Source organism: Lytechinus pictus, chromosome 11 (assembly GCF_037042905.1).
Source record: "Lytechinus pictus isolate F3 Inbred chromosome 11, Lp3.0, whole genome shotgun sequence".
NCBI lineage: Eukaryota > Metazoa > Echinodermata > Echinoidea > Temnopleuroida > Toxopneustidae > Lytechinus > Lytechinus pictus.
Window position 1 is genome coordinate 21,141,479 of NC_087255.1, and position 65,275 is coordinate 21,206,753.

A 65,275-nucleotide genomic window follows, 5' to 3' on the forward strand; every position below is an offset into this window, starting at 1 on the left:
TAGGGAAATGGGATATCTTCATTCAAGTCATTATTCTCCTTGTGAAACTACTTTCAGGGGTATCTATGAGGCCGTTCTCATTACGCTTTCTAAAACTAGTTTACTGGAAACCGATTCAGGAAACCACTTTGGAAGATTGCTTTGCTAGCGTTCCCACTTGATCACACGAAAGTGGTTTTCAAAATCACTTCACGTAAAGCGCTCTTGTTGCTATGGAAACGCTCTCAGTGGGGTGACACGTTTCGCGCGAAATTCGAAACCGCAGCATAGGCAATCTACACCTGTCGTGTGGAGTAGCGCGCTCAAAATGTGCGAAGATCGCTTCCCGAAGAACGGTTGTGTCCTCACTTACGCTAAAACCAGTTTAACGAGGCATAGCGATCTTGAAAACTACATCGCGAGGTGGTTTTCCAAACTGGTTTGGAAGATCGCTTCCAAGACCGCTTTGACCGTCCTCACTACTCGTTAAACTAGTTTCCACTAAACTAGTTTCCAGTAAACTAGTTTTAGGAACGTAGTGAGAACAGCCTCTATAACACTAATCAGACAGAGTTTGAGGAGTAATTGAGTCTTTATTATGACGTAGACCAGTCATGCATCAAAACTAAGTTGTCATTGTAAACTTCCAATCTGTCCCCCTCGACTGTTTGAAATGGTGTGACGTAGATTGTTGACACTGCGCAAATACCATTGATGATACAGGAATATGATTAATTAAATAATGTAGGTTGTATAACAAACACCTACATTCTTTTATAGATGTTAATTCATTGAGCCTTGAAGAATACAACGGTAAAGTCACAATGGTGTTACACTGACTTGATATTTACCAAAATATTGAGTGATTTTTATTGTTCAACAAGTTTTTTCATAATTCTGTTTGGTAACCATGCTGATAAAGATTTAATCAAACACGCATTGTTCTTCCAATCATTAATTTGTACCCTGTAGGATGTGAAAGCCAATGTAGTATGCCGAGCAAATGATTCTTAGAACGCGTGTTGGAATGCTCCCCAGGGAGTGGAGAAAGTGCATACATTGTGCGCAGGCAAACCAGGATCTGATGACTGGGGTAATGATATAATTATCTGTAAAGTGCTTAGAGATTTTGTTCACATTTATTTGGCATTTGTGGATTATTGTCATTATTATTGTATCTGCATGTACATATATTAAATCCTTAGTGGGCATAATATTAGTACTAGTAAAGTGAAATATAAAAATGCTTGAAGTTATATGATCTAGTGAATATTGCTTGATAATCTGGGGTAAAAGCAAAATAAAATGAATTCAATAATACTTTATTACCATCATGAAATTAAACACAGAACTACCACATCATTGATGTCTTCATGAATATCTGTACCATGTCAATAAGGAGAACAGTAATCTAGCAGACTAGCAATAGCTGGTATTTGATAAAATAGCCGTTCCTCATCCCCACTCCCTGTATCTAAAAGGAAACTGCAGGGCATTGCATTTCTTTATGTCATTATACCTTTTTTTCTAGTAAAACTGATTAACTTTAATAAAAAAGATTAGGGAGGTTTGGAATGATTATACTGATGTTCCTTAGATACTCTTTGGATTTCAAATTGCTTCTTGCTGAGCAAACATTCTTTCCATCGGCCAGTTTATTAACTATTTTACAAGTAGGAAGAAAGTGAGATTCTTGAGGAGATTCTATGGTGTTATTTCATTGCAATAAATTATCATGTATGCCCATTACACTTGTTGATATTATTTTGATTTCTAAGAGTTTGTTGCTGAGTGATCATGTTTATTTACCCATATTTAGCCTCCATATATATCTCCCAGGTCAGTATGTGATACTAATGACCATGACAGAATCGACTTTAATCAGCGTAATAGCTCTAATATGTTTATCAAGGGAAGGAAACGGCTTGTCAAAAAGTTGAGATTACACTGTTCTCTTGGTGACCGATAGAGGGAGCCATTCATGAATATGTAGTGGACCAGAGGCAACACAACACTAAATATTTCTCCATGTGTTAAAAATGAGAATTGATAAAATCACTTCAAAATAAGTCATGATAATGACACAATTCATATCTTTATCTTTAAGAGATCATCAAATATCCTTCACTTTCTGAGAATATGCTGATATTTTTTTTTCAGCTTTCTTCCCGGTATGGGGTGTGAAACACAGAATAGTCTGAAACTTAGCTGCAGCAGCAGTGATGATAGGTATTTTGGGGCAACTAATAAAGTTCCCATAAAATACTAAAAGGATCAAACGATTCTACTTAACTGGACTTGTCTGAAGCAGTAATAGTCCCAATTCATGTTCATGTGATAAAAAGTTCTCAGATGTGCATCATTGATTTTATATGAATTTATTTCTATGAATAACGTCATTTTAGGTATGGGTCAGGGGGAACTCCCCGATATGACCGAACCTATCAGTGGTGTGCAGCCCAGAGTCTCAGGGCCTTTTTGCATAACAGCTACCTTGATGTTATAACCTTGCTATTGATTGTAATTACCATGGAAACCTTGATCCACATTTGTTTTACATAGCCTATATTTATATGTTGATGGCAAAGTTATCATTAATAATAAAAAAATCATTTTCTTGGTTGAGGCCATGCTAGTTCCTGTGATTTACTTGGTTGAAAAATGAGAGAGAGCTAGGGGGAGGGAGAGGGGTAAGGGTTGTTGGAGTAAAATTGCAGATGTAATGAAATTATTTGTTTTATTGCATTTAACTCTTGTTTGTCTTAAGATTTATTTTTGGCAAATATTAGTGCACTCTCCTTGTCATGTAAGCAGTGGTGGTATATATGTGAAGAATAACAATCATTTCGACTAAATTGTTCTACGATTAGATTAGATGAAATCTCAGTCTTCACAAACTGACACCAAATATCTCTGAATAGTTAACTTCAATGAGGTGGAACTTATATTTCCTGCTGCTCTGTCAAAAGAATGGTACTTTTATTAAAATTCCCTTGTTGAGATTCCATTTTATCTGATTAAATTAATATCTTCTTTCCAGATCCGTAACACCGTATGGATGTCATAATGACCTGTTACATAAAAGACATGAGATCAGCTACTCAGATAAACTTATGTTTTGAAGCTGGTGCACTATCACTTTTCCATGGGAGTTTTGAATGAAATTAATCCTTCTATGAATAGCTTTTGAAATAAAGATTAAAACCAAACAAGACATTGCCTTTTGCAATGTTTTGCCTATCATATATCTCAAATTTGGTGGAGGCATGGTGTTATTATTGTTTTCAAAAGTTAGGAGAGATAGTGCACATTTTTAATTTCGTTCTTAATCACTACTGAGTGTATTTCAAAATTACACAACAATGCTCTGTTTTAGGATGATTGATTGTGCACATATGTATTTGTGCATCTTTATATCTGTTGATATTTACTTCATTTTAAGATAAGCATTGTATGAGTCAAGTGCATCCCAAGACATAAGACAAGTGTTATGCAATAAAGGCATCAACTACAAATAATGGAATTAAAGATTTAATTTCAAAATGAATTTGAATATCAATACTACCTTAGGTATCATCTTAGGCTATCAGTTTGAACAAGAATCTTTGTCCAAATAGACCATCAATTTCATCTGACTTATTTTGTATTAGTTACAAATATATGAATTTTAATGTTCCAAAGAATTCATTGAAAATCTTTTCATACTCTCCTTTACCTGCAATGTTACTTTTGGACACTTTCTTCAAGGTCAAGTAATCAGTACTTTATAAACAAAACAACTGTCATTCCATAAAAGTATGGTCAAAATTAACAAAGAGTTAATATAGCCATTGCTATATAAAGGCTACCAACATATCTGAATATATTCCTGTTATTACATGATTATTAGTTACATAAATTATATAAATTTTTTTTTCAATTAAATTGACATTTATTTTATTCTGATTGACATTTGATTTTGTTACATTGATCACTGTGTTTGTCTACTGACATTTATTTCTGTTTTCATCTCATTAAAACTTGGTTATACTTAGCTGTGGTTCTTTTAAACTTGATTTACTGTATTTCCAAATCATTAATGCACTGTCCTTGAATTTGCTTGTTATTTCATCTGAGGAGCGTGTTTATTCCGAGTGTTTTCGTTGTGGTATTATGTTTCTGTAGAGGCTCCTCTTTTTTCTCATCTTTTGAATAATAACAAAGAAAATCTGACATGGATTTAAGACAGGAAGAAGCATATTATATCGAAGAGAATACCGTCCAATGGGGGACACTAAAAGATAGTCTTGTGCCGGAAACTCTTTCCAGTTGGACCATCATGCCATCCCTTGCTTGAAATTGATAAAATTTAGAAAATTTGAATATTTTTAAAATTTGTATTCTACCTACAACGGTTAATGAATTAAAAGGATGAAGAAGCAGAAATATATATTTCATAAAGGATATTTTCTGGGAGGATATTTTCTCTAAAACTTGTCAGTCTTAATTGGAAGTCGATCTCTGCTGATGGGTGCTTGTGTTTTGAATCAAGTGGAATCACCTACAACGATTGAAGTTTGAATTGAAAGACTAATGGTATAGTGGATTAAATGAACCCCTTCCTTCCTGTGAGGTTCAAATTGGATATATGCCATGGGTTAACAAGAATTAGAGAGGGGTAGTGTAATAAAATTAAAAGAAATGAAGAAAATATGGATGTAGAATAGAAGAGAATAGATATGAATGATGGGAAGGCAAAAAGGGAAATTGATGAAGGGATTTCTGAGTAAGGAAGGATAGAAAGGTGGAAAAGAATCACATATTACAGAGGTGAAAAAATAATTGAATAGAAAAAGGCAGATATATCTTCAAAGAACAGTGAGATCAAGTCGATTGTGAGATGAAACACTAAGCTAACTTCTTCGTTCAAAAAAAAGTTTTATGGAAAGTGTAAAATGCTTACTGAAACTTTTTAAATACATCAAAGTGATTATAAAATTATCCAACCCCACTTTTCCTCCCCATCTTCTTGCTTTTTCCTATTCTTGTGGATATTCTTATTGTTCCCATACTCACTGTCTTCATCTTCCTTTCCTCCTTTCTCTTCTTCAATACTTCCCTTATTGTGCTCATTTTGCTTTTATTTTATTTCCTTCCCATTTTCCATTTCCTCATCTTCCTTTATGTTGTTCCCTTCCTCCTTCATTTTATTGATATTTTTTTACTTTATAAATGACAGCAGATTTGATCATATAGACTATCCAGTAGTTGAATGCTTAATACATTATAATTTCAGCAATTTCTGCATCAAATAGCAATAGCAATGAATCATAATTTTGTTTCTCCACTTTGAATTTTCCTGTGTCAAATAGCACTAGTCCCTGATTGAAACATTTATTTCTCTATCTTTAAAATTTCCACAGCTCTGGAAGTATGTAAAAGAAGGGTCCTATCCATCAGTCTGCCATCCATACCAGAGCATTTCTCAGAGTCAGACCGGACCATCTACATGTCTTCACTTCTATCATTTGATGCAGCATGTATGGTGAGTATGAATAAACCAAACAAAAATAATAAAAAAAGAGAAAAAAGTAAAGGTAAGATTGAATATTATATACCCTGGCGTGGTGGTCCATACTTGGTTCATGTACATTCCATAAAAATTGAAATACAAAATAGGATTGTTCAAGTTGTATTGTGGTGTGATATCTTGATTAGGACTCAGCAATAAAAAAAATAACAGCGAAACTCTCGGACATTGCTTTAAAAAAATGATACCATTAGTTTTATGAAAGCATGAAACCTTGTACCTTAGTTTGGGGAAAGAAGTATTTATAGTTATAAGCCAACATTAAAAAGCCTACCCTGGTATTACTGTTCATGCCTGAAAAAAGAACCAAATAGGCACATGATGTTCTTTTAAAACCTATTATCTGGTACTGATATATATTATCTTTTAACTTGTTAAAAATCAAGAATTTAATAAAGACAAACAAATACTTTCAGCAAGCAAGCATTTTAGTCAACAAAGTATTTCCACTTAAGTTTAGCTTTTTATGATTTTCATCTATAATCATGCAGTATGCACGGTGGTTTGCTGCAATAAAATATTACTTGTAAATTGATTACGGACATCGAACAAGGAGACACACTTTTTATCTCTATATTCACAGCTGTTAATCATTTGATCAAATACATTGCTTGACCATAAGCAATTCATCATGGTCTGCCCCAAAGGAACATAAAAAGGCATTTTCGAAAAATACAAACATTCTTAATTCAACACAGACAGATGTTAATCAGTCCTGCAAATGTTATTTTCATTTGTGAAATGTCTGGCAAGAACTTGACCGGAAATAAGGATTGGAATCATATTACAAGCAAGGTTATCGTGCATTGGGTAGAATATTCATATTGCCCTAGAATGAATCCCTTGACTTTCATGGCCATCTTTGCTCACGAGGAAAAGCTCTTAAAGAGATCTAGAGTTGTCTCTAGTTTTACTAACACTTCTTTCATTTTTGGCAAGCTGCATCTTATCGTAGCTTCATGTTTTCTAAATCATTCAGTCAATATTGGCTTGTCTGGATATTCAGAGTGTGCTTCAAGGTTATTGGGTCACATGACTTGGAAAAAATAACTTAGAAATTAATTTGTAGAAATAACTACACGTTCAGTAACATGAAATTATTGGTGTAGACCCATTAAAAATTATGCAATTTGCCCTTCTTATAAACTTATATAATTTTTATATATATATGATATTTACACTGTTATGAATATAATCCATTTGTTTATACCAGATTAATGAAATAATTTTTGCAGTATATACATTCAGTTTCATTATTTTTCTGCAATTATCAATTTTCTCTATCACTCTTTTAATTCTCTCACTTTTTTCGATCTATCTCTCTTTAAAGCTACTTAAGTATTTTTCATATATATATATTATTATCCTTATTATCATTATCTCTCTCTGGTGTTCCAAGTGACTCGATGATATTTCTGTTGTACAATATAATTCACTCATTGCCTGTCTTCCATACCATTGTCTCCATTTGGGGAAGGGTACTAGAACCCTTATGTATGGCAATCATATGTTCATTTGATACTGGTCTTCATTCACTTTATATATTGATTAGCTATCTTTCTTCCATACTGGAGTCTCCATGTGGGGGAGGGTAATAGAACACTGTGGTATGGCAGTCATATGTTGATTTGCTACTGGTCCAATTGCACTTTATAAATCTGTTTGGTCTAATCGTACACATTCAAAGTTTCCTTTGTCTATAGGCAGCTTCTCTGAATGTCATCTGGTCTAACTGCAACTTAACCTATAAATTATTTAGTGTAATTTCTAATTGGCAAGGCCATTTTTGTGTCCTACAACTTGGTCTAATGCCTGAAAGTTGTGATTAGAAAAAAAGTTATATTAAACCATCTGATCATTTGGACAAAATTACTACTTATACTATTTGTATCATACTTTGCTATTAGACCAAATTACAATTGGGCCCAATTTGATTAGCCTTTGTATTGGATGGTCTTTCAATCAGACAAAATTGGTTCTAAAACAAATGTCTACACTCTAGTCTTTACCTTAGGATTTTAATCGTCGTGAAAACCAAGAGGTAATATCACCCAATTAAATTCCATGCATTTTCACTATATGAGGAATCTTGCTTCAGCTCATATAAATACCAAAGCAGCAGAGTGGCATATTTAAAGAATGAATTAATATCTAAACATCCATCCATTCAGTTGCCATGGTAATCATGATCAGTTCAACTTATTTCAAGGTATTCACTTCTCCCTCACGGTCTCTACATAGTTACAAATTCCTCCACACACCATCCGTAAATCCCCGCCTAGTATGTTCGCTCATATTCTCTTGTCCGGGATTATTCTATCACATGAACTATCTAAAGTCCCACACCATGGCCATATGTAATCTCTCCTTATCACATGTCATACCCATTAGGAGTAGTTTTAAAACAAAATAATTTTTTTTCCTTTGCGAAGCTAAAATGGAAATGGATATTGCACCTGCATTGCTCCAATCATATTTTTTTTTGCAATTTGACTACTGACAGACACCCGGTGTAGAATAAAATTTTGAAATGTTATATATGTGTTTGACAATTGGCATTTTCTTAAGTATGAACACGCAATGATATGAATACGAAACAGTCTTACTTATAAATCTTCATATATCTTTATTCTTTTGTTTATTTTGAAAATTATATTGTCATTATACAGTGCGTCCCAGAAAAAACAAAACCGAGATTTAGCGATGATTTATCATAACTTAATCACAAATAAAATAGACAAATGACCTACCAATGTAAAGCTTAGAATCTCCTCTTTCATCTGATATTAATTAGATTATTTCTCCTTCGCGCATGAGTGAGCAAAAACAATTTGAAGAGGGGGTACCAAAAAGTCATTTGGCGGGTTGTATCTAGCTTTCAAAAGGAAAACCACATTTTTAAAAAGTTCAATATCTGCTCTTTAATTTGATACCTCAATTACAGAAAATGGTCAAGAAATAACAAAGTTCTGGTTATTTGAAATAAGGCTTGAATTTCAATAATTTCATTAAATGAAGAGGTTTTACAGGCTAGCGTTCAAACTCACTCGACACTCCGTTTTGTTTACGATCAGCCATGCATTAAGTCTTTTGTTAACCATGTGATAGCTTCTGTGGGAAACCGGTGAAAACAGTTTATTTAATGAAATTATGGAAATTCAAGCCTTATTTCAAATAACCAGAACTTTGTCATTTCTTGACCATTTTCTGTAATTGAGGTATCAAATTAAAGAGCAGATATTGAACTTTTAAGACGTGTGATTTTCCTTTTGAAATTCATATACCCCCCGCCAAATGAGTTTTTGGTATCCTTCCTTCAAATTGTTTTAGCTCACTCATGAGTGAATGAGGAATAATCTAAGTAATATCAGAGGAAAGAGGAGATTCTAAGCTTTACATTGATAGGTCATTTGTCTATTGTATTTGTGATTAAGTTATGATAAATCATCGCTAAATCTCGGTTTCGTTTTTTCTGGGACGCACTGTATAATGATTTAGCATAATTATTTGATTTATAAAACTTTCTGCTCAAGTATGATTTATTAAGTAGATTTTATTTTCAAGTTGTGATATACTTAATAATCAAATGAAAAAAATTCAGATGCTGGATGAAAATTAAATGCATCATTTTTTTAAAATTGATTTTTTTCCAATGGCTCCTGCAATAAACCAAAAAAGGGTACTACATTGGAACATACTATGTGGTCTGTACTCGTTAATTTTTGCTCTGATGCAGATATCTAACTGACTTATGATCTAAGAAAGTTTTAAGTGAGCTAATGACTAAAACCAGTCATCAGAAAATATGAAGCTAGTTTTATTTTAGTTGCACTACTGATGGACGAGACTTGAGGGTGAATAACACCCTTAATCCAAGGGATATTGATCGCATCCACGATATCAAACCGAGCACCGTCTTATTCACTTCAAGATTGCTACAGTATTAATCATCAAGAAGGGGAGCTATGAAGGAAAGTATGAAAGAGAGTAAGTCAGAAGGGGGAAAAAAATGGAGTCCCTGATTGGCGATAACATAAAAGTCAACGTTTGCTTGGGGCTGAGAATGTGATAAACGCTTGGATCAGTTAACGGGACGATTAAAAAGTCAAAAGTGGTGCGATTAGGGAGCTTGGGTTTGGAGCTGAATCATCTTTGCTAGGTTTGAGGGAGTCATGGAGTAAAAAGGGGATGTCCCAGTAAAGTGAGGTATGAATGGAGCAGGGGAGGTGTTTCATGAAAATTTCCGTCGGTGATTTTAACTGACTTATTAGCTCTCAGCCAATCAGCTACAAGGATTTACAGTAGCTTGTAATAATAGTCAGTTAAGGATGAAGTGAGGTATGAATTGAGCAGTGGAGGTGTTTTATGAGAAGTTCCGTCGGTGATTTTCACTGACCTATTTGCTCTCAGCCAATCAGCTGCAAGGATTTACAGTAGCTTGTAACAATAGTTAGTGAATATCACTGTTTGTGTGTTTCATGGAATGCTCCCCGGATGTCTTAGATCGTGTGTTAAATTCTATTAAAGTAAATGTATACCGTCTTGTAACATAGAAGTTGAAAGGGATGCGGGGGGGGGGGGTCGTTTCTACAATTAGCTTTTTTTTAATCAAGTGTAAATGTGTATCTGACATACAGTTTCTGATTATTTGTAGTTACATTACAATTTTATTGGTGATAAGGGTAAAGTGGAAGTCTGAGCTGATTTCTAAAGTGGGGCGTACTCAGTTTGAGTGAATGATTACTTTAAGAATAGATGGTCTATGAAGGGAATGAGGCGAGGGGCGGGGGTTCATTTCTACAAATAACTGAAAAATTAAGTTTATCTAACATGCATTTACAGATTATTTGTAGTTGTACTATCATTTTTGTGACTGATTACTTACTAAATTTAAAGGAAGCATGTGAATGCCTGTATATAAGCAACCAGAGGACTTACAATTTTATATGATTACATTATTCCTGGTGGACATGGTAAGGATGATTGATGCCTATTCAAAAGGATGTAGCTCATTGATATAAATTTGAACTGAGCTTACTTAAACCTGAGACCACTTTGCTAACCACTGAACCATCAAGCAGAGTACAGTGATCAATGTAAAACAGAAATCAATTCTTTGAAATTAAAAATGATAATATTGCTCTATAGTATTGACTCATTGTAAAAGAATAGAGGGAATACTCATGCCCCATTAAAGTAACTAAATTTACAAACCGCCCCTCATTCACAACCATCCCTTCATCACGGAGACTTCACAGGCAGAGGAATAGTTTTTGGAACGTTGCCATCCCAGAATGCGGTCGAGTATTGCGTGAGTAGGCTTGCCCGCCAGGCCAGTTGCTGCAAACTGAGACTTCCTGCGAAGGTCCTGACGACTGCCCGGCGCTCGCAAACACTTGTGGCACGCTGACGCATGTCCTTCGACAACTGATGCACTATGAGTCACCATGCGTGGGACTAAGGTACCATAAACTGAGGAGAAGTAATGACATAACACTTTTTAGAACCATACTTCACCTGAGAAGTACATCAAAGTTTGAAAGTTCAATTTATGGAAGTGGTTTGAGGATTTCAAAGTCAGATTTTATGTGATTTGCCATTCTTTGTCGCTTTTCCAATTCTGAAAAAAAATCAAGTAGGCCTTACACCTAGAAGTTATTGCTTCATTATAGAAATCAGATTTTTGTTTCATTTTGTTATTGTTATATTGTGTTCAAACCCGTGGGCAGGTGAATCAATCGAATGAATGTGGAAGCATCATGGTGTAGCGGTTCTGACTGTCGCCTTGTAATCAGAGGGTCATGTGGTTAAATTCCAATGTGGCCTAGCATCCTCTGGCAAGGCATCAATCAACTGTTTGCTCCATCCACCCAGGTGGTAGGATGCGAAAGCCTATATGCCTAGCAGTTGAGCCTTGAACTGTTTGTTGGAATGCTCCCCAGGTATGCTGACATGCCAGGATCCGATGACCAGGGTAGTAATAATTGTATGAAAATGCAAAGTATTAAGCGCTATAAATGCTTCTACTACAGTAACTACTACTACTACTACTACTACTACTACAACAACTACTACTACTAATAATAATAATAACAATAACAATAATAATGATAATAATAATAACAATAATAATAATGATGATAATGATAATGATAATACTAATACTACTAATAATAATAACAACAATGATAATAATAATAACAATTGGCTTTTTTATAGCGTGATACCAATTGATGACTGTTCAAAGTGCTTCACAATTACTATCACCGGGTGACTGGATTCATAACTTTTTTCACAGCCTGTTAGGCGCAGGCTTGCTAAACTAACCACAATGATGGTTGTTTCTATCTGGTACCCAAGTAGCACCTGGGTGAGAGTGGCAAAGTGTGGCTTGACGCCTTGAAAAAAAGACGCTAGGCTATGGTGGGATTTGCCCACACGACCCTTTGATTACACGGCAAGAGTCAGAAACGCTACACCACAATGCTTCCAACTATTATTATTATTATTATTAATGAATGAAAATTGAAGGGATATATTACCTCACATGATACAGACAGAAAATGCAATTGTTGTGTATAACAAAGAATGCATCACCTTCAAAGAAATATATACATGACTTATACTATATATATCATATAGACTTATACCTGGTGGGTGTTTAATGAAGTTGTTTGTTTTTCTTTACAAACAACTGTTTTAGGAGCTACATCCACACCAAAGAATATTTTGTGCACATAACTTATCTCAAGAAAGGATCACCAGTCGTCCGTAAAGTCACTGGTAAATTACGAACAGCTTTATGAAACACCCACCAGGTATGAAATTTACATCTAGAGTAGATATGAACTTTGAACTCTGACCTGCATTTGACCTTTTATGTAAGAAGCTTTTCAAGGTTAGCATGGAGCACTAGCATCAAGATACAGGAAGTTGATAATACTGATAGAAATAACTGTTTTTCATTATTTTCTATCACGTGCTTTATATTTGCCTGAATGTAGATTTGTGTTAAGTACCAATTACTAGTAAGGTAAAAATGATAACACCTATGGCTACCTTTAACCTTTTTACATTGGCCTTTGATTGGATTACTCTGATGATAGCAATGATTTTTGATTGATTTTATTATAATTTTTAAGTAAACTTAGAAAATTATTTAACTGATGAAAAGAAGTAACCATAATTCCCCTCCCCAGTATGAAATTAGATTGAAAAACAATTGTATTGTTTTATTGAACTTGATTAAAAAAATTAGATAGATGGGTATGCTAAAAATTAAAGTTGCAAAAATACAAATAAATACGTTTTAAGAAATGATATAACAGAATGATAAAACATTATAGAGCAGAAATAACCCATTTACAATATAATTTAATTGGATTAAGGGAAAGATGGAGAAAGCGAGTAAGGGAATAAGGTACTCTCACTAGTTTACTTAAATGCCATCTTAACAATAGGGTGATTCTTTCAGATAATATGATGAGCAAATTTATGAATTCATGAAAAAGTGAAAATTGAATAAATCAAACATTCACTGATAAAGTTGAAAGAATGATTTAAAGTTTACCCATACATTAAGCTCTATCTTTTTTTAAAAATCTCATTAGATTTAGAACTACATTTGACTCTTTTAAGAGTAGCGAGGCAGACGAGGTTTAGTCTGTTGACCAACCCTTATTTTGAGTTAAGGAGTCTGAATGCGCAGCCTATAATGACTTATGTACCTGAAGGCCCTCTCACTGAAATTGAAACAGCTAATTGTAATTGTGCTCGTCTTGTTTAAAAAAAAAACATTTGTTGATAAAAATTTCAATCAGGGTCTGTGCTTGCAGACTAGGTGAGGTGCAGCATCCAATGCACCTTGGCTAAGACAAGGTCTGGTTAAAATTATGGATGAAAAGATTTTACATTGAGAAATATTTCGGAAAGTGAAGGGAAAAGCAAACAAGGACTCATATTTGTGTTTGAGGATAATTTAAGCACCCACAACCAGCATTTTTATAACTTTTTGATTGATTTACACGCCAACCTCAACCCTCTTTTCCTTCCTCCGTTACCTTCAAAATTATGCCCAATTATTTCTCACTTTCATATTCTTTGAACGCTTTCTACCCCATTTGATTTCTCATGTGATTTCATAAAGTACCCATCCCCTGGGTCTGGTGGTCAGTTAGAATAATCAGCTCCAATTATGTTTGATGTCTTCATCCTCATAAGTGTCGACATCTCGTTACCGATATGGTAACGCCACCAACCCCCTCTCACGGCTTGCTTACAAAGGCATCCTCCATATAAGTACTGGCCCGTGACCATTGTTTGTGTGGATCTGCCACTCTTTAGAAATATGGTTTATGTATAATTAAGAATTTTTTAAATGGGGGATACTTGTTATTAAGAATAAATCACCCCTCAAAGTTAATTTGTTTTGAAAGTAAGGTGGCTTATAATAGAAAATGGCAATCATTGTTTTCTTATAAGTGCAGATCAGTCAGAAATGCATCCTGTGTACATGTATATGTTCTGGCCCGTGATCATGGTGTGTGGTTCTGCGATTTTTAAAATATGGTATATATATGATTAAGAATAAATCAGACTTACTCAAAATTCATTTTCTTTGAAAGCAATGTGGCTCTTAATAGATGATGGTAATAATTGTCTGAAGTGCTGGTCAGTAAGAAATGCATAGGCCTACTCTGTATAAGTACTGGCCCGTGACCATTGTTTGTGTTGGTATGCCATATTCAAAATGTAGTCGGTGGATTTACAATTAAGTATGCAGCACCTCTCACTCAACATTTATTACAGTGAAAGCAAGGTGGCTCTTAATAAGTGATAGCAATTACTTTTTTTCTTGTCAAAAATGTATCATCTGACTGACCAGAAGTGTAGTCAGTCATCTTCTTGCATCCTCTGTAAATAGTTACCCAAGACCATATTTGAGTGGTGTTGATCTTTTGGAAATATGGTGTTTTGATGAGCTAGAATTTATTACCTCTCGCTAGAAGTTAACTTTCAAATCAAGATTGTTCTTAATAGATCTTAATATTTACTTGTCAATGGAAGACTGATAACTGTATAATTCCTTTATTCAATAAATGTCACATTAATAAAAAAAATTGCTTTGCGACCTAAGTTGTTGAGAGGTGATATATTGCATCTTGTTTTATAAATCTGCCCATTAAAATATATAAAACTTTGTTTACATGCTTACCAGTCTCTATAAGTACATTAATGAAATGTCTTCATTAATCCCTGTACTATGAAAACATGATTAAGCACTTTATTCAAGATCATCTCCTTTTCAGCTTTTGATCGAACAATACTGCCGAAAGTCAGGTAACTTATCCTTCGTCTATTCCTCTGACTCTAAACTTTGGTCACCTGAAAACCACAACCCTTCCTAGTATGACTCACCTGGGGGCGCCCTTTCGTTATGTGGTCCATTGTCTGAAGTATGCATCGTTTGCCTCATGAGGGTGATTAAGACATTACGCTGCTTCTGCTTTTTAAACCATATACCTCTGACCTCATTTGTTCCTGAACACGCCTCTCTGGTGTATAGTGGTTAATAACGACCTGTCCAAGTGTATTTGGCCTGATGTCTCAATTTTTAGAGAGGGCGATAGCTTTAATATTTTATGTTTCAGTTGACCGTTGTCGAACTATAAGGTAGTGAGTGTGCGTGCAGGGAAGGGTCAATACACGAGGAGACATTCAATTGATCCCAAGGTCTAAATGGATTAATATAGAAATCACCTTCGCCGATCTGGTTAGAATGCAAAAATAACTTTAAAAACAAAATAAAAGGAATGGTAACTGATATAAATTGAATCCATCTTTGAACTTATGGGATGATCATAACTGCCATTGATTAGTTGGTTGAGAGCCAGAAAGTCTTTGACCATTAAAGAAAGAAATTGATCCTGTGCTAGAAGGGCCTTAAGGCCATCAACTTTGTAAAATAAACCAAACTTTCAACTTCATTTGTTCCAAAGTGATTTTGGTTTCCAATTTAAAAAGTTTACTTTTTAGCTTGAAAAGGTCAGGAAGGAGGTTTTGATCCTTGCTAGTAGGAAAAAAATTACAATAAAGTCCATCTTATTTTTTAAGTTCCTGTGATTTCCATGTAGAATCACTATTTTGTTTAATGGCTTTTTCAGTATGATTCTTGGCTGATCACAAATTAGTGAAATATCTACAAAATAGAGTTTAACAACGGTTGAACAATTGATTCAATAATACCATGCCCTTGTGGTCAGTTTGTGGCACCTTCTCCATGGCTGTATTCTTTGAATTTTGGGCAGAATTTGGAGAAAAAAAACTACAAAAAGCAACAGGTGGGAGGATGTAACTAATTCACAGATTAGGGGATGAAAATATTGGGTGATAGGATGGGAGAGAAAGAGAAACAGAAACAAAATTAGAAAGGGGGAATGGGCATTACAGGGGAAAGGCTGATAAAGATTTTGTTTGATAATATGAAACGAAAAGAATGTACGTGGTGCAATAAGAAGTGAATAGAAACTGAAAAGATTTTTTTAAGTGATTGAAATGTAGACAAGACACTAGAGGGAGGGAATTAAGTGGAAAGCGTTGATAATTGTTATAAAAAGTGAGATAAAAAGAATGTACATGGAACAGAGTGAGGAAAAAAAGAAAGTAAAAAGAAAGAAAGTGAGTGGAAGGTAGACAAGAGAAAGGGGGGAGAGAACAGGGAGGGGAGTTAGCAAGGTAGCAAGAGGGGCCATTATTAATCCTTTGAACCCTTAATTTTTGGGGACGGTCGCGACCTTCATCCTGAATTATTTGCAGATATCAAGCTCATCGGCAAAGTGAAAATATACATGACATTTGAAATAAATGATCTCCTGTTCTCATGATTCAAGCCCCAGCCGTGCCAGCGGCACCCTACTTCGGTGGAACCCGGCACAACCCCACTGATGTAGTGTAGCTTCCTGTACTAACAAAAAACTCAAATGCTAAAACTTTACAAATGAAAGCCACTTATCAATGAAAATGTAAACTGAAGTTATCGACTGAATATCTCCAAGATTAAATGGTCACCTAACATCTAACACCCTTGCTTTTCAAGTCAAGTGACTTGAACCCGGGAATCCGGCTTTAAGGGTATATGCACGTTAATGGCGAAGCTGGTTTTACAGGTTCAAAGGGTTAAATAAAGCGGTGATAAGTTCTGAAAACCCAATGACTGACCATGTATCCCACACCCTTGGTATAAGTCATTAACCTGTATCTCTTGGGCGTGCTTTGAAGTGATTAAAATCACTAACTTAATTGAACTAAAACAAGTGGTCAATTAACAGCTCAGCATTGACGCCGGCGAGTGGTACAGCTAATGTGGGGGAGGTAACCATATAACCGATTAGGTCACCTATCCCCAAGTGATCTGTTTTCCAAATAAAAAATATTTCTTTTTACTTGTTTTATAATGAGTAAACTCTCATATCACTTTTTTTACTTGCGCGAGTTGACATCCAAGATATGGAAAAGTTTCAATAAGGTACTGATAAAATTCATTGTCAGTCTTCAGAGGACAAAGTCTTGGAATTAAGGAATCAGGAGAAACTTGACAGGTGAAAATAGCATTTCAATGATGCAAATTTGTAGGAAAGTAAAAAAAAAAAGTTTCTTTAGAGAAAGTTACATTTTACAATCACAGTTTGCTGAATGCAACTGCAATTTCAAATATAATTCCCTCAAAACACCTAAATTAAGTTGTCAACTCAGTGAAAATGGCATTGCATGTCAGTGAAAGCTATGTTACTATTTTACTGTTTCATTCTAGATGTTTTGTCTGAAATGTGGGAGTTTTATATATCTCCTACCTTCTTGCAAATATGTTCAAATAACCACACTCTTTTGAATATAACATTCCGTACATCACTAAAAAAAATCCTCTAATTGGTGTTGACACATGAGTAAACATTTTTCTTCCACAATCACAAAAATTGAACAAAAATTAGGTACATTTTGTGATTGTGGAAAAAAGAATGTTTTCTTATGTCATCTTTAATAATATTAAAATGCAACATTAGTAGCGTTTAATATGATGTTTCTAAGTGCTGCATCACATACCCCGGCTTTAGAACGGCTACCCTTATTGGAAGCTCAAGCACTCCTACTGGGTACCCATTTACTAAACCTGGGTGGAGAGTGGCAAATGTCGATAAACGCCTTGCCAAAAAAATCCATCCATCCGTCTTTTTTTGTTCGAAATAGACATGAAATGAAATACTCCAAAAAGACTCAAGTGCTGTGGTGGTATTTGAACCCTGGACCTTATGGTTCAGAGTCAAGAGTCTTATCCACTGAGCCGCAATGTCTCTTCACATTCCGTGGATTATCAATGAATAAAATTGTTTGGTATAAACTGTCTGGATTTCCACCATAATGTATGATGCATAACTTAAGTTAATAGCTTAATAAAATAAGTTAATTAGATCAGTGGATTCACAGTGAGGGTGATGACATAGCATTAATATATTGAATGACCGTGAAGTATTGAGTTATAAAAGGGAGGGTATTCCCTCTTCTTAATTGTTTTGGTGAGTAAAAGTCTGGTCACTATACCTGTCAAATATGGAAGAGTGGGTACACCCTTCCAGTATTAGGATAGGTACAATTTTTTTCTCAGATTTTCAATTTTTCCGCTCAATTTAAAAAACTTTTTTTCTGTTTTTTTTATTTAGGAATTAGAGTTCAATTGTTATATTTTGTGAAGTTACAGATGTTTGATAGCCTGCATGGTTCAAATAAATTAATGAATGAATGTATAAATAAATGAATAAATAAAACAAATTTACTGTTCATTGTTTTTCACCTCTTGGGACACTTCTTTAAAATGGTGATGAAACGTTCATCCCTCCTTACTCTTGAGAATTGTTACAAATTGGTACAGACCCTATTAAACTCAACTGAATATTTATTAAGGGTGAGTTCAGATCTGCTTCTCTAAACTCGTAGAGTTATTTTTATATAGGTATGAATATGAAAAGGAATATAAAAACAATGCAATAAATCATTTTCAGAGTTTTGATTCTGTTAAGAGTATGATCAGTTTTCATCTTGAACTTCAAGCTTTATATCTATAGTAGCATTTTTTTATTATCTCCTCTGAAATAAATTTGTCAGTGGGAATAATTTTAGCATCTATATTTAATAAAATTATAATTCAACAAAACAAATGGTTGTATTTGTATTATATACCACTCACTATTTGTTAACATGAATGGAGCAACAAATGAAAAATTCATATCCTTGAATGTGACGAGTTACTTTTAAAATCATTGAAATTCATTAATATGCTAATGGTATATGTATTATGAAATGTTTATTCCAAATAGAGCAAATAATTCTTGTATTTTAGAAGTAGCAGAATTCGCCTTATTATTTTTAATGACTCAAAGCAAATTGACAGATGGATTAATATTACTTCTTAAACTCTATAGCAATGGCTGCAGTGCATGGTAATCCTGTATAAGCCCATTCTTTAAACCTGAAACCAAAGGGGGGAAAAAACCCTGCTTGCTTCTTAAAGACTGTGATCCATTTGAGATATTAATCACCAGATTAGATTATCCTGATTAGTGCAATAATTAACCCACTAAGATAAGGTTAGTATGCTATGACAAGCCAGTCATGTCTTTAATTGATGACTCTCGCATTCTTTGTGAGAAAGGGGTGTTCCACTGTCAAAAGGCAGTGACACAGATATTGTAATTATCTCTTAAGGAAGTGTTCACATCGAGTCATTCGGCCGTATCACAGCTAAAGTCATTATCGCTGACTTGTGTTCATGTTCATGGACACTGAATCATTCAAATTTGTGATTATTACATTTGTTTATAAGAGAGGGGTGTTCCACTGTCAAAAGATGGTTGCAAAGATATTGTAATTATCTCTTAAGGAAGTGTTCACATCGAGTCAGTCGGCTGTGTCACAGCTAAAGCGATTATCGCTGGGTTATATTCGTGGGCATTGACAGCGAATCATTACTATTTATAACTTGCACTTGTTTGTAAGAGAGGGGGTGTTCCACTGCAAGAAAAGAAAAATTGTGACACAGATTTTCTAATTATCTCTCAAGGAAGTGTTCACATCGAGCCAGTCGTTTATGTCACTGCTAAAGTGATTATCATATGGTTGTATTCATTTGTGTAGACACTGAATCATAACTATTTATGATTGCTGCATTTGCTTAATAAGAGTTGTGTTCCACTGTCAAAAGATGGTGGCAAAGATAAAAATTATCTCTTAAGGAAGTGTTCACATCGAGTCAGTCACCTGTAGATATCACAGCTGAAGTGATTATCACTTGGTTGTGTTCATATGCAAAACAGTGAACTATGACTATGATCTATTTATATGAAAGGGGTGTTCAACCTTTAAAAAATAGTGACACAGATATTGTAATTATCTCATAAGGAAGTGTTCACATAGTAGGCTGTGTCACAGCTAATATGATTATCACTTGTTTATGTTCATATTCATAGACAGTGAATCATTATATTTATGACTTGCATTTGTTTATATAAGATGGGGTGCTCCACAGCAAGAAAAGAAAAATTATGGCACAGATTTTCTAATCATCTCTTAAGGAAGTGTTCACATTGAGCCAGTAGGCTGTGTCATGACTTAAGTGATTATCATAGGGTTGTGTTCATATGTGTAGACAGTGAATCATTAGAAGTTATGACTATAGCGTTTGTTTATAAGATAGGTGTGTTCCACTGTCAAAAAGTAGTGAAAAAGATATTGTAATTATCTCTTTAGGAAGCATTCATATTGAGTCAGTGTAGGCTGTATCAGAACTAAACTAATTATCAGAGGGTTGTGTTCATATGTGTAGACAGTGAATCATAACTATTTATGATTCATTACTAGTTATATCAATTGCATTTGTTTACATAGATAGGTGTGTTCAGCTGTCAAAAGATGATGATAAAGACATTAAAATTACCACGTTTAGATTGACACACCTTGTCTGGGCCCGTCTTACAAAGAGATGCGATTGATCCGATCTACCTCAACTGTATGGATAATGATATCCATTGATATAATTATTTCTTTAAAAAATTTGCACCATTTCCTTTGTAAACAAAGAGAAGCACACTGAAATTCAAGAAAAAACAATGAATGTATGAATTTATAGCATATCTAGAAAATATTTTGAACAAATATCCATTTTGAATGTTGACGTTGCTGGCTTTCCATAGTTGTGGTTGATCAGATCAATCGCAAGTATATATTTTCATTAAAAGAATAGGACATTGTGCCCACAGGCAACTTTGATATATTTCACTTAGTTCATATTGCCAAAATTACAGGTAGGCTTAAAAACATACAGATATTCCTCTTACAATATTTTAATATATATGTAAAAGTACTGTGAAATGTATCCTAGAATTAATTTTTTTAAATGTGTATTTATATTGGAGTGTGATTGAGGTTTTATTCATTTCCAACAAAAAATGATAGAAAATAAATGAATTACCATTAAAAAGAAGCAGAAAAAGTAAGTGTACAAATTATTAACAAAGAAAAACACTTTTCATGATATGTAAATCATATTGCAATGTCTGGCAAAGATATTATCTTTCCTTCCCCAAATCTACGTCAAAGGTCGGTTTCTTTCATTCCATGGTTGAAAAAATAGAGGAAATCCTGTTGATTTTCCATGTAGATGTTTGAAGGATACCAAAGTTCAATGACTTTTAAAGATTGATATAATCAAGAAATATTTTGTGGAGTTCTGGTGAAGCAACTTGTATAACTTGAAATTATCTTGTTAACAGAATTTCATAGTAAAATATTGTGCATGCAAACATAAGCATAATTGGCCATTCAACGTTATGAGTAACTTTCTACCTAAAAATTATTCTCCTTCAAGAGCCAAATGTTGTATTTTCTCAATTCTTGCATATAGAAATCTTCTTAAGGCCTTAAGATCAACTTTAAGATTTAAAAACCCATCTTATAATGGTAATATTGAAATCATGAAGCTACTTAAAGTTTCAACATAAACTTTCCAAATCAGATGTAAGATGGCAGTAAAAATTTTGTCATCAAAGACAATGGGAATAGAAAAATTCAGAAGTAGCAAGTTTGAATAGTACTAAGTTTGAAGGGAAAAATTGACTACATATCAAGGGTAAAAAAGGGAATAAAAAAATAAAATGGGCTATTCCACGGTTACTCACCTTACATTTGGAGACACCTTGACTCATACTTGGAGCTGTAACTCCATTATTATTGATAGGAACTAAACATCTCTTTATCACAACAAAGTACACAGTCTGACTATCCTTTGTATAAAAACAAAACTTGGGAAATTTTATTATGCTCCTGGCAAATCTTTGGAATGTGTCGGTTACTCACGTTACATGATTTGGACATGCATAAAATGAAAAGTCGACATAAGTGAAAAGTCTCCTCATACAAGGCTTTTATGAAAGTTGATTATATCCATTTCAAAGAAGTATATTAGGGAGACAAACTTTGTACATAATTAAAAAAATAAAGAACACATGGTTTTTACTTGGGGTGCAGATAATATGGTTACTCACGTTACGGTTACTCACATTACATTTTGTCCATGTATGGTTAACAACACAAATGTCATTAAAAATTCAATAATGTGTGTAAAATTCATTGCTAGGAACATCAAAAAGAAATTTTATACAAAAAATTGGAACAATTGGAGCTTTATTAGGGAGTAAGAGGGAAAAGTATGATTTTGCTTACTAATTATGCATAAATTAGCATAATTGCTTAATACCAATTTGCATGAAATAAATTACTGATAGTATTGTAGATTATGTCCAAGACAACCTGCATGCAAATTTTCGGCGTGATCGGGCGGCCAAAGGCCGAGATCTCAAGGGGGGCCTAGGAGGCCCCCCCCCCCTTGGGCCATATTAACTCCCAAAATACCCCAGCCTAGATAGGGTTACAGGTAAGGACATTCAATGTGTTGTTCGAACACTCTTTAAAGTTTGGTTAATTGAAACCAAGTCTTACTAATGCACTCTCGCATTGTGAATACTTCTACTAATATTCAATTTTGTGTGTGATTGTATGACCACTGATATTTTGATGAACAAAGAGTCACATCAAAGAGGTGTACCCTCATTTTGCTTTTAATTAATCAAAAATAACTTCACAACTCACCATGAGACTTAAAACTTGACATCCCACAGAAAATGTTACCTAACTGCATAATTTTTACTGGTTACTCACATTACATGATGGTTACTCACGTTACAAAGTTACTCACGTTACAGTTTTTCTTCATCATTTTTATAAAAAATTGTACTTTTTAATGATTTTGTTAGTCATCACTGTGTCAAAGATTGTTTGAAGGAAGAGAATTTAAAATCCCACCAATTAACTGTGAAGAATTTTTCTCTCAGAAAACAAAGTCAGTTTTTTCGGTTACTCACGTTACATCACCTGAGCAAGTTGCAATATTCATTTTTGAATGAGTACTACAAATTTACTTGAAAAGCTGTTGTGTATTTTAGGTAATTTGACTCTTCTAAACTTCAGAAATATATAAAGTGGTATGTTGTTGCAATAACAAAATGGTAATGAGGCATATTTCATTTTTCACTATTTTTCTTGTATTTTGGTACAGAATGGAAGACACATCTTTTGACCATTTTTTTCCAAAGTATACATATGAAAATAAACTTTTTATTTCTTGTTCCTGAAACTATCAAGCATGAAGGACTTAAAGTATTAAAAAATTCAAGAAAATATTGAATTTGAATTTTTAAGCTCATGTCCATCAACCTGTGGAATTGCCCAAATGCATAAATTGATCAGTATAGGTTTGAGCCAAATTGGAAATACCTTTCATTCTGTATCCCCTCATTTTGTCTGTCTCTGATATGGGCCGCAACAGCTGACAGAAATGACCCACAGACAAATTACCTCCTAATTGAAGGGTGGAAACTCTTGGAAATTGATCACATTTCTCTTAATTTTGGCCACTTCTGTTGTACCATATTTGAGCACAGGGGGTAATTTTTATAGCCCATTTTTACTTGATTGACATGTGCAGTTTTATTTCATGAAAAGTTACCTTCATTAATATTCAGTAACCTTTGTTTATTTTCAGTGAACTGATGGTATCTCACTCTATACCTATTAAAGCCAGATCAGAATATGGAGAAATCTCAGTTTGAAAATTGGACTGAAAAATAGGGTTTTGACAGTTAATGATATTAGCAATAAATTGTTTAATCAGTGATGCATTCATGGATGATTAATTTAACTAGGGTTGCCACCTCCAAGCTAAATGCTGAGTGCCAAGCTAGAAGGCAGAAGAATCTATTTTTAAAAGTCTGTGGGATGACACGGCCAGAGATAGAACCTATGACCCTCCTTTAATGAGGCAGGTGATCTGCCACTGAGCCACCAAGCCCATACACCATCCCATTATGTTTTTTGTGTTTTTTTGGACTGTCCGTATTTGACTTTGAAACCAGTCATAGTTTTTAGAACTAGACATTGCATTAAGCTTTTTGACTTCAAGGCCTCTCCCCTTCCTTCTGGTTCCACCCCAATATCATCCATGAACTTGTAAGGGCCTCCAAGGAAAACAGTATGCCAATTACTGATGGAGTCACCCTACTAAAAGAGACTTATAAATAAATAAACTTTCGACATTCACTACTGTCTTTATGTATAAATTAAGCCCTTTTAAAAAGTGGTATTTACCCGGAAAGAAAGGCTAAGCTTGTACAGTGACCACCAAAACCTTGAGATCACTCTTTAAGAACTTCCCATCCTGTAGTATTGTGTCAATCCAAATCACAGGAAGCATTTCTCTGTAGAATGGTGTAATTTAATGAAATCTTTACACGCAAACGTCAGTCTGACATTCCTGCCAGTGAAATTGATACAAAGTGATTTGTAGAGCGAAAATGTCATCATGGAGAGAGAAAAGGATAAAATTGAATAAGATCTCTATGTTTTATATGCAGTCAACACTAGGAAAGTGATTTTAAATTTAGGGGTTAACTTTTTAATCTAGTATCCTATTGTGCTTGAGATAAGTTATATAAGAATGAAGAAATAAAGATGATATCTATTAAAGCTTTTCTGTCTTATACTTTCAGAAATTGTTATTCAAAGCACCCACATGCAACCCCCTATTAAAATGTAATTCAAGCAATTATCTACAGATATAATAAACTCATAAGAGATGCCAAAGAATCGTGGTCTACACCATGAATTTATGCAAATGATATAGCAAAGAGGTATCAGCCAAGCAGCCAATCAAAACTATTGGTGCATGCCCAGGTTGTGACAAAGGGTTATTTTGGACCAATCAGGTTTCACTTTGCATTTGTGGTGTCCTGATGTGAGAGACATGATACAGAAGACAAGGCAGTAGGGAAGTAACAACATGCAAAAAAGAAAAAGAAAAACTCAAAAACAATCCAAATGATGCATGGGAGATAGAAATATTCCTAAGGGGACCAGGGAAGAAGCATATTCATTCAATTAATATTGACTATTCGATCAAGTTCTCTGCCGTAAGATGTCACAATCTAATTGGAGATAACACGCAAATGTCGGCATTGGCCGCGGAAAAGGAGTAGGTTTGTAAAACTTTTTTTGGCAAAGCACTCGGTCTTGGGAACTGTGAGCAGCTGGTCTCACTAAGACAGAAGAGATTAAAAGAGGAAGATCTGATTTTCCTCTTCCTTTGTCGCTGCTAAGATTGAATGGAGATAGATGAAATTGGAAGAAGCAGGAGAGAGAGGCAATGAAGTAATGGATGGGAGGAGAGAGAGAGATGGGGATAGATGGAGAGAGAGAGGGTGAATAGATATATATATAGAGAAAATGAGAGAGAGAGAGAAAGACAGAGAGAGAGTGATGAACAGATATAAAGAGAGGCAAAAGGAGAGAGAGAGAGAGAGAGAGAGAATGGTGGGGTTGGTGAAGAAAGAAGAGCTGATGGTATGTAAACACAAAAGGACTGAGTGTAAATGTTGAGTGCAAAAAGTACATGTAATTATAAAGAAGAAAAGGCAGCTATGTGCAATGAAATCAAGATTTGAATACACATTATTGTACTTTTTAAAATAACTTTTTAAGTGTTCCATTTGGAAGCTTATAATCAAACCACATACCTTAAAACAGTGATTAAATAGTATCTCGCCCCCCAGAAAAAAAAATAGGTGGAGTAGGCTGTATTTTTTAAAGGAGAGCCATATGCCCTCAAATTTGTGCAACCATCAATTAGGCACAAATTTATCAGGCAATGCACTTGAAGTATCTGACCTTAAATGTTTCTTTTGCTCTTGTTCATAAAAATTACTAATTAATTGATAATTTATCTTTATATTTTGTATACTCTAGAAGATTTCTTGTATCTGATATGACTAAGACATACCAAAAATTAAGCGGTAGAAAAAATCTGACATCATTGTCTGCAAATTTCCAAGGTGAAAGTGAAGAATAATTGATTTAATTACAAAATGCAGAAAAAACAAGCAAAAATCTGTAAAGTTGGTAAGCAATTTATAGTCTGATTGACAGTGCAATCCTATTGATTCATCCCTGCGTATAGATGATATCCCGTCGACTGACGTTCGTTTTAGTTCGTAAAAGGATGAGGTCTCTCGATAGATCCCGTCGAGCGATTAGCGCCCTGTGGTTTCCATCGTGCCGAACAAGGATACATCTAATTTTGCGTGACTTGCCAAGAATTACTGGCGGCTTGTCAACCTGTTCGAAGCAAGGACAGGAGAATTAATGATTTTATGCTGGTTATTCCCTTTCCTTCCAAACAAGATCCTACCATTTTGTGTAGGGTGTCGGGATGTAATAGGGAATGTGGTGTTAAAACAAGTTAATTAATGTAAGTCATATTAATCAGTTATGAAAAGTAAATGTAATGATACCATATGAACACTACCAGCTTGTTTTTCACGTACTAATATTACTTAGATTGGAAATAATCATTATTGAATAGATTATTTATATTGCGCACATTTCCACCTTGTTAGGAGCCGAAGCTGGAGTCAAGGCAAAGCAAGGCTACTGATTTTGGTACTCACTGCCTTTTGAGGAATTCCTTCCTGCCAGTAATCATTTACCTCACCTGTGTCATTGCCTATTGATTTCAAGGATTGTATCAAAGATGAATGAAATCAATGTGGTTCATTCACTTTATTCAAAGGTACTCCTTGATTTAAAGGAATATAAGTTTTTTTTCACATTCATAATTTGACTTAGTACGATGTCAAAAAATAGTAGTGATAACAAATTTTAATGTGGACTTCAAACATTGATTTGGAGGTTAATTAAAGTAATCTCTTTTCTTATCATCCCTCATTTTATTATCTTTGTAGATCCGTGCTACAGGAGGACTTCTTAAATTCCTGGAGAAGAAGAGGATCGGCGTGGAGTTGGAACAATCTGGTGTGAATAGTCCAGTTCTCAACATCAAATCATTCTCACTGTAAGTTTCAAAAGAGAGATTAATGATGATAACATACTGGCTCGTATTCTGAACTTGGGTTTAATTTTACCTTTGATCTAAACTTGTGGTTTAACTATGGAAAGCCAATTTTGACACAAATCTTCGAGAGTCCAGGGCTCCGTTGCATAAAAGTTACCATTATGGTAACTTTCCATCCAATTGTAACTTGCATGGAATCCTTGATTGTGATTGGCTGTTGATCGGCGTTACCATATGGTAGTTACCATTGGCTGGCACAGTGGCGTACCTAGGATTTTTCACAGGGGGGGCAAAATTGGCCGCCCAAAAATTTGACAAGCAAAAAAAAAAAAAAAAAAAAAAAAAAAAAAAAAAGGGGTCATCAATACAAAATAAAGATTTTCGTACCAGAAAAAATTTGACAAGCAAAAAAAAAAATTAATAAAAAAAAAAAAAAAAAAAAGGGGTCATCAATACAAAATAATTTTTCGTACCAGAAAAAATTTGACAAGCAAAAAAAAAAAAAAAAAAAAAAAAAAAAAAAGGTCTTCAAAATCTCGTCAGGGGGGGCAGAGTGCCCCCCCGTAGGTACGCTAGTGGGCTGGCAACATTACCATAATAGTAACTTTTATGCAATCTTTCAGCACTTTTGACACTCAAATCATTCATAACTGTCTGTGAATGATTATTTTGATAGCTTTCCTCACCCTCAAAGCATGAAGAAAGAACATCGTGAGCATAGGAAACATACAATGCAAACTAATTGTAAACGTTATTTTCAGCTTTCCAAAGTCTCAGCACAGAAGTTAGACCATGGACTAATTAAAACTGGACATCAGAATACAGGCCCTGGTCACTGGGCTGTAAAAATCTTGTAACTTGAAATTTTCAATTCTAAGAACAGCATAGAAAAAGCTTGATTTAAGAGTTCTGACCTAAGTGAAGTAGCAACCTTCTCTTTGCTAGAAAGAGCTCTCTACAGGAATTTTTTTAGACTTCATTCTTTCAGACAATGAGTTTGCCCCATTGTCATATTTCTGAAATTCAATCTTTTTTAACCTGCCTTCATTAAAAAAATGTGAAACAGGGTTTCCAAACCCAGTGATAGAATTTATCAAATATTCATTGACTATTTAAGGTTATGCTGTAACATCTGCCATAGCCATGATGGGGGTATTTCATGAAGCTTTTGCCTGTGATATTTACTAACAACTGTTATAAGCTACCAAAAAGCCTTTATCTGATTGGCTGAAAGCAAATTTGTCTGGAAATCACTAGTAAGGTGCTTCATGAAACCTCTCCGAATCTCAACAAACATAGCAGCACAACTGGTACAGCTACTGTAATCATGATAATGTGATATGATGTAACATGAAAAAACATGCTTTTTAATTAAATCAATCATGAAAATTTACCTGTTTTGGGTAAACTTTCAGTGATCTATGGAACTGTATACATTAACACATATATATAGATAAAAATTATGGAAATAAGCCATGACTAAGAAAGATAGTAAATACAGAGAAATGGTGGAATGGGAAACAAGGGGGGGGGGGTCACATGCACTTTTAAAGATAAGTTGAAATAGAGTTGAAGAGCAAATATGGGAGTAATGAATTAATGGAGAATTAATTTCACAACCATTGTTTCCTTCATTTTGAACCCCAATATTTAGGAAATTGAGTCAAAACCAACTCCTGAAATTGATAACTATTCAATGTTTTTATTTTTTTGCAACTTCCAATTTTCAAAAAGCCTTGAACTACTCAACCTCAACATAGTCGAGTGAAATAGATTCACTTTGTAATGCTAATCCATATTCATACTTGGAGTCACTTGTGTTACAAACATTTGGAATTTGAATCCTAAATATTTAGTATTTTATTTTTGTACTTGTACTATCTAGTGGGTGTTTCATAAAGCTGTTCGTAGGATAAGAGCGACTTTAAGAACGACTGGTGATCCTTTCTTGTGGTAAATGGTATACTCCATTGGCGATGGTTTAGCATGTAAGAATGGTTCACCAGTTCTTCTTAAAGTCGCTCTTAACTTACGAACAGCTTTATGAAATGGCCCCCTGGTCATAAATGAACTTAAGTCTTGAAAGCATTTTACAGTCAATTTGTTTTACTTGAATAAATTAAATTATAGCAAACAAAGTGTAATTATTACTTGCCATTTTAAAGTTTTTCTAAGTTTTCAGAAAGAGTAGTTCTCATGGCATTATTTTACAAATTTCAGATTTTTCATAAAGTTTTATAATCAAATCAGAAATGCACTAAAATCTTGAATAATCAAGCAAATGATCTAAATATCCACATTTGATTTTATTATCAGGTTGGAACCATTGGATTATATTTGAGTTGCGTTTGATCACAAATAATTAAGTGATATATGCATTGAGCTTTGTGAGAGAATGAAACAGGGTGACAAATTGATAAAGAGGATGTATTGAAAAGGATGCATTGCAGTTTAGAGCTATAGAAATATATAAAAATGAAGAATAAAATCTGGTGATGATCAGATGGTTGCGTGCTATTTACTTATTCCACCAAGTTCAACTGTTTTTAGAGCAAGGATTGTTTCTAATTATCTCTAGAGCATTGTGACATGCAGTTTATGACAGTTCATCATCCTGTCATCTTTCAAAATCTGTCTTCTTTTTTTTGGTCGAAATCCCAGAGTAGAAAGTTATTTCTGACTCGCAGAACTTCCGCATCATTCTTGACCACCAACAAAGTTTCCTTCCAGTTCTATAGGAACTAGTGAGTCAGGGACGTCCATGAAATTTTCATTATAATCATATGGACATAAATAGATGTGATGGCAACATCAACAATAACAACAGCAAATTAATGTGGTAGAAGTAGTAGATTTTGTAGTAGAATTAGGAGGAAGATGAGAATTAGAAAGAGGGAGAGGAGACGGAGGAGAAGAAGAAGGTGAAGGAGGAGGGGATCAAGACGAACTAGGAGGAGGAGGAGGGAGGAGAAGAAGAAATATGAGGAGGAAGGGGGGAGGGGGACAAGAAAGAGAAGTCTGCATGTCTCTCTTCCTCTTACCCTATATCTCTTTCTCTTATTCTTCACAAGATTCCATTTTGTACTCTTTTACATTACCCTTTTCAACCTCTCCTAAACTACCATTTCTATCATATTCTCTCTTCTCTATTCTTACTCTTCCATATTTTTTTCACCTCTATTTTCTTCCATTTAGTATCAGTGCTCTCTCCTCCTCATTTCTACCCCCACAAAGGGTGGTATTCTTTTATTTTGTTATCTTCAGCTGTCGTAATGGTCATAAACATTTATTTTATTTCACTGAGGTGAGAAAATTGTTTTTTTTATCCCGTTTATCCTTTCATTCAGTCTGAATTCACACTGATTAGTTCATCATGTTCACATGTAAAGACTGGTTGGCGTGTCATCCATGACCACCTATCCTGTAATTATATACATCTAACCTTTACCTTCCTACCAGGATACATATAACATCTGGGGACATCATTCTTTCTCAAACTTTTGTTTCTTGTTTTAATCCCCATCACTCTATTAGATCTGATTCTTCAATTCAGAGGGAGACATTTGAGATCAAACTATCAATTTTATGTCTTGATAACATCATATTATAGGATACATGCCCGGATACATGTTACCATAGGTTTCTTTCCACCTGTCAAAGTGACATTAGGGGAGTACTTCATGAAACGGGTAATCAGTGATTTTCACTGGATATTGTTACAAGCTACTACAAATCCTTGCGTCTTATTGGCTGAGAGCAAGTTAGTCAGTGAAAATCATTGCCAAAACTTTTCGTGAAATGCCCCCAAACTTATGGCTCTCGGTCTTCTCTGTATCTTGGGTAGATGGTGAATTATACTTTTATAAAATGAGAGGTTTTATTTTTAATGCTTGCTGCATGTCATCATATTCCATGTTTTAGCTTTGTTTAAAAGTCATATCTTATTCACCATGCTTACAGAAACAGTGGAAATGATCCCAAGTAATTCAACAATAAATATTCTGATGATTGACTTTATTGAAATAAAAATTATCATAAAACTCAGTATTCCAGTGAGACGATTACTGCTATGTCCCTGTTTTTGCTTCATTCTAGCTTTTAACACTGCTTTGTAGCCCCGGGGGGGGGGGGGGGGGGGCACTTCCATTGACGAGTGGATACCATGCACAACCATGAGGTCTTTAAAACCACCCTAAACAAGTATTTTCCATATTCTGAAAATGCACCCCTTAACAAGTATTGGCATGTGAAACCCTACCCTTAACAAGTTTGGAAACAAAACGATACCTTTGGCAAGTATTCCCTGAATTGAACCCCTAAACAAGTACAGCAATATTTTAATTGTTATATGTAACGGACGTCGGTTTTACCTTTACCTACATGTACATGTACATCATTGGGTTTAGTACGGCCCCACCTCCAACACCTCGTGCAAATCGGACTCGAAACACGTATAGTGTTGACTAGCTGTTGGGGCAAAAAGTACATCCTTTATAAAACATTTTAGTCTTTTTTATACCCTCGCAAATTTGTCCCTAAACACGTAGCTTTCCTAGCAAAATAGATACCCTTTTTTCATTATTTTAGTGTTTTTGACACCCTTATTACGTTACGTAGGTAATGTGCCCTATCTTAAAAAGAGACATCCTTTTTACGTGTTTTTTTGGTCGTGCATGGTATCCACTCGTCAATGTAAGTGGCCCCCTCGGGTTTGTAGCCTTTTTGAAGAGAATGGAACTATGAACTATATCATTGTAGATGATCAGTAAGAGCTAGAAAACTGCATTTTTTCAAGTTTGGTTGACTATGTAGGCCTAATGATTCCCTAGTTTGCGTTGGGTGTCAATATCATTTTATTTCAAACATAAACTGGATTATATATTTAATTTGTTTTGTTTAAATCATTTGTAGGTTGGCTGGCCTGTTCATTTTTGTAAAATTTTACAAAGGTGCTCTGCAATTCAATAGACAAAAAAGAGACATAAATTAATGGTTTTCATTATTGTGAATCTGATGATTAAAAAAAAAAAATCCTGTGGGTTTGAAGATGGCTAAAATAAACCAAAAAGTCGGTTGCAGTGTGGGTAAGCAAAAGGCGGCAGTGGGGCAGGCACAGCGATGGTGCTTGCTCTGTCTTTTCGACACTGGCGTATTTGTTCTTGCTTGTCCACAAGCCTTGACTCTTAGCCTGATACACCAACCCTAACCATGGTGTGCCAGGCAGACCTGTCTTCAGCTGATTCCTCCCAGATGTCAGGGTTTATGTCACAGCACTTCGAGAAACTTTTAAAGAGTCTTAAAAGCGCATCCTCTGACTCCCATGAGAGCGCTTGCCTGCCATCAGCTCACCGCTCATTGGCCATTCTGTGGACATGACCTGCCCATCTGAGCTGGAATGAATTAATCTAATCAGCAGCCAGACGCTGAATTGCATTTCTTTCAGCCATCTTTATTTCATAATGCTACTAAAACAAGCTCTTCAAAGACAACTTACATACAACATAAAAGATTTTAAAGGTAATGTAATGTAATTTCATGAATTTGTTTTAAAGTAAAATTTTTAAAATCTAAGACAATAGCAATATATGTAGTACATTGTATGGGGAAAAGAGATTGGTACATAAAAGGTAGGTATATCAGAAATAAGAATAGGCAGAGATAAACAATGAAAAGGAGACTATTCAAAATGAGATTTTAATATATGAAATTATCTAAAATGCATAACAAAAAGGCTACCCTAAAAAAGAGAGTTTATATATAATCTAATAGTTTAAAGTATATTTATATTCATCCAGTTTATGCAAGAAAGTTTTCTTGTGGATATCCATTGCTTATGAGTTCATCTTACCTCCCAACTCTCAAAGGATGTGTCTAAGTCTAAGGTTATGAACTTTAATGTTTGATAGCGTGACTCAACGAATGACAGTGAAAAGGGGGCAGGGTGGAATAGAGGCTATTTAATTCTGGTTAAGTCGCTGCAAACTCTAAGCCAAGAGGAAAGAACATAGCGTGTGGAGGAGATTAATATCGGTAATTTCATTCAGAAATTTGTGCTAGTTTTTTCTCCCCTTCTTTTCTTCTTCTTGGTAGTAAAGGGTCGCTTGTTTCGTGTGAGATGCGTAGGAATCCGTTATAAATCATTTCCGCGTTGTCACTCATCGCACGGAGGAGAGGGAAGCCCCGTTGGGATGTTCTGGCAGCTTGGCTAACTCCATCCAGTGTGTACTTTCCCTGTATATCTTTCTTTCTGTCTCTCTCATTATGTTCATCTCTTGCTTCTCCTATTTTTTGACCCCCTTTCCCTGATACAGTATATCTTTTATTTCTTTGACCCCCTCCCTGATATACAGTATCTTTTACATATTTATTTTATTTATTTGTTCATTCACTTATTTATTTGTTTGTTTGTTTGTTTATTTATTTATTTATTCATTTATCTATTTTATTTATTTATCTATCTATTTATTTATCTATTTATTTATTTATCTATTTATTTACTTATTTATTTATCTATTTATTCATTCATTCATTCATTTATTTATATATTTATTTATTGCAACCCTTTTTTTTTAGTATCCTGTTCAGTTTGATACAAACATATATATTTAATTACACAAATATGAACAATTAAAAGTTTCAATGAAAAAAATAAAATCTTAGGTCATATATAAATCTATCTTTCTGTTCGGTCTATCTTTTTTACACTTGTACATAAGCTTTTCTCATCTTGTCATCTCTTCATTTGAATTATAACTTTTCTATAATAATCATCTCTCTCATTCAAAACTTCTCTAATCATCAATCATTCTCTGACATTTATTGTAGTCATTAAGCTAAAAAAAATACAATAACAATGAGATAGGATTTATGATATCTTGGTGCAGAAGTAATTCAATTTTCTTTTGCAAGCATTTTATGATCTTTTCCCATAAGTGAAGATATCTTTTCTGAAGATACTACAATGGCAATGAAAATTCAAATATTTGCAATGTCGATAACTGGGGATGATCTTGAGTTTGACAATAATAAGCAGGTGCTTAAAATAGATTTTGTAATAAATTTGAAGAGCACTTTGAGACAGTATATATTAATTGTTTGACATTTGTTAATTTCCCCTCTCATTGATCTTTCATTCCAATGTTTTTCTTTCTTTCTTTCCTTTCTTTCTTTCTTTCTTTCTTTCTTTCTTTTTCCATCTTTCTTTCTCTCTCTCTCTCTGTTCTTCTTTCATTTTGCCCCTTTCCACTCATTCCCTGTGCCTTTCTTTGTTCCTTTGTGTTCTTCCCTGTTTCTCTTAATTTCTCTTTCTATATCTCTTGTAACATTTCATCTTCCGTGTTAACATATTTCCCTTCCTCTTAGTCTCCCTCTCTCCTTTCTACACTTTCCCCCACACTCTTTCTCTTGATCTCTCTTCACTTTCATCCCCACAACTCATCTCCTACCAAAAATCCCTGCTTCTTTCCCCTATCTTTTCCCTTCAATCCTTCTGTCCATCCTCTCCCACGACCACCCACCCATCAGTTGTCATTGATACCATAACTAAAATCATGGAAAAGAAAACCCCATCTCTGGAAGGGATGGACGAGGGGTTGACAGGCTGGAGAGAGAGGAGAGGACCCAATGTTATGGGTCATTTCCTAACTGCCATTCATCATCATCACTAAAATATGAAGGGAAGTCCCCACTGAGATTGGAGAACCCTTCTGCCAAATATATATCCTAAAGTCAATGTCAAAAGGAGTTAACTCTCCGCTAGACCTGACACTTATCCCCTTGTGCATCAGAGCAAAAGACATCTCATCACTTTGCGCTGTTTTTTATAGCATCTTTTGTGGACTTTCTTAAATATATTGTCAACTTGTCAACAGATTGAGATAGTTACTCTGTATTTTATGTCAGAATTTGTTTCATCCCCTCTCTCTTGTTATTTCTGTAATCATAATGATCTCACTTGTTACTCTTTCCTCACTTTGAAAGGGGGGGGGAGATCCATCCCTCTTGGGATTGGTTTGATATGAAGAGTAAATATATGAGGTGTGTGAAGTGGCAAAATATCAAGTTGCACGCTACTTGGAAAATATATGAATTGAACATTTTTCTTCATAATAGTAACCTTAATTTTTAACAATTATTTTTTTATCACTTCTTTATTTGATACCCTTACATCCCATCCTTCCCAATTTGGTCTCATCTCACTTTCACATGTTTCTATTCGTTTCTATTTTTCTTCAATTCTTTGATTCTTTTTTCTATTTCCTGCATTCTTTCTATCTTCCTCTAATCACTTTGATATTCAATATTCTTTTCCCACCTTTATTTCACCCATTTCACCATTTCTGTTTCTTCCTACCCCCCTTGTTGTTTCTTTATTTTTCTCTCATTATTTTAATATTTTCCTTCACTCCCATCCCATTGTTTTTCTCTCCACCAACCCCCCTCTCCTTTTTAATTCTTATCATATCCACCCATCTCACCCCCCCCCTGGAATCTCTCTTAGGTCTGATATGGTAAGCATTGATATGAATACCTACAGCAGTCTCCAGATCTTCCAGAAGGAGAGTCATCCATCCGTCTATAAATCAGGTGGAAGCGGCTCCAAAGAGGGACTAAGTCTATTTGGTAGGTTTCACCCTATTTCATATTTAATATCTTTAGTATCGGGGGCCCGTTTTATAAAGCCGTTCGTAAGTTAAGAGCGACTTTAAGAACGACTGGTGATCCTTTCTTATGGTAAATGATGTTCACCATTATATGTTGGTGATTATTTTGCGCGTAAGAAAAGATCACCAGTCGCTCTTAACTTACGAACAGCTTTATGAAACACCCACCAGATTTAGTATCTGATTTGTAGGTTTTTACCTTGTTGACCTCATGTATTCATTCCATATTTTTTCTTTACTTCCACCAACCTTTCCTTCAACATTTAATGTACAATCACTCAGGGGTGGATCCAGGATTTTCCAAAGGGGGGGGGGCACATTTTCCAAAGGAAAATTTGACGAGCAAAAAAAAAGAAAAAAAAAAGAGCTAATCACCTAAAATTTAAGGTCATTTCGTTCATGTAAAATTTGACAAGCAAAAAAAACAAACAAAAAACAGGATCTCACTTGTGTATAAAGGACATGTTCCCGTTAAAAATATATGCTGTGACTTTCAAAGGGGGGAGCACATTTGTGTAAGAACTACATATTTAAATTAAAAATTTTGATTATAGCTCTCCCAAGGGGGGGGGGGGGGGCATGAGCTGGGTGAGCCCCCTGGATTTGCCAGTGCGATCATTACATTTATCTCCATAATAATGATAAAGGATTTATAAATAGTTTTAAAGAAAGTGGTGCCAATCACAGTAGCAGTTTTCCCATGTTCACGTTGCATGATTACAAAAAAAAATGATTGTTAGCAGGAGTCCTACAGAAGCTGCTGGAAAAATGGCTCAGATATCAAATGTGTTAAAAAGACTGTAAAAGAAAAGATTTTTCTTTTAAGGATATGTCACTGATTATGTTTTTTTATATTTGTTATCTTCTTACTGATTTATGCTATCCCTTTCTCTGTGTTTCAACTGGGAAAATAAACAAATTTTTGTAAATTGAAACAATAATTTGAAGAATTCCTTGCAATTTATCAATTTAATAATTTACTAATTACACCAGTGATTTATGTGATGTTTAGGGGTCTTGAACAGAACAAGATCAGTCATTGGGCGTAGGCTAATGAGGTAAAAAAAAGGTTTGATTTTTTTAAATTTCAATTTCACTTTACTTTTTATTATTAATAAGTTTGTAAATATATTTGTTTTTTATCAATTGATCTTTTATTTTTCAAAATATGATGACAAGATTATTACATTCCTTTTGTAATTTCTTTGAAATTCTCTCCAGTCTATTTATCCTTTTGTTCTCTATTTCATTGTCATGAATAATTGTTTTATTTGCTTCATCATTTGCAATTGAAATTCCTTTTTACATCTTTTGTGCTGTTTTCTTGAATTGTTGACTTTAAGGTGTTCATTTAATTTTTTAATGATTATTTGTATTTTCTTTCTTCACAATGTAAAGTCAAAGACCTGTATTCTGAACTCGGTTTTAAATTAAACCCTGGTTTAAAGTTGTGGTTTAACTATGGAGAGCCAATTGGGAGATAAATCTTGTACAGGTTCAATTTATTAACTCACATGACACTCAAATTATTCATAACTGCTGGGAATGATAACTGAAGTATATTTCTTCATTATGAAAGCAAATGGAATCAAAACAGTAAACATAAGAAATATACAATGTAAACAGAATTTTTAAGTTTTTGGCTCCCCATAATTTTAGCACAGATTTAGACCGTGGTCTCACTTAAACCATACTTCAGAATACAGGCCAAAATCTTTGCCAAAGGATACCAATCATAGATTTGAGTATGTAAAGGGGGTTGTTTGCAAAGATTTATCTTTCTCCACTTGTTACTGCATGTATACTTTTATTCATAGATTGTTAAAATTTGTTTTCATTGTACAATTTTTTAAAACAAGCATTGCATGTGATAGATAATTTTCGCTTCTTATCTCATGCCGGGTTGATTAGTTTAATGAGGATATGGTATTTTCAATTTATTTATTATGAAATCAATACTGCTTCTGGTTTTCCACTGAGACATATTGGCAACCTATTTTCATCAAAACCAGTTGTCCAATATCACTGCTCTAACAGCTTGGCAGATATTCAAACGAGAACACTATATTACTCTTTTCCCAGTAAATAAGAATTAAAAAGCAAAAGGAAGAGGGAAAAGGTGAAATAAAAAAAATTGAAAGCAGACCTTCATTTAAAGAAATGACGGTTTTGCCAGAAAACTTTTCATGGGAGCATGGCATTAATTTAAGTTGGGTCAGAACATTGGTCTGACGTCAAGGCTATTGTCTGAATTATCAGCCGTGTGCAAAGCAAGACAGGACCATTTCATACCATGGAATAAAATGAAGATCAAAACAAGTTGAGAGCAGACTTTCATTTAAAAAAATAGTATTTTAAGGGCAGAGCCACTATTACATAGAGCTTGTTCCTATATTATATCATAACAGACAAGTAAAAAAGGGGGTAAACAAAGCCCAATAATAATAATAATTGGCATTTATATTGTGCCATCTATCAAAAAACAATCTATTCCGAGGTGCATTTTAATTATTATTATTACCCCGGCTTAAGCTCGAGCTGCCTTTCAGCGCTCGTGCATTCAAGGAATTAATGCTGGGTACCCATTCACCTCACCTGGGTCGAGTACAGCACAGTGTGGATAAATCTCTTGCTGAAGGAAAACAAGCCGTGGCTAGGATTCAAACCCATGACCCTCTGTTTGAAAGGCGAGAGTGAGAACCACTCGACCACGACACGCCCACACTATGAGAGAGAGGCCAATCAATAGGTCATCAAAGGCAATGGTCTTCAATGGTTTTAAAGGAGAATGAAACCCTTGAAACCAGCTGAATCCATATCAAAGAGAAAAATCAAAGAAACATATTGTTGAAAGTTTGAGGAAGATTGAATGAATAATAAGAAAGTTACGAGCATTTGAATATTGAGATCACTAATGCCATATAGATCCTCCAATTGGCAATGCAACCAAGATCTGTGATGTCACACACGTACAACTCCCTCATTACTTTAGTACTTATTTCACTTATATTCTCACTTTTACAGAGTCTATCACAATGTGAGGTGTTCTCTTTATGAGAGGACAAGTACAGAGGTTTCACAACATTATATCATTGATGAATCGTTTGTCATATGATTAGAATGAGCAAAAAGAGATGTTTTGGGGTATATTTTCAGTGTCCAAAAGGGGAGAGTTGTTCATCTGTGACATCATAGATCTTGGTCGCATTGCCAATGGGAGGATCTCCATAGCATTAGTGATCTCGACATTCAAATGCTCATAACTCTTCTATTGCTAGTCCTATTTTACTCAAACTTTTGTTGATCTTATTCTTTGATTTTTCTGCTTTCACAAAAGCTAACTTGCTCCAAGAGTTTCATTCTCCTTTAAGGACATAAACACCAGCAGTCTTCATAGCCCCACCTCAGGTCCTCAACTACTGAAATCTGGCCAGGTGCCATATTCTTAGATCTTCAAAGTTCAAACAATAAAATCTGTATTCTGAAAATTCTTGTATCTTTTCTTGTAAATTTTCTTGTAACTTTCACTGAGCACTTCTGATGTCAGAGCTATGATGCGTAGAGTTAATAACAGCGCATATATATATATCTGTGCGCAAGATAACATATCGAGATAAAGGGTATTCTGAAAATTCTCTTATCTTTTGCGTTCTGTTAACTTCCTTGTAAAATAAAAAGAAAATTTACAAGAGGTAGGGGGCTATTGTAACTTTATGGCGCATGCGATATTGTCGGTCAAAAATAATAATTTCTTGCTGCATCCTGCAATAACATCTTGTTTTACAAGAGGAAACATTCTGAAGACATTACAGAGACGGATTGGTAGACTTTTCAGCAATTAAAAATTTGTATTCGAGATGATGGATGTTTTCAAAGAAATTATGACTGGGAGAATAGCCATGTGTATTTTCAGCACCATCATAAGCGTCAAGGGCACAAGGGTAATTGCGCCTCAGGCCAACAATGCGCTGAATTATTTTTAAGAGGAAAAGATTCTATTAGTTGACCTAAGCATATGAAAAGTTTAATGATAGGTTGATGATAAATTATTGGACTTGTCAGAGATAAAATAGGAGATGTCCTCACAAAGATAAGACAATTTTCAGAAATCCAATTTCAGAGAATTTTAGCAAGCTGTTATCTTGCTGAGTTACAGGAATACCACCCCAGGTGTTTAGCCCACAATGCATCATTCTGAGTAATGTAGTCTTGTAATATAGTCCCACTTGAATAAATTACTCAATATATTTGCATTGCAAAAATTATGTTACCAAGTGGCAAAACAAGTACTTTTCCTCACAAAAACATTTCTGTTTCTCTGTTCAAATCAATTGTCAGTCAATTCTTTATATTATCAATATTTATCTCAAAAAGTATATTATGATACTAGCTAATTACACGACACATAGTCGGTGAGAAACCACACACAGTTCACTCCCCTTTAAGCCCTGTAAAAGAAACCTTTTAAACATGGATAAAAAGCTATAAAGGAGTCACAAGGAAAGCACAACTTTTCAAAACAATGTTGCTATCAAGAATTGAATAGCGTTTATGGGTAAAGAATTAAAATTTGATGGTTAATAGTTTAGGAGGCCAAATCAAGTAGTTTGGCTGACTCAAATCACTTTGATTTCTTCCCTGCCATTCTTTGTCACGTACGTCTCGCATCATCTTCACACACTCAGAGTGACTCTTTGATATGAGTCATGCTTCATTCATTAGTGTACTTCCCTCGATTTTAATGAGTGGGACTAAGGGCGAGTGGATATCCCCCATCATGGCTCATACTGCCAAAAATTACCCTTCCTCCCCTACCTAAGTGTCTGTAGCCTTAATCTCCAGACCCCAGTCAATTAGAAATCGATTTCAATTTCAGCACATCTTGTTTTGTCTACATATGGTTTTTTCACTTCAAATAATATAGAACGAACAGTCATTCAGCGGCCTATTTTTATTCATTTCTTTTATGTGTATTTGATATTAGATGTTCTCTACTTTTGTTGTCAAAAGCTTTTTCATTTTCATTCTTTTTTAGCTAGGGCCTTGTTCTCTAAAAAATTGAGTCCACCCATTGTTAATAATAATAATAATCCGCTTTTATATAGCGCATAATACATCAGAACGACATGTCTAAGCGCTTTACAGATATATTATTACCCCAGTCATCAGATTCAATCAGTCATTCCCGCACACAATGTGTGCACATCCTCCACTCCCTGGGGAGTATTCCAGTCAGTCGCCGGTGAGACGCTCACAGTACTGGACAAGCTACGATGACCTTCACATCCTACCAGGTACCCATTTAGCACCTGGGTCGAGAGTGGCAAAGTGTGGATTAATGCCGTGACAAAGGACGCCAGACCGTGGTAAGGATTCGAACACACGACCCTCCGATTACAAGTCAAGAGTCAGAACCACTACACAACGGCTCCTCCACATTGTTATGTTGCCAATGGAAGAAATAGTTTATCCAGATATAATTTGAGAGTGTATAAAATAAATTATTTCAATTTATCACACTTCTTGGCTTATGTGATTCAATTTGGATATGAATTAATGTATGTCCTAGGGCCTATTATGATTTCTTTGTGAAAATAGTGGAAAATCTGTCATATATGAATGTGATGTTTTGTATGCTAACAAAGATTAGAAACCAGAATAAAGGAAGGTTTTTTATGAAGTATTTAAGAGAAGAAAAAATGTGCATTAAAGATGATTTATAATTACTAGTGATCTGTACACTTGTATTCAGACATGTGTTTGATTTTAGAAAGATTTCCATGCTTTATTTTGGACAATAGATGGGGTAGTTCAAAATTAACGTATGATGGTGATCATTATTTCCATTTTTTTTTCTTATTGTGCTCCAATAAAGGTTTTATGCATCTGTAAGATTAAAAGAAAAAAATATGATACTTATTACATGACAATTTATTGATCATTTATTAGGTACCATATTTGATTGCAGAACAATAAACATATATCATGAAAATACCTGTTCTTTAATGCTTTTGCAAAAATAATACTTCTGAGAGTGGTGCAATATACATTAAAGGAATGGTCCAGGCTAAAAGTAGTTATAGCTTAATAAATAGAGTAGAATTCACTGAGCAAAATACTGAAAATTTCATCAAAATCGGATAACAAATAACAAAGTTATTGAATTTTAAAGTTTAGCAATAATTTGTGAAAACAGTCGTCATGAATATTCATTAGGTGGGCTGATGATGTCACATCCCCACTTGTTCTTTTGTATTTTATTATATGAAATTAGGTTTATTCAAATTTTTACCTCCAAGAACTAGAAAAATTGGATTGACAACTGATTTACTGCATTAAATATTTATTGCTGCAACGTATTTCATTATAAGGAGACATATTATTCATACAAGTATGAAATAATGAAAAAATTATGATTTTATGTAATAACATAAGAAAACGGAAAGGGGAGATGTGACATCATCAGCCCACCTAATGAATATTCATGACGACTGTTTCCACAAAATATTGCTAAACTTTAAACTTCAATAACTTTATTATTTGTTATCCGATTTTGATGAAATTTTCAGTATTTTGCTCAGTGAATTCTACTCTATGTATTAAGATATAAATATTTTCAGCCCGGACCATCCCTTTAAAGAGGCTGCATATGGCATTATTTGGTGATATTGTTCAAAATAAGATTTTGTATTAAATGTTTTAATGGATATTTATAACATACATTTTTATCAAAATTATGCAGTGAACATTATGTTAAGTTTTTTGTCATGATGCAGAATTCAGAACAGTTGTACATGACTGTAATATTTGGAACAAGAGGTGGCACTGTTTGTTTTCAGAGGATGGTCCAATCAATTTATCTTATCTCCTTCATTTCACTTTAATTATTTTTCTATCAATGTAACAAATGCCAATGCCATGCCATTAACAATTACCCCCATGCAGAAATGTCTGTCTTAATCAAGTTTGATTTTTTACTTCCTTTTATTTTCATTGTTTATATTTAAGTTTGAATTTGATGATTGGAATTTTGTTGAGTAGATTCATTGAAGCTTTGAGTTGTTGAAATTCTAATGTATCTGTAAGTTTTGATAACAATACATTTTGATCTTATGTCACTGCTAATAAATACAATGATCCATCAAGCAATTAGTTTGTGTTTATGATGTTTCTATTGATTTGAGTTTTTATGAAATTTCGTTTTTTTTTATAACTTCTCATTCTAATGAATATTATGAATGAATAAAATCAAATAAAATAATCAAGTATTGTAATTGGGATGATTCTCACTTACAAATGCATACTGCTCTCATTCACATTTTTATTTTTTTTACAAAAACTTGATTCATACCTTTTACCAGACTGTGGTTCTTGCGTCCATCTCGAAATCTTGACCTTCTTCTGAAGCGACAGGAAGCGGTTTCTTTCTTCTTGAATCCAAGGAATGCGGAGGTCACTGGATCACTTCAGAATTGCCTCAAGAATATCAAAAATGTTCCGGTAAGTAAAGGAAGGGGTTTTCAAGGGAAATCAGGGGGAGGGGGAAATTCGCCCCCAAAATACTCGGAAGAGCCCTGGAAAAAAAAATAAGTAGCCCCGGAAAATCCCCATTCATTGCCATGATAAAGCTTATCCAAAATCAAAGATTTAGGCAGTAGGTTGCATAAAGTAGCCCCCCCCCCCCGATTATGACAAACAAATTTTTTTCCTGGGGATTACATAACCACCAATGATATTTTGAATATATTGCATATATCAATTTAATGATCTTTTACAAAACCCCTTTATTGCCTTATTCTTTTAAGGGGCCCGTGCATTCAAAACCTAATCCATTGCAAAAATGTTTTTTATGACTCTTATGTTCTTGTAATTTATTATTACTCTGTAAATTTACATCCTGCACGGATTGCACGATGGTTTTGTAAGATTTTGGTCCCTCTAGAGGGGACGAGACGACCCTCCCCTAATAAAGGCTGTCATCAAAAATATGAAATTCTAAGGGGGAACACATTCCCCTATCCCCAGGATTGCTGTCCATGCTAAATATTTTGTATTTGAATTGTTCTTATCCTAATTGCTATTGCATTCTTTCAACCTTAATTGATACATATTTGGAAGAGAATGAACAAAACAATCGGCCTTACTTTTGGGTTGTGACTTAAGTGCCAGCCAAGTAGCAATCTAATTTTGTTTTACCTGATATTCAGTCATCAGGTTTAAGGTAACCCCTACAAAAGTACATGAATAAAGAAGATTACCAATGGAATGGGGATTGTACTTCAATTGCTTGCTGACAAAAAGAATCCAAAGAATTGAGTTCTGATTGGCTATATCTGGAAAACCCAAACATCACTGAATTTATAATTGCAAAATGTTGTTGTCAAGGATAGATGGACTCAAATTTTCTTGACGTTTATTTTTCTTTCAGAGAATTTTCAAACAGATGCAGCAAGCCCAAGCCTCCATGACAGACTGGCAATCCCTATATAAGGTAAAGGAAATCTTACGTTACCATGGTGATTTTATGTATGATAACAAAAGTTTTATAAAGACATGCTTCTGATGATCATCCATGCTATCAATAATACACAATGATTGTAATAAGAATAATGCTAATTTCACTAGCAACAACATTTACTTGTTGATATTTGGATTCTGTATTTCCCATTGGCTTTGTACACGGATCATCTATTCTAGTAGGCAATGGGTTAACCTTTTAAAGACTGGCTGATAATGCTATAACATTCTATTCCCACAGACCCCTCCCAGTCCACATATATGCAGACTCACTCTACAACAAGTTAATATGTTGTATAAAGTAAAGATTTTATTATTTAAACATTTACAGATTTTGTTCATTTTGTTCTTATAATAATAGATAAATTTTAATCTCTATTACTCCTACAGACAGCCTACAATGCCATCAATATAGCTGAGATATGCCGGGCGCAGAAGGTTGATGTACCCATTTTCAAAAAGGTAAGATGAATTATGTTCTCTGTGGAATGGTTTTTTTTTTATGTAAGTGGAGGGTGTCGTACAGATACAATACCAGGGGGGTGTTTCACAAAGACATAATGCCTAGTTGCATGTGGTATAAAAGGCATGCCCGCATTGGTCAGATCATGCCAAGAGGACTCACACTACTGCGTATTAATCAGTGATATTGTGCATTGCATATCATGTACGCATCATCATTCAAATGCAACTCTAATTCATTCCGGTACCTATATCTTTGTGAAACACCCCCCAGTTTTCTTCCCTTTGGTGTAATTTAAACCTTCGGGAGTGTTTCATGAAACACAACATCAGTGGTTTTGAATGACAAATTTTCTCTTAACCAATCAGAATGCAACAATTTCTGTAACTTATGGAAATAGTAAAAGTCACAAACTATTTGTCTGAATAAATTTTATTCATGCATTTATTAACTATGGAAATTCTCTGTAACAGTAAAGGTTGGGTTTATCAGCACATTTGGTGCTCAGTTGATTTTTTTTCACCATCAAAGCATTGGTAAAAAACACAGTAGACATATCAAATATGCAATGTATTTTTTCCCTTCCTTTTCGGATTCCAATAGTTTTATATCACAGAATTGAACCATATCCTAAATTAAAGTGGACTTCAGCCTATAGACCATTATGATTAAGCATGGGATCTGAAAATTCAATTGAAATATTTGTAGTGACATCCATTATAATTTTATTTATATGAAATGATTTATTTACTATTGATTAATCAGATCTCGGAAGCATTCACCAGCGATGTTCACCATGTTGCTGCAGCCATAAGTCAACTGGTAAATATCTACTTCATCGGGGCCCCTTCTTACAAAAAGTTACGATGGATCCAATCAATCGTTACTCTATGGATATCCATCAGTGTCATAATTTTTTCTACAGGAAATTTGCAAAATGTCCTTTTTACACAAAGGAGAACACACCAAATTGTCAAGAAATCAATGAACTTATGGATATACATTCATAACTAGAATTTTTTTTGAACAAACATGCATTCTTTATGTTGACTTTGCTGGCTTTCCATAGTTAAAATTGATTGGATCAATCACAACTCTTTGTAAGACGGGCCCCTGATTTTAACTTTTGTACTATCATTTAGAATGATCAAAACACTATTCAATCGATTGATTGTAAACAAGTTGATGTTTTGCTGTGAAGATTTCACATATTACACTGAAGTAAATTATCCTTTATATTTAAACTATCTGAATAAAGTACTACAGTTGTCTCCATGTCATATACTTATCTGACACTCTCGTCCGTGACAAGCCTTTCCACCTGGAACTTATCTAAAATGCACATCTAAACATCTTTTTTATTTATATAACCATATATGCAAAATTCTATTTGAAAAAAAAATTATATTGAAAATGTTCTACTTTTTAGAATAATATTTGATGAATAATACTGCACCAGTATATTTAATTCCATTTTCACTCCATTTATTTCACATTAAAAACCATACAGAAAATTACAGAAAATCACAAAATTACAAATAAAAAATTGTTACAGGTACAAAAGGACTGAACGTACAACATAATTAAGTCACTCTTGTAAAATAATGACACACACAGACCTCATTTATCAATAAATCAATTACTTCCAAGAATAAGTAAAGTTAATAAAGTTGTTGGTATGCTCATTATTTATGTGTTGACTTTTATCTATTTTTAAAGGTTGACTTTGAAGAATCTTTTGCTCAGAAACGATTTGTTGTGAAACCGCACGTTGATGAGGAGCTTGATCAGAGTAAGCATGTCACTTTTATAGTCCAATAATTATTTGAATTTATTTTATTATGCACCAGTACATCAAATTCATGTCATGAAATATCAAGTTTTATGTTGAACACCTGTAAAAGAATCTCCATGAAGTGTATTCATGAATGTATAACTCCCATAGAAAAAGAAGAAGAATCTCAGATATTTTCTAAAAGATATTTCAGGACATTGTACATGCATTCTTATGTCTGTAGGGGGGTAAGGGCGATAAATCTGGCCACCCTCGTTCACTGGACGAAACCAGATTTAAAACTTTGGATAGATGATGATGGTGATGTTGATGATGATGATGATGGTGTTGATGATGATGATGATGTGGATGATGATGATGTGGATGATGAGGATGATGATGTTGATGATGAGGAGGACAAGGAAGAGGAGGAGGAGGATGTTGATGATGATTATGATGATGATGTTGATGTTGATAATGATTGATGTACAATCTAGGGAAGCGGACATACAGTACTCTACCAAGCTTGATGACAACCGTAGCAAGGGAAGAACTTGATAGACTTGGATCAGAGGTAGAGGAATGTTCCATCATATATGTACCTCAGGTAGATATTCAGATTTTGTTTCCTTTGAACGTAGTAGTGAAAAATATCCCACATCCAGAAACAGAAAATACATCGTTATTTCTCAACACAAATATATAAACTAAATAGAATCTGAGGATCAGCTAGCACCCCTCATTAGCTCTCTGCAATCTTTCATCAAATAATATAACTAAAAATTGTGATAAGGGAATTAATACAATTGTGATTTTATTGTGTTTTAAAGAAGTAATGATACATCAACTTTTTCATTTTGACACAAACAGAAGTGCTCTATCAAGGGCCTTGTTCTATCTCCAGTCATTGTGAACTATTATTTTTGTTTAAAGTTCAGATTTGAGCGACTCCATGGGGCATTTTCACGTAAAGTAATTTTAGCATACAGATCCCACACTACTCAAAATCATCATTGTTTCTCTTTGACTTTTATGTTGGTATGCCTATTAATTTGGTATAATTAATCTTACTCTACATATGTTTTTACCTGTCTTACAGCTTGGATATCTGTTGGCCTTACCATGCACTAAACACATGGCTGAAACCAAGGATTTCACAATTGAAGGCTTGCAATTCATGGTAAGGCAATCTATGAAATTTATGATAATGTTCATGCATATTTATGGAAAAGGAAACATTTGCATGATAACATTAGACTGCTACAAGCCTTTGAGGTGCCAATTATTGCTTCAACCTTTTTTTAGGAGAATTAAATGAATTTCAGAGGATGTGAATGAACCCTAAGCTATCTGCAGAAGATGTAAATAAACCCTTGGCCATCGTAAGAAGATGTCAATAAACCCTTGGCTAATAATAATAATAATATATTTACCCAGGGTAGCCACTTCAGGTCCACTTCGGGTCGAGTGCAGCACACTGTGGAAGAATTCCTTTCTGAAGGAAATTACGCCATGGCTGGGATTTGAGCCCACAACCCTCTGTTTCAAAGTTCGGAGACTAATCCACTGGGCCACGACACTTCAGAAGATGTCAATGAACCCTGACTTATCTTTAGATGTTGATAAGCCAATAGCTATCTTCAGAAGATGTTAATATACTCTTTGCTATCTTCAGAAGAAATAAATGAACCATTAGCTATCTTCGAAAGATGTCAATAAACCCTTAGCTATCTTTAGAAGATGTTAACATACTCTTGGCTATCTTCAGAAGATGTGAATGAACTCTTAGCTATCTTTAGAAGATGTCAATAAACCCTTGGCTATTTTCAGAAGATGTCAAAAACGCTTAGCTATCTTCAGAGATGTCAAAAACCCTTAGCTATCTTCAGTAGATGTTGATATACTGTTGGCTATCTTCAGAACATATCAATAAAACCTCAGCTATCTTCAGAAGATGTCAATACACCCTTAGCTATCTTCAGAAGATATCAATAAACCCTTGACTGTCTTCAGAAGATGTCAATAAACCTTTAGCTATCTTCAGAAGATGTCAATAAACCCTTAGCTATATTCAGAAGTCAATAAACCCTTAGCTATCTTCAGAAGATGTCAATAAACCCTTAGCTATCTTCAGAAGATGTCAATAAACCCTTAGCTATCTTGAGAAGATGTCTATAAACCCTTAGCTATTTTCAGATGATGTCAAAAACGCTTAGCTATCTTCAGAGATGTCAAAAACCCTTAGCTATCTTCAGTAGATGTTGATATACTGTTGGCTATCTTCAGAACATATCAATAAACCCTTAGCTATCTTCTGAAGATGTCACTGAACCCTCAGCTATCTTCAGAAGATATCAATAAACCCTTAGCTATATTCAGAAGATGTGAATGAACCCTCAGCTATCTTCATAAGATGTTAAACCCTTGGCTATCTTCAGAAGATGTTAAACCCTTGGCTATCTTCATAAAATGTTAAACCCTTGGCTATCTTCAGAAGATGTTAAACCCTTGGCTATCTTCAGAAGATGTTAATGAACCCTCTGCTATCTTCATAAGATGTTAAACCCTCAACTATCTTCTTAAGATTTTAAACGCTTACATGTTGCTCTCTTCAGAAGATATCAAGGAATCCTTAGCTTTCTTCGCAAGATGTTAAACCCTTAGATATCTTCAGAAGATGTCAATAAACCCTTGGCTATCTTCAGAAGGTGTCGATAAACCCTTGGCTATCTTCAGAAGATGTCAATAAACCCTTGGCTTCACAAAAAAGTTGATAACAAACGTAATTCAACTTTTGAGAGCACTGTATGTTGGGAACCTAAATATCATTGTGGAGACGTCATCCAGTGGTTATTACTCTCGTCTTTCAAGCTAAAGGACCTTGGTTCGGTTCATAGCCATGGTGTGTTTTCCTTCAGCAAGAAATTTACCTACATTTTGCTGCACTCAACCCAGGTGAGGTGAATTGGTACCTGATAAGATGAAATTCCTCCATTGATTGAGCGCTTAGATAGCCGAGCTAAAGCCGGGGTAATCATAATAGCCGCGCCCACCGGGAGACCAGTGGCTACCCTCGGTAAATATACTGTTGTGGTTATAAATATTTTTCTGTGTGATTCCTTTTATTACAGTTCATGTCCAACAATGTTGTTCATTACAAGAGTGCAAGAACAAGAGGTATGTTTTTTTTAAGAATTAGAAGTAGGTGGGTAACTTCATAGAATATGTAGTCCAACCTGGGACACATTGGATCTTCCTGACTTGATCCGTCTCGGTTGTCTGATAAAACTATTTAGTTGTAATTCTCTTAAATTATAATGGTTTGGACAGTTCGTGAAATGAAGTCGGAGTGAAGTGAAGTTCAGGTATAAATGGAGATAAAGTTGGTTGGATGTACAAAATTATTGATTATTCTATAGAATTAAAGATATAGCAGATATAGACAAATTTAGGTATTGTGAAGTAATGGCAAGAATAGAAAACCCTTTAGCCCGTATTCTGAAGTCGGGTTTAATTTATACTGTGGTCTAATTCTGATAAAATTATGGGAAGCCAAAAATGTCAGAATTTTGCTTACATTGTATGTTTCTTATGTTCAATGTGCTCTTCCCTAATTCTTTAATAGTGATGACAATTATCTTATCCTTCCCAGACAGTTAAGAGTGATTTGAAAGTCAGATGAGCTAATTCATCAAACATCTACTGTTTAAGATTTATGTCACCATTGGCTATCCATAGTTAAACCACAACCTTAAACCAGAGTTTAAATCAAACCCAAGTTCAGAATACGGGCATGTATGTATACCATCATTTGCCCACTATCAGCGCTGCATGTGCTTACCTTTGTATGTTACCAAATAAATCAAAATAATCATAGAAATGTATTGATGAATATATCATTCTCTCTTGTTCAGCCCTTGACGTCAAGTTAGGCGACACCCATTGTGACATCACAGACCATGAAACACAGATCATGCATCAATTACAGAATGATATCCTTCGCAAGTCACAGGTCTTCTATGCTATCATGGAATATGCTGCTGAGCTTGACTGGTATGTAACACCAGGGCCCCATTACATTAAGCTTGGCAATTGATTCAAGGGGCTTATTTTTATAATTGATTGCATTGATTATTGTATGTAATCAATCCTAACAATCAGACCCACGTTCAATTGCTAAGCTACATGTTACGGGCACCAGAATTTTTAGTGGTAGAATTTTTTTGTTTATTACACGACACCTTGTCATGTTCAGGGGCTGAAAACTACTCACTTTTCAGAGCTTAAAGGTTGAAAACACAATTTTCACAAATTTTCTTTGTCATTTGGGAAATTAGTGCAGGGTGGGCCATTGTGATATTGTATTGAGTGCTATAAGTCAGAAATTGTAAATGAGGGAAGATTCTGACTTGGACCAACCACAAAAGTACGTAACTTATAATTTTCAATTCAATTCTTTATTCCATTTCCATTCAAAACGAAATACAAAGTAATGTAAAGTAATAAAAATCAAGTACAATTTTACAGACAAGCATATTACACTTTTTATCAAGCCTTATCAGATCTCATATTATTACTTTTTTCATCAGATTTTTGCTTGTCTGCATTCAATGTGAGTAAAAGGGAATAAAAAGTGGCCCAATTTAGATCTTGGGGAAACCTTGTACATCATGGATTAAACCAATTTTTTATCCATTCCTCACAAGTTTGATTGCTATGGCCATTGCTGCCAAGGAAGGCAACTACATCCGGCCGGAGCTTATCCCTGGTAATCAGTTAGACATCATAGGAGGCCGTCACCCCCTTCAGGAGCTCTGTGTTACCCCCTTCGTTCCCAACGACGCTCACTTTGGAGGTGATCACACCAGGATCAAAGTCATTACTGGTCCAAATGCCAGTGGGAAGAGTATCTACTTGAAACAGGTATAACATCGCACATCAGAAACGTGATACCTTTTGCAGAGCTGCCAAACTTTCAAAGTAGAAAGTAGTAATCAATAAGCTCAAAAGTCATAATTTCAACATAAAAGTCAAAAAAATTTATGTGCCACGCTGTATTATAAATTTCTTTGAAGATGTAATATAAAGTACAGATTACTTAAAAAGAAATGAATCTTCTTACTGTTCAGGCTCAGATTCAAAATCATCTCTGGTACTCTCTCTTTTGCGTAAGTCCAAGAGAAAAAATAACCCAAGATGAGTCAGTATTTAAGCGTGTGGTGATAACATTCAGAGCGATGTAAACAAAGATAACAATCATGCGAACAATGACCGTCATTGGCCGCCTTCAGATGAGTTCATCACTGCCCAATGTATTACTGTATAGATTTATATGTTAACATACTTATTTGCCTTTAAAAGAGTGATAATTAAGGTCAAAAGCATGATTGCATAATTTGGCATGAAAATCATGATAATTTTAACTTTTTCTTAATAGTTGGCAGCTCTGCTTTTGCGCTGATTTAATTGTATCTTGTATGTTGCGGGGCCTTGTTTGGATGATTATCAAATCTAGCTGTGGATGTCAAATCTAAAAAAGATATGAACATGTGTATTTTTTACTTCATGATTTGGAAAATAGAAATCAAAATATATAAACATGGACCAAAATCTAAAAATCAACACAAAGACATCAGGCTACCATGCGAAGTGAAAACAAACAAATAATGAAATATTTGTGTTGATTTGATTATATCTTGAAAGTTAATACAGGACACTGGTCCTCTGTGTGGCACTGCAGTTGACTACAATTCATTATAGACATTCATTTTTTTTGCACCAAAAATATAAAGTTATACATGTATACATTTCCAGAGGAATTGGAAAAGCATTCAAAATAAAAATATGAATAAAACAGAATTCTTTCATATGGTATTCTTCTTATGATTCAAATTGTCTCATATTTGTGACTGTCTTAAAGTAAAAATTTAACTCAATTTTTGCACCATGATTGTAAAGTATTCAAGAAATGGACTGTTACTATTTAAGGACTGATATTTGTGATATTTTAGACATTAGACCCTCTAGTTCAAATATTGGGGTAAAATGTTTTTTTAAATTTTCATCGATTTGGCTTTGTAGTCTTTTGGTGTATACATTAAAAAGTATATCTATGCTCTTTTCTTTTGACGGGATAGGTTGGTTTGATCACATTTATGGCTCTGATTGGTAGCTTCGTACCTGCAGAGAAGGCTAGTATCGGCATGCTGGATGGTATCTATACTAGAGTTCACACACAGGAATCTGTATCAGTGGGACTATCAACATTCATGATAGATCTTAACCAGGTTAGTAATCCTTTCAGCAACATCGTATTGAAATAAAGCAGTATTATATAGAGAGGTGTAATTTCAAACCTATATTCTTGTCAGGAGGTAGGGAGTTCAAACCCCGGCCGTGTCAGACCAAAAGACATAAAAAGATGGGAGTTGCTGCTACCCTGTTTGGCGTTCAACATTCAAGGGATAGAGCCTCGTTGATCTGGTGCTGCACAGTGGCTGCCGGGCCCTCTATCAATTGGGCAAAAAGAGTTTTTCAGAATATTTCTATTTCGAACAATAAAATATGAATTTATCATTTAATCATTTTATCATTTGTCTGAGAAGTTGTGACTAGAAAATAGGGATCACCATTTCAAAACCTTGTTGCATTATGTCTTGTGTTTAAAGATATATTTGTAATATAGAATTTGAATCAAGACTAATCATATTATTTTGGAGTGATAAAGAGATCTATTTCAAAACTTTTTCTCCATGCAAACATAAAAGGGGTGTGAAGTAAATAAAATTGAAATCATGGCCTTAAATGGGAATTTTTACGAGAGGAGAAAAAGATGTAAAATGAATTTAAAGAATAAAGGATATATTGCATTCATATAAAAAGTAGAGAAAATTGAGAACATAAACCAAAAATAGATTTTGACCATTTTAAAAAAGGCATCTGTGGTATATATTACACCTGAGCAATATACAATTATTTAAGGGTGATTATCATAAAGGATATTTGTCAAGAAGAATAGTTGAATAGACAAACAGTTTAGAAACAGTAACACAAAAAAGAGCACGAAGATACTATTCAACTGGAATTTTGAGAATGCAAGAATAATACCTTCATGTCCTTTGCTAATTTTGCTATTACAGGTTGTTTTCTAACAAAGTGTTTTGCATTTTTTCTTTCATTTTTAAACATACTAAACTTGTTCTATTTATGTGAACTGTAGGTCTGAATGTTAGGAGTGGAATTTTAGAAAGTTTGTAGTAAAAAATTGTAACTCTCTTTAAATATGTCTATTATTTCATTTAATGAATATTTGTTTTATTTTACAGTTTATGTACTCAAGAGATCAATGTTTAACAAGCGTTGTTTTTTTTAGCTGGTCTTTTTTTTTCATTTTTAGCATACACCCAAGTAATCACTCATTTGAAATATTTAATTCTTTATTTTGGGAAAGTATGATATGATATGAATTTTGTTTGTATCAATATACCCATTTACAACTGTAAGCTCAATATTTATGTTTTTCGTTTATAACTGATTTGTATTTCTGATTTATATGTTTAAAAAGTTGATAAAGAAAGGTAATAAAGCAATAAATTCAGTTCGAACTGCTTCCTTTGTGAATTTCAAGCTATCTGTAGCGATCCGAGACGCAACCAAGAATTCTCTTGTGATTGTTGATGAGTTTGGTAAGAGTACTGATACAGTGGATGGTCTATCTCTGCTGGTGGCTTGTATTAAACATTGGGAAGCTAAAGAAGCAGACTGTCCTTATGCACTGGTTTCAACACACTTCCATTCAATCATCAGAGAAGGTCTTCTGTCAGCATCGAGATATCTCTCTTATCAGGTGACGGTCAATTTAAAGAAAATGTAATATTATCTTGGTGATGGGGAAAGTCTTTTAATGCATTCACTTCTACAGACAAAAAAATTATGTTTGTTTGTATTTTGACATTGGCTGTATAAATAAAAGATTAGATCTCGACTATCTGATGTCATCAGTAAACCATCATTACTTATTATTATTACATAAACATTATTACATTATTAGTGCACTTTTCCATCATTGACATCACAGATCATGCAATCTCTCAGACGCACCGGTTAGCGAGGTGTCTCTACCGGGCAAGTCCCGTGAGGGGACAACGCAGGCACAAATCCTCGTTCCGCTGAACCTTTATTTTGAAAGTACAGAGGGAATTATTCATCCTCAGTTGTACTGGCAAAAGTACTATTTTTCCCTCGGGGCTTCGCACCTCGGGGAAAATAGTAATGCCAATCCAACCTCGGACAAATAATTCCTGCTATACTTACTCAAAGCCTGGTATATTTGTATACTATGGCCACTTCTACTATGACTACCAAAACTTGCAACTTTCTTCTTCCTGCAATGAGCTTCATGAAAGTATACATGTATGATTGCCAAATATCTCTTCTTTCTTACTATTTCTTCATCTACTTCCTTTCAGACCATGGAAGTACTTGAGAACGAGGGTGAATTGGTATTTCTTTATCAGCTGATTGACGGACATGCCAACTACAGCCATGCAAGCCACATAGCACTGACCGCTGGTCTACCAGATGAACTGGTCAAGAGGGGTATACAGGTAAATACAAAGTTTCAAGTTTCAATTAATTTCTGATCTTCCCCCCCCCCCAATAAAAAATTAAAAAAAAACGAAAATGGTGTACAAGAATACAATGAAAACGTACAAATAAGATGGCAACCTTCGAGCCATGAAAGAGCACACACATCCCACAATCCCTAGTTGCTCACAATCCATGAATTGCCGGTAGTGTCAAAGAAATAGTTATAGTGAATATGAAGTTATAATGCTCCAAGTAAAACAGGCTAGGAGTGGGGGTGAGATGAGCAGTTGGCCCTTAAGTCCTTCATAGCAAACTAACAAGAGAAAGGAGAAGTAGTGGACTATAAAGATAAGTGTGACAAACCTTTGAAAATTATGGTTAGAAGCAACATGATCGATGTATGTACAGCATATTCATCTTCAACATATTTCTAATAAGGAAGAGAGGATGGAAAGTAGCTAATAAAAACAAATAAATATAAAAACTAGGTTGCAATTATTACAGAATGAAAATGAACACAGGAGGCAATTAGTAGGTAAATAAAGTGGCAGTTGTAGAATACCGGCATATACAAATTGTTTTTATTACGGAAGTTGTAATCCTCACCTAATGATTCAACAATCAATCCTACGTTCTGTTCTAGGTCTCCAAACTTCTTAGAGAGAACCAACCAATCCTCAGAGTTGATTCCACAAACTCTGAGACCCAGTATAAGAGATACAAGGAGATTCTGACCAAGTTCCTGGAACTAGACCTAGACTTTGACGACCTACCTGGATTCTTAAGAGATGAGGTTCTCCAAACTCCATCATCAGCCTCTAATAAGTCCTAAGCCAAGGGGTATGATAATGACAAGATTCTAATCAAGTTCCTGGAACTAGACTTAGACTTTGACGACCTACCTGGATTCTTGAGAGATGAGGTTCTTCAAAGTCCATCATCAGCCTCTAATAAGTCCTAAGCCAAGTGGTGTGATAATGACAAGATTCTGACCAAGTTCCTGGAACTAGACCTAGACTTTGATGACCTCCCTGGATTCTTGAGAGATGAGGTTCTTCAAAGTCCATCATCAGCCTCTTATAATTCCTAAGCCAAGGGGTATGATAATGACAAGAATTTGACCAAGTTCCTGGAACTAGACTTAGACTTTGATGGCCTCCCTAGATTCTTGAGAGATGAGGTTCTTCAAAGTCCATCATCAGCCTCTTATAAGTCCTAAGCCAAGGGGTATGATAATGACAAGATTCTGACCAAGTTCCTGGAACTAGACTTAGACTTTGATGACCTCCCTGGATTCTTGAGAGATGAGGTTCTCCGAAGTCCGTCATCAGCATCAAATGAATCCTAAGCCAAGTAGATTCTGTCCAAGATATTTCACATGAACTTAATATCTTCCCAAGATCTTAAATGAACAATATCTACAGAGTCCATCGTCGTCATCAAAGATGAGTTGCAAATCAAAGGACTTAGGCTTGACTTTGGGACTAACACTTGATATGAAATTGAACTAAGTTTTTTTTTTGGTACATCCCATTGTCGATTGTACTAGATTCATGAGGGAGCAGGTTCTCTATTCTTCACTTTCCCAGAAATTGACCATCTGCATGAAAAAGTTAATAACTGATTAACCCACCTTTTGTTTTTAAAACATTGAAAACCTGACTTGCATTTAAACCTGTTACCTAGTTGAACAAGCTGGTACCTGTACAAAGCCCGTGTGAATGATAGAATGTAGTAGCTAAAATGTTGAATTGATCAGCTGTGATTTCCTTTCATAAACTGAGTTAATAAAATTCATTTAAATTTATTGAAACACTTCAATAAATCTGTATGCAGAATTCCTTTAAAAACTTACATTCTGTACCCATGTTTTGGATGAAACTGTAAAATATATCTACCGTGATATCAGTAGTCTGTTTTTAATGATATTTTATATAAATTTGATTGCTCAAATCATCAGCATTTTCTTGAGCTATTTGAATTGTCTAAAAGGAAACAAAGAACACTTTTTTAAACAAATGTAATTCAGGGTGTGAATTGCCCTTCTGAATAGTGAAATCGTACACTTGCATTCACTTATACAAGATGATGTTAACATTTGTTGTATCAGTATTGCATCTCAATTGATGTGTGAAATAATAACCAATTTACTATTATGTGATATAATTGTATCTGATATGAGACTTAATTTGCACATGAATTAGATTCAGAAGCTAATCAGTGTAATCCTTGTAACCTGGCATACTTAGTCAACAAGCATCAACCATTTTCTAAACTTCAACATCAGAGAAATAGGAGAGAAACGATAATAATGGGAATTCATGGCATATACCCTCAACATTTAGACTCTGCCAAAAGGATATTGCTCCCTCTTGTGGCTATTATGCACACACTTGCATATAATGCACAATCCATATATTTGAGTGATAACATTTTTGTCATAAAAAGAACCCTAATTGATTTGATCTTGTCATAAAAGTAAAAAAAAATCAACACATCACCACAGCCCAGGTTTATGAGCCATTATATGCCCTATCATAAACAGAAATGCTTGTTTTTATGACCTGATTATACCTCTATTGGTACATTGCCTGCTTAAATATATCGGTTTATTTTGATGTGACATGTGTATATTCGATTTGCAAGAGAGACCAGTGAGGATTTTATATAGTTCATGTATACAAGTTTATTAATCATTGTGCTTTATATTGTATAATTAATAAGTAGTAGCATATGATTGTTTACTCTTTAGATACATTAAAAAAAACAAATGTACAAGTTCACATGATATTTTTAACATGTGTTGCCAAGTTCTGAAAAAACGAGAAATCCTGTTGAATCAAAAAAATGTTTGTAATAAATGATTTGTCTTAACTAATCAATCTAAAAAAAACTTTATTCAAATTTTGTTCTTTGCATAGAAATACATGTCTTTTAGTTGCCTTTTTTTTTAGTTTGGGAGAGAGGCAGAGAAAAAGAGAAGAGGCAGTGGGTGTATAAAATAAAAATTGTATGCAATAAATAAATTATATAGAAATAAAGGATATATACGTTTTTGGCCGTAGTCAGGTATTGGGCATGTGGCAGAAAATTTGTACATCCTTTTGTTCTACGAAATTTGGTTATTTCATTTTATTTTTTTCATTTACATTCCAAAGTAGAACTGGGAGAGAGGGGGGGGGGGGAGGGGAGGGAAGGGTGGGGGGGGGGAGAAAGGGAGAGAGAAAGGTAGCTATAGAGAGAGGGAAATGGAGAAAAAGACCAGGGACATATGGGAAGGGAAATGGGAGAGGGACATAAATATCTGTAATATTCGGGAGAGAGAGATAAAAGAAGATGTGGATTTTCTAACACTGATGTTCCTGCATTTCATTTTGTTTCATTTCTTTTTCTAACATGTCATGCATGTGCGTGACGTGTGTATTTATTCAGGGAATTAACGCACACTGGTTTCTAAAATCACATTATGCTTTCATTCTCCACATAAATCTGCCTCACATATCCCATTCACATCAATGATGGAGGAAACTTCAATAGATGAAATATCTGTAGATCTGTTATTTGATCATGATCTACCTTGACGTAAAGAAAGCGTCAAAATCATACCTTTTTAAAGGGACGAGAAGGAAGGATAAGAATTTTTGTAAAACTTAATAAAAAGCATTATGGATTTTAAAATGTTTGCAATTTTTTATTTTGATGAGGGGACAACCAATATAAGAAATAGATAAAATGCATGCAGAGGAGAGTAAGAGTGTTCGATGAAGGATGTGATTTCTGCAAGTCTGAGATGAATCCAGTCACTCCATTTCAATGGGACAAAACTGGATTGAAAACTTTTGACTACAGACTGATGTATTTTATAGATAATCATGTCATATAAAGGGTTTTAGTATGATCGGAAAGAAGGATGTGCACAAGAAAATACATATTTCATTGTTAATTCTTTTTAAACAACACTGTTTACTATATGAATCGTACAATTGTTTAAACAGTTTAAATAAATGTTTAAAATCTTAAGCAACAAAGTTTAATTTCTAATATTCTCAATTAACCATGGTTGTTAAACTACTGTATGATTCATACAGTAAATAGAATTGTTGAAAAGTCCTAAACAGTGGTTTTACCATGTATACAAACAATGCACATTAATTTACGAGTGTGTGTGGCGATGCAGCGCATTTGAGGGTATTTGCAATATGCGAAAGCATGAGGCGTTTACGTTGGGTGCTTTTGCATGTTATTGTGAATACCCGAGATGCCTGCATCGTCCATAACATCACAAATATAAAAATGTGCATTATTTGTTTTATAAAATGGGTCAGCAGTATGATTTTGTAGTGGGAATGCTGTTCGAATCCCTCTAATTTTTCAAGGATCGCACAGATAAAGAGATAACTCCTACTTTTCTATTATGACAAAAAGATGATGATGAAACAAAGCAAACCCCCAAATTTTGTTTAATTTCTTCATAATTTCCACACAAGAAATGTCTTTTTTTATTAACATAGGCCTCTGCAATGCTTTTCTTTATTCTGATTTCACCATTATTCTTTCTAGATATATTTATAGAACAAAATATATGAATACATACTACATTGATTTGCTGTGCTCTTTTAAGTCAACCTTCAATCAAAACATGCACCAATCTACTCCATGATACAAACCCTTTTTTAACATTGTTACCATGGCAACCTCACATCACGGCGACATCTTTAATCGAGTTGCTCTACATTATAATATGTAAAGTGTGATTGTGCCTGTTCAAGTGGCACGTACCCTTTTAGCGCACAATGTATATTCTAGTTTTCTTCTCAAATTAACCTTGCATCCAGATTTATATCTCTGAGGTGGATGTTTAGTGGTCCAACTTTTGTTATTAGACACTCAGCCACTGGATTTAAGGTTCAAATCCAAGTCAATCGTGACATGAACTTTGAAAATACCATTCTATATTTATTTACTGCTAACCCCTCCCCTTGAAAAAAAATTAATTAAATAAATAAATAAATGAAAATACACAATTATTACAGAGGGTCTTCCCCCCCCCCCAAAAAAAAAGGAAACTGACAATAAATGTCTCATAAAAAATATCACAACACTGCATTTCAAACATTTTGGGTTAATGCTTCATTCCTACTATGTTTTCTTATCTACAAACCTAACACTCCTTTTTTCATATTACTTTCCATGGTGAAAGAAATAAAACAAAACAAAAATTAAGGTTAATAAGTTATAAACTATTATTCCTCTTTCAATATGTAATGTGTAATATGCACACTTCATGCATGGGTCGGGTGCATAACAAGATTTAAAGAAAGGATGCCGATAAAGTCAAATTTCAACTTGTAAATTGCATCAATAAAAAGGGAGAATCTCAGCTAACAAAATCATTTATTCATTATGACCATGAATTAACTATAAAACATCAATAATTCTTGTGTTCTTTTATTCTGAAACAAAATGCATATCATGCTTTTATTCATCAAACTCATCACCTTATTTCTCCTCATGCGTTTTAGACTGCCCTGCATTGATTTCAATTTTCCGATGATGTTAAAGGTTCACTTGAGCATTGCAGGTTATTTGCGGGAGATACCACACGATCTATTATTAAACAAGATTATATTAATTCTGTAAAATCAATCAAATCAGGCCCAAAGCTCTTTAATGCCGTGTTATTCATCAAGTCATTTCAATAGCTTATGGATGTACATGTGCACAACTCTTCTGCTTGTCTCAAATTTATGATTATTTAATCAGCGTATAGCTGAAGGCTTCTAGTGAGCTGTACATGTATGTCAGCTAATTTCCTAAGATTTTGCAACATGCAAGTTAAGTCAAGTCCTCTTGAGTTCTGTTAAATCCACAATAACAATTTAGTCATTCATCTTGCTTCTCCACCTCTAATCTATTCCTTCATTTTTGTCTGATTTATTTGATTTCTTTTCTTCAAGATCTCTTCCTTTCTCTCGCACTCTCATACATCTTATCTCTTCATTTTCTCTACTGTTCAGTCTTTTATCTCCAATCCCCATCTCTTGCTAGTCTGTAGGCACAGACCTTTGTTTTTCAGAATTTGTATAGTGCATGATGCAGTCTGAAGTAGTGAGACTACATCCACTATGTACTGTGGCTGCCTCTATTTGACCAGTGTCATGAGAGGGGATTTGACACACAGTTTGGAGTCTAGTCTTCACTCTCGACAAGGTTTTGGTTAAAGTGTCAAATTTGAGTCTTTGCTTGCAGACTAAGCTCTTGCCATCCTATCCAAAAATTTCAAAAATGCACTAGTTTACCCCTCTTTTCTCTTTCTCTGTGTTTACTCATCCCCCGTCCCTTCTTTCTACCCCCCCCCCCTTCTCTCTCCTTTCCTTTTCTCTCTAACCACCCCTTTCTATTTGACTCATTTTCTCATTGCATAAAAAATTAAACACCCTGCCTGTGATTATGTTAAATGAACCATGCATATTAAATGTACTTAAAACAACGCAGTATTGTTTTAGCAACTGATTACCCCTAGTCAAACATAGTCTGCAAGCGCAGACTCATATTTCACACTTTAACCTATAATACCATGTCTAGAATGAAGACTACATGTAGACACCAAAGACTGTCCGAGTCAAATAGAGCCAGCCACAGTACATATGAATTTAGTCTCACTACTTCAGACTCTCCATTATGCAATACCGGCATGGGCGGAAATCCCAGGGGGACATTTGATATTGTGTCCCCCCTACTCAAAATAGTAGGGGGGACACAATATCAAATGTACCCCTACTTTTGTGGTCTTTTATGATGGTAAGAAAAACATCATTCAAAATCCTAATAAAACATGTACGAGATGACCTTTTTTTTTGCTTGTCAAATTTTCCAGCCCCTTGTCCCCCCTACATGTACATGTACCTTTTGGGAGAGATTTCCGCCCCTGACTACTGGTATGCGAATATGGTACAAGTACATGTATGTATTGTAATTAATCACATACATGTACAATACATGTATCACATTGCACAAACAAAATCAATACAAGAAAACAGTATGAAAACAGATCAGTAATACATGTATATGTTAGGTGGATGGTATATTATTTATTCAATCAATTGCATACATTACATTTACATACATTTACTGTACAAATACAACCTGTCTTCACAAATATAATATTCTTTGAGTACGATTCAATTCCTGATTACATAGATGATAAAAACACCAAGGTGCATTATTCTGTGAATTCTTTGAGTTGCGCTTTGGCATTTTTTTTCAAACATTTAGGTGCAAAATATACAGTCTAACTAATAATAATGAATACAAATCTCAATTTATAGCTCTGTAAGAATTATGATACATTGTACATATTCCATTTGTTAAAATTGTTTTCCCTTGCACGTCACTGTCAGATTACCCTTACAAACTACAATTCTTCACCCAAAACAGACAATCAATAAAATCTGCTCTTTCTGTACAATACAGCATGAAAAATAAAATTCATTGCAATGAGACAATATCTTTATAATCTCCAAATTTTCATTCATATGCACAGCAGTGAATAAATAAATTGTATTCCACAAAATGTGAAAGACTCCCATATATTCTTCCAATGCGATGACAAAAAATTATACCGTGTAGGTATCTACATGTACAGCATACAGTGCATACAGTACAATAGAATTATCACTTCTGATAAAGTTTATTTGTAATTACATTGCTATGGACTAATTAATATGCAACTTCAAATGTACCTCTTCCTATAAAAGGAAAAGCAAAAATATCAAATCAAATGTGAAAAAGGGTGGCTGCCAAACCAGACCACATTTCATTCCTCCATCGTCAACTCACATCACATGAACATATTCATATGCACTCCAATCTCTCCCTTATACACACTGTATACAGTGTACATGTACATACATGTGCATAAAATTTGAATTATAACATGACCTTACTACAGTATACCTGGCATAAAATACATTGTACATTTCCACAATTTCACAATGGCTTTGAAAGAAGTTGGAATGATTCATAATTTGGTTTTAATATACGTTTAATAAACTAAAGATCCGAAAGGGTGCGCATGAGAATGTATCATGAATGTTATAAAGTAGACAAATGATCAAGTGTAGAGGAATGTTTACATGTACAGTATCATCATTAAAATGGCATCTAGATGCATGATGTTTATTATCAAATGTACATCACTTAAATCAAACAATAAACAGGAATGCCGTAAAATGTTACAGTACATGGAGGTTATATTTGATTAATCAGTGCTCGAGCTGCTAATTTATAATTAGAGTATACCTACATGTATGCCCATGGGGACAGATAAATAGGGCAATGTCATACCGCACTCTACATGCATGTACATTTATAGCGTGCAAGCATGATTTCTATCAGATCTACGAAAAAGAGGCCTTCACCTGAGCAACAAGCTGAATACTCCCTTGATGATGTCATTCACCAGTCACCATGGTTACTCATTTGGAACAAAAATAATAATATACCTAGAATTAGAAATCACCTTGACAAACCTTTGCTAGTCTGCCGGTGCTTCCCAACAAACAAGCAAAATTCCACAGAACTAATGGCTGTGACAGTATGATTGTGACATCATAAACCCCGCATGTATTTGCATGTACAGTACTTTCATTCCCACACAAAGAATATTGTTGCCATAGTTCATTATACAGTCATACATATTTAGCTGTTTATTAAATACAGTGTAGGCAGGGGTGTGAGTGGTCACAAATAAAAAGATCTGAAAAAGAAAGAGCTCCCATACTTTTTGCACAGAGGAAAGCCAAAAATAAGCTGAAATTAAGCTGGAAATAAAAACCAAAAAAATCTGAAATCAGATAAAAATCTGAACTCTCACACCCCTGAGTGTAGGTCAAGACAAAACTTGGGCTGACATTTGAAAATTTTATCCAGACATTCACAAAATCATGCAAGGAGAGCTTTATGAAATGTAACATCAGGGACATTCTCTTTTGTTCAGATACGGTACTGTGAAAGTATTCATCTATTACAGATGAAATTATTTTATATTACAGGTATGTATGTAGCATGTATGTCAACATAAATGTACCAAATACTGTACGTACACTGTATCAGAACAAGGCGTTTTATGCACACGTACACATGTACATGTAGTTTCCTTAAATATTGGATGAAATGTTGATTTTTTATTAAATAATGTATGAGTAGAGGCCACTGAAGTTAAAAAGATATCAATTTCCAAAAAAAAAAAAAAAAGATATCAATTTCATATGGGCAGTATTTCTGATCAAGTAATGTAATGCTAAATCAATAAAAACAGATCATAAACAGATACAAGTTCAACAATATCCATGTAATTTAACCAAGAGAGATGTCTGCAATACAAATTGTATGATGAACACATGGCCGTCACCAGGGGATGTGGAGGGTGCCAATGCACCCCCCTCCAGACCTTTTATTTTTTTGGTCAAATTTCTTGTGACCAAAATGACCTTTGTGTTGGTAGTGAAACCCCCTCCTTTTTTTTTTGCTTGTCTTTAAACCAGCACACCCTGATATTGTCATTCCCAGGGCCACCAGCAGCACTGCTTGACACCGGAATTGGTAATTTTTTTTCCCTCTTCTCCCCCCCCCCCCCCTTGTAAAAGCTGGTGACAGCCATGTGTACATACATGTATACTTTTGAATGCAAAATACAAATGCCAATCATATCATATACTTTCACAAGAAAGGAGTTTCCTACAGCTAAAGATCTACATGGTTACAAATAATTGAATCAGAACCAGCTACTTTGATTTTATGCCTCACGGGAGTAGGCAGTAGGCGATGTCGAGATCTAACACAATGCTAAACGAAGGCTTTAGGCACTCATGCTTGCCAATAATTTCAAACAATGGCAAAATGTCATATAATTTCATTTGCATGTCATATTATTTTCCTTGTTCATTGTTAAAATTCTATTTCAATTCTACATGTAGTGGTTTCTTATTTCAGAATTAGAAAACCCTCCAATTGGGATAAAAAAAAATTTCTCCATTATTTGTCATGTATTATATTAAATTACTACAATTACACAACCAAACAAATCTTGAAATATTTTAGATGTAGACAGTCTTAAGAAAAGTCATTACTTTTAAAATGAAATTTCAGATTATTTTTTAAGAAATATTTTTTCTGCATGCTGTCCATGTACATGTATTACAGATGATGAATCAAT

General features: G+C 34.4%; 1 protein-coding gene across 1 annotated transcript; it reads left to right on the forward strand.

Moving 5' to 3' along the window:
• The first annotated feature begins 26,938 nt into the window (after positions 1–26,938).
• LOC129271557 (mutS protein homolog 5-like) lies at positions 26,939–57,943 on the forward strand. Its single transcript, XM_064106998.1, has 16 exons — positions 26,939–27,053; positions 35,554–35,675; positions 43,078–43,216; positions 44,145–44,207; positions 44,624–44,695; positions 45,462–45,518; positions 46,416–46,488; positions 46,968–47,077; positions 47,570–47,650; positions 49,602–49,647; positions 50,385–50,523; positions 51,177–51,393; positions 52,608–52,757; positions 54,098–54,316; positions 54,939–55,076; positions 55,703–57,943. Exons 4-16 carry the CDS (start codon positions 44,160–44,162, stop codon positions 55,889–55,891), a joined length of 1,539 nt encoding a protein of 512 aa, XP_063963068.1. The 5' UTR covers positions 26,939–27,053; positions 35,554–35,675; positions 43,078–43,216; positions 44,145–44,159; the 3' UTR covers positions 55,892–57,943.
• Positions 57,944–65,275: the final 7,332 nt, after the last annotated feature.

Bases quoted from the DNA above. Each gene is read 5' to 3' on its own strand.
- LOC129271557 (XM_064106998.1), top strand. From the start codon at position 44,160: ATGCAGCAAGCCCAAGCCTCCATGACAGACTGGCAATCCCTATATAAG. The intron at 44,696-45,461 runs GTAAGATGAATT...TTGATTAATCAG, and splicing joins ATGTACCCATTTTCAAAAAG to ATCTCGGAAGCATTCACCAG. The intron at 46,489-46,967 runs GTAAGCATGTCA...TGTACAATCTAG, and splicing joins TGATGAGGAGCTTGATCAGA to GGAAGCGGACATACAGTACT.